The 72,089-nt window shown below is 32.3% G+C and overlaps 4 protein-coding genes and 1 non-coding gene across 7 annotated transcripts; 1 reads left to right on the top strand and 4 right to left on the bottom strand.

Annotated features, from left to right (window-relative positions):
• Positions 1-6,225: 6,225 nt before the first annotated feature.
• Positions 6,226-6,332, bottom strand: LOC128284466 (small nucleolar RNA R71). Its single transcript, XR_008274891.1, has one exon. It is a non-coding gene; the product is annotated as a small nucleolar RNA R71 (small nucleolar RNA).
• Positions 6,333-14,103: 7,771 nt separating this feature from the next.
• LOC108472920 (uncharacterized protein At3g28850-like) lies at positions 14,104-15,316 on the top strand. The gene has a single exon (XM_017774486.2). It carries the CDS (start codon positions 14,183-14,185, stop codon positions 15,125-15,127), a length of 945 nt encoding a protein of 314 aa, XP_017629975.1. The 5' UTR covers positions 14,104-14,182; the 3' UTR covers positions 15,128-15,316.
• A 26,813-nt stretch (positions 15,317-42,129) lies between these two features.
• LOC108474162 (uncharacterized) lies at positions 42,130-45,510 on the bottom strand. 2 transcript variants are annotated; one of them, XM_017776082.2, is made up of 4 exons: positions 44,776-45,510; positions 44,226-44,384; positions 43,466-44,134; positions 42,130-43,381 (listed from the first exon to the last, which is right to left on the bottom strand). In XM_017776082.2, exons 1-4 carry the CDS (start codon positions 45,109-45,111, stop codon positions 42,281-42,283), a joined length of 2,265 nt encoding a protein of 754 aa, XP_017631571.1. In that variant the 5' UTR covers positions 45,112-45,510; the 3' UTR covers positions 42,130-42,280. The 2 variants fall into 2 exon arrangements, with proteins under 2 accessions (XP_017631571.1, XP_052878108.1); XM_053022148.1 differs by lacking the exon at positions 44,776-45,510 and adding an exon at positions 44,671-44,760.
• An 8,536-nt stretch (positions 45,511-54,046) lies between these two features.
• On the bottom strand, positions 54,047-55,068 carry LOC128284004 (uncharacterized). The gene is made up of 4 exons (XM_053021465.1): positions 54,978-55,068; positions 54,541-54,779; positions 54,217-54,442; positions 54,047-54,126 (listed from the first exon to the last, which is right to left on the bottom strand). Exons 1-4 carry the CDS (start codon positions 55,066-55,068, stop codon positions 54,047-54,049), a joined length of 636 nt encoding a protein of 211 aa, XP_052877425.1.
• Positions 55,069-62,715: 7,647 nt separating this feature from the next.
• Positions 62,716-66,346, bottom strand: LOC108470760 (putative pentatricopeptide repeat-containing protein At5g06400, mitochondrial). 2 transcript variants are annotated; one of them, XM_053020898.1, is made up of 2 exons: positions 66,188-66,346; positions 62,716-66,095 (listed from the first exon to the last, which is right to left on the bottom strand). In XM_053020898.1, the coding sequence occupies exon 2, from the start codon at positions 65,677-65,679 to the stop codon at positions 62,893-62,895; it is 2,787 nt and encodes a 928-aa protein (XP_052876858.1). In that variant the 5' UTR covers positions 65,680-66,095; positions 66,188-66,346; the 3' UTR covers positions 62,716-62,892. The 2 variants fall into 2 exon arrangements, with proteins under 2 accessions (XP_052876858.1, XP_017627696.1); XM_017772207.2 differs by having other exon boundaries at positions 62,716-66,346.
• Positions 66,347-72,089: the final 5,743 nt, after the last annotated feature.

Raw genomic sequence — 72,089 nt, 5'->3', positions numbered from 1 at the left:
CATGCTTAGCATATTTTTGGATGAATTATCATCAGATTTCTGGAATTCAATGCTCCTAATCCTTTAATTTCATGTTTTATACTTAGGTGAGCATAGGAGAGTAAAAAGAGTGAGAAACGGGCCAAAAACGAAGAAAATGGGTCAACATGGGAAATCAACACAGCCTGGACTTCCTCACACGGGTAGTTCACACGCCCGTGTCTATTTAACAGATTGCAACACGGCCTAAGCCACCTCACACGGGCGTGTCACACGAGCGTGTCCCTGTCGAGCCCAAATCTAGTCCTATTCGGAAAAGGCCACTCTTGAGGGTTTGGAAGCATTCTAAAGCCTATATAAACACCCCAGGAGGTACCTAGAAAGGACACACGGTGTAGGAGGCAAGGAATTACTCAAAGAAAGTAGATTGATCCATCTCAGAAGCCGGATTCTCCTTCAAGACTGAAGATCTCCCTTCAATTTCCTTCAGGGGTTCTTGGAATTCTTTATGTTTTGTTATCATTATTCTTCTAAAATGTTTTCTTTTACACATATGAACTAAATCCCCTAAATACCTAAGGGGGATGAAACCTAAGACGGATCTTGTTATTATTTTCTCAATTATATGATAAATACTTGATTTGTTCTTAATTATGTGTTCTTAATTCTTACTTTAATATTCTAGGATATTGATTCAAGTATTATGTGCTTATTCAGAGGAGCAAAAGTCCCTGTCTAAGAGTAAATCTAGCATAATTAAGTGGAGTTGATTGCACCCCTAGACATAGGGTGACATAAATCTGCCGGATTAAGGTCAAACCTAATAAGGGAATCCATAGATCAAGTTAATGCAACACTAGGGGTTTTAATTAGAAAGAGATTTCAATTAATCAACCTAGGGTTAGACGTTGTTAGTCTCGAGAGAGGTAATAATATAAATTAGGGATTTCTACGGATCGAGTCAAGTGAATAAATCGTCTAATTCAGAGTCAAATAACAGGTGAAGTCTAAGTGGATTCTTCCTTGGGTATTGTCTAATCAGTTTTTCCAAAAGTATTTCCCCAATTTCTTTCTTGTGCATTCTTAGTTAGTTAATTAGTTTAGATAAAACAAATCCCCTTATTTTTAGGCTAGATAATAAAAAGAAAGTTAATACTAGTACTTTTAGTTCCTATGGGTTTGACATTTCGGTCTTGCTATAAACTATACTACTTGTGACAGCCCTAAAGTGACCCTAGTCGGAAAGCGGTTTCGGGACCGCTAAACCGAGTCACCAAATTATTTGAATATGATATTTATTATCTAAAATATGTGATTATGAATGTGTGAAAGTTTTAAGCTTCGATTTAGTAAATTGCATGTGAATTTAGTCAATAGGACTTATGTGTGACACTTTTGAAATGTGATAGGTTAATCTATAAGGATCTATTAGTGCATGTAATCAAAGGCGTGGACTTGCATGTCAATTTCCCCCATTTAATTACTAGTGGCCGGCCATGACAAAGGGTGATGGGCAAAACATGTCATAAAACATGTTGTGCTAATGGTTTACGTGAGAAAGGATAAAATAATAATGGGAAGGTAAATGATGAAAAAAAAAAAATGTGTGTGGTTGTCCCCCCTCCATTGCCGTGAATGGAAGAAAGATAACAAAAGAAAAAAATTACATGCTCATCTTTCTTCTTGGTTGCCGAATTTGGGAAAAGGAATATTGAAGAAGAAAACCAAGGTATTCGCCATGGCTATCCTAGTTTAAGGTATGCATTGTGATTTTCTTTTAATTGACTATGAGATTAGATTGATAAGTGCATAACTTATTTAACCCATGGTTTAATTTCATGCATCAATAGACAAAGGTCCATTCGGCAAGTGCTAAATTGGTGTCATTTTGATAAGTTTTTTGAAAGATGTTAATTATTTGTTAAGTAGCTTAAATGATGTTTTAATGAGTAGAATTCATGGTTGAAAAGTATAAATTGAAGGTGGCAGATGAGTGTATATACATTTTAGATAGAAAATGTTGTTGTTTAGTTGAATTTTCATTTGATAAATGTTCATTCGGTCAAAAGGAGAAGAATAAGATGAATTTGAATGTTGTGGTTTATTATTTTAGTTGTTAAATGATTGGGTATGAGGTATTTGATTACCTAATTGAAAGTAAGTTAAGTTGTTATTTGATATTAAATGCAAATTCTATATATGATAATAATGTAAATGTAGGTGGATTCATGAAGTATTTTCGGTTATATGCTATGTATAAGTATCAGTTTTTAAAGTTGGAGTTATGAGTATATGTATATTAGTCTAGGAACATTCGGTTATATGGTGTTAATATGCCTTTGAAATCGAATGATATTTTGAGTATGTATATATATGTACATTCGGTTAAGATAAGGTTTATTATAAAAGCTAAGTTGTGTGGTTAGGGCCGAATGGCATATATAAGATATTAAAACATGTTATAATTATATATTGGTGTACATGGTTGTAATTAATCCTCTACTTGAATTCGATTAGATATGGTCATGGTATGAGTTTAGTAGGGTTAATACCTTAAAATTGAATGGAGTTTTAGTTAATCTTTTGTGTCATGTTCGTTAAAATAGTTGATGATTTGGGTGTTATTATACGCATTTAGGCTAAAGATTTTTCAGCTATGTTTTATATCTATGAAATAATTATAATGGATAATATGTAGGAGTAATTTCGGCTTGTTAAAAATGTGGTACGTGTATGGCAAATGGTATATACATAATGCATTGAAGTTACCCCGTAAGGTTGAAATGAGTAATTAAATTATTGGTGTGTATGCATTTTTTTTATTTTAACTTGGCATGTGAAATGGGTGTAGAATAGTTAATATGTGTGCTTAAGGTGATGTGATAAAATAATTAGCTATATGGTTTGGTTCATTATTGAGTATAAGGGTTAAGTGCTTTAAAAGAGCTTTTAATGTTCGAAATGATTAAACAAATTCATTCGTTTATATTAAACCCAAGAGCAAAGAGGATCAAAGTCGAATAGGGGAAAAGAGAAAGTAAACGAATAGCCGTAGATATCTAGTCGTTGACCGCTTCCGAGGCAAGTTTCAAGTGATTAAACGTTGAGTAAGTTCAATCATAATAGGACATAATGAGTTGATTTAATAAGATATGATGTGGCCATGATATGTCTTAAACTCAAATGGTAAGTTCATAAGTGTTTGGACTTGGAAATTTAAGAGCAAATTGTAATAATTTGCTTTGGACAGCAGCAGTAATGTGAATTTAGAAAATCACTATAAATTGTTGGTGTGGAATTATAGGCTGAAAAAAATATGTAATCAAAGATTAGTTAGTCTAGTTTCTTATAAAAGAGACCGTGTAAGCAAAGAAATTTCCTATAAAGAGATATTTAAAGTTGTGTGGGACAGTGTCAGAATGACTCCGAAATCCCCTGTTCTGTTTTTAGAAAATCATTATAATTTGTACAAAAATGGTTATAAGATAAAATTTATATTCTTAGACTCCTTAATGAGTCTAGTTTCAAATGAAATCAAATAGAACACATTTTGAATTCTGTACAATGAAAAATCTGATTCGTGGTGAAGAGTGGTCAGATTAGTCAAACAGTAAAACAGGGGAAAATTTAAGAAAAATCTGGTATTGATTGGCCAAACCTAAAATTCTGGAAATTTTATGGATGGAAGATATATGAGTCTTTATTCAGGGAAAATTAACGGCAAGTGATTTGGAGTTTTATAGCTCCAGTTATAAATAATTTAGTGACTATTGCACAGGAAAACAGCTCGTAGTGAATATGTGATTTTGTTGTAAACATGGATAAAACTTGTTTTAGTTGCTCATAAGCTATCGATTAAACCCATACGTGAATTCTAAATCGTGATATTGTAAAACAATATATGAGTGTTAGATGGATCTTGGATATTAAAATTTGTGAAATTGTAAGTTCATGAGTATTCGAATATGAAATGATAGTATGGCGTGAAATTGAATTATTCATTGGAAATGATTGATGTAGATTCGGCCAAGACAAAAGTGTATACATGGTAGTATATGTGGTATGTAAAGTATATTTGGATAATTGTGATGTGAATACATGAAAATTTATATTTTGATTTAGGATTTTATGTGATGAATGTGAATGTGTATATATGAGATAAGGCCCAATGGCCAATGTGATGAATGTGAACATGCATATATGTGATAAGGCCGAATGGCCAATGCGATAAATGCGAGAATGCATATGTGTGATAAGGCCGAATGGCCAATGTGATGAATATGAACATGCATATATGTGGTAAAGCCGAATGGCTAATGTGAAATATGTATGAGATATGTATGTATATGTGGTAAAGCCGAATGGCTAGTGTGAAATATGTAGGCGATGTGCGTATATTGTGGCCGAACGACCAAATGTGAAAGGTGTGTATTATTAGATATTTGATGAGGCAAATGAATTACAAATATGACAATCGATGTGAATGTTGTAACATGTGATTAAATGTACATGAAACTTGAAATATATTCCGGTAAGACCCGATGACTACGTGTGGAGATTTTGTCCGGTAAGACCCGATAACTTTGTGTGGAGATTTAAATCGAGCTAAAGGTCTCACCGATAATCCGAGTAGAGGTTAAAGCTATAAGACTTCGTAATAAGAATTGCTTATAAATATATTCAATGCAAAAGGTTAAGCAGGTATGTACTCCAAGTTTATATGTGAGCTTGATTTGAACTAAATCATAAGGTAGTTATGTGATGCATATGAGAGCAATCTATGAGACTATTCCTATGATTATGTGACATCGGATCAGTGTGAGAGGTTATGTGAAATTATACAATATATCTATGTCACATGAGCTCACTTTTATGTGAAAGTTTATCTGCCTATTGTATATGATGAGATGTGCATATTCGGTAAAGGGATGGTATGCCCGAAGGAAGAGTGAAATAAAAATACGAACAACTATGTTATAATTTGATTGTTATCTGTTGACACTGCTTAAAACTTACTAAGCATTGTAATGCTTACTCCGTTTACTCTGTTTCCTCTGTTTTATAGATCTCATTGCAAAGCTACAGGCTCGGGGATCGTCAGCAACTAGTCACACTATCACTATCCACCGCTTGTTACTGTTATGTTTAGAATTATTTTATGGCATGTATAGAATAGACTAGTGGCGGAAGAATATTTTTGGTTAATGTATATAAGCCATGCGAAAATGGCATCTTTTGAATGTTTACTTAGTGAAGTTTAAATTTTACCTCTGGTTGTGCTTAGTACTTATTTAAATGAACGATCGTTATTTCAAGAAAAAGATCAAAATTTTACTCTTCTGACATGAGTTACAAGTCCGGTAATGCCCCTTACCTATTCTGGCGACGGTTACGGGATAGGGGTGTTACACTACTGTTCGATAGGTGCGCTTGCCTTTATCGTGATAATAGTTAGTTTTCAAGTACGATCAATCATAAATATAAAACTTATCATAAGACATCACGTCCAGTTTTTGGCGCCGTTGCCGGGAAACTAAGATATTAAAAACGCCTAATTTTTATTACTTTAGCCATTTATTTTATTACAATTTAATTTTTTATTTTAATTTTTGTTTATATCACTAAATTTTCTTTTATTTACTTCTGGCAGGTTTTTATAGTTTATGACTAGAAGAAACTCGTCAGGACCTCTACTTTTTGATAAAGAGATCGAAAGCACAGCTCACAGAAACCGAAGAGAGATAAGGCAAAGTCTACAATACATAGAGGAAGGGCAAGAGGAAGATATCCATACCACAACCAAGGAGATGGCTGAAAATCAGAATAATCAGCTTCCTCATGTGGTTGTTGCAGATCCAATAAATCAGAATCCTACTCCTCGTACTATGTATGATTATGCTAAACCTACTTTAACAGGAGCCGAATCGAGTATAGTTAGACCTGCTATTGCTGCAAATAATTTTGAACTGAAACCTAACACAATTCAAATGATACAACAGTTTGTTTAGTTTGATAGTTTGCAGGATAGGGATCCAAAGGCTCAATAGGCGAGTTTTCTGGAGTTTTGCAACACTTTTAAGATCAATGGCATTTCTGATGATGTCATTCGCCTTCAGTTGTTTCCCTTTTCGTTAAGGAACAAAGCTAAACAGTGGTTGAACTTATTACCACAAGGGTCAATCACTACTTGGGAACAAATGACCGAAAAATTTTTAACTTAAATATTTTTTGCCGGCTAAAACGGCTAAATTGAGGAATGATATCTCTTCTTTTATGCAGATGGATCTAGAAACTCTTTATGATGCATGGGAGAGATACAAGGACTTATTAAGAAGGTGCCCTCACCATGGGTTACCTTTATGGTTACAGGTTCAGACTTTTTATAACGGTGTGAACCCCTCAACAAGACAACTCATTGACGCAGCCACCAGTAGAACTTTAAACAACAAAACACCTGAAGGGGCTTATAAATTTATTGAAGAGATGTCACTGAATAACTATTAGTGGCAAGTCATGAGAACAAAGCCAACAAAAGCAGCCGATGTTTTCAACCTCAACCGGTTACTATGCTATCTAACCAGGTAGAAATGTTAAATAAAAAGATTGACGATTTAGATGGTTCTACACAGGTACATCCAGTGATGAGGTGCGATTCAAATGGAGGAAGAGTGCACACAGAATATCAATTCTTCAACCCTAGCACTGAGGAGGAACAAGTTCAATATGTGGGTAATAATAATTATAGATCTCAAAATAACCCATATAGTAACACTTATAATGCAGGTTGGAGGAACCATCCCAACTTCTCATGGGGTGGCCAGGGAAATCAAAGGCCACAACATCCCCTAGGTTTTCAGCAACCACCTTACCAGCAAGAAAAGAAGCCGAACCCTGAGGAGATGCTAACAAAATTCATCTCGGTGTCAGAAACTCATTTTCAAAATACTGAGACGGCACTTAAGAATCAACAAGCATCGATTCAAGGGCTCGAAACCCAAATAGGCCAACTCGCCAAACTGATTTCTGAACGACCACAAGGTAGCTTGCCGAGTAATACTGAATCGAACCCAAGGGAACAACTCATTGCGATTACCGTTTGAGATAAGGGAGGGTTAGTTGAACCTGAACCAGAACCGAGGCAAGGAATTGTGGTAAGCAAAGGTAAAGGTGAGCTGGACCACAATGAGCAAATACCGGTAAGTAGAGAGTACAAACCTCGTGTGTCATACCTCAGTGCGACAAGGAAAGACCATACGGACGAACAATTTGGTAAATTCCTTAAACTATTAAAGAAATTACACATTAACTTACCGTTTATTAAAGCTCTTTCGTAGATGCCAAACATAGTTAAATTTTTAAAGGAGCTTTTAGCAAATAAACGGAAGTTGGATGAGGCATCACATGTAGAATTAAACGCAGTTTGCTTAGCCGTTCTACAGAATAAGCTACCCAACAAGTTGAAATATCCAGGGAGTTTTACGATTCCTTGTTTAATTGGTAGTTTGAATGTAAATAATGCATTGGCTGATTTAGGGGCGATTATTAATGTTATTCCTTATAAAATGTTTAAACAGCTAGGTCTTGGGAAACCCAAACAAACTAGGATGAGCATTCAATTGGCTAATAAACCATTAGATTTCCTAGGGGTATCATTGAAGATGTTCTTGATAAAATCAATAAATTTATATACCTAGTAGACTTTGTTGTTCTAGATATAGAAGAGGATAGTAACATACCTTTGATTTTAGGACGACCCTTTTTAGAAACTGCTAGAACCATTATTGATGTTGGTACAAGTGAACTCACACTTCGTGTTGGTGATGAAACAATCACTCTGCAAGCTCGTAATTTGAATAACACATCGAATATTAAGGGTGGTTGTATAAATCATGCTACTAATACTAATCATGTGGTGCAACCTTCTTTGCAGGAAACACGTTCGAGGAGCATACATGAGCCATGTTCAAATAACAACAAAGGACCCATCTATGAAGAACGAAGACTTCAGGTAAATGAACTAGATGAATGGCGAACACCTGCCAAGGAGAAACCAAAACCACACGAAAAATCGAAGTGACACCACAATGAACATAGGGATGAAACAAAGCAAATTAAAGTTGGGGACAAAGTATTATTAGATGCAAATAACCCCTGAATTGCTACTTTAGAGCACAATACGGACAAAGTGACTCCTTTTATGATAATGAATATCTTTCCACATGGTACAGTCGAGGTAACACATACTGTATTCAAAACTTTTAAGGTAAATAATACTCGACTCAGACCTTATTTTGATAAAATTGATAGCAGAGGTGAGGAGTTTCAACTCCTCAATCCACCATAATCACGCGAAATTGAGGTAAGTCGAGCTTAGACTATAAATAAGCGCTTCTCGGAAAGTAACCCGAGCACTAACAGTGTTGATTCCTTTAAAATTTTAGTTTTTAATATCTAAATCATTAACTGAATCTTTGAACACAGATGGTCCAAATCCACCCGGCCAAGCACACGAGCGTGCTTTAAGCCGTGCTCATACCATGGACGGAGACCCGGCCGTGCGATACGGCTGTGTGAAAACAGAGTAAATTTTTCCTAAAACACGGGATTTAATACGTTGCCACGGCCATGCAACATGGCCGTGGGCAATTTTTCCAAATCAACATGGGCGTGCGACACGCCCGTGCCCACAAACCATGGTTGAAACTGTTAAAAGAACACAGGCGTGCACATATTTACACGAGCGTTGGAGAAGCGAACCACATCGCACACAGTCGTGTGATATGACCATGTGACCACATGGCTTAGACACACGGGCGTGTCCTCAGGCCCTGTGACGATTTCTCGTTTCATGATAAACACGGGCTGAACGCAAGCCACACGGGCATGTGACACGGCCATGCTTCTTTTTAAACTCATATTATTTTTATTTTTACTTTTATTTCTATTTATTTTTGAAAACTCATGTTTATATTTTTAAACTCTGCTTATGTTTATGATTATTATCGAATTATTCCCTTAATTCTCTTTCACAGTGGTGTCTTCTCATTTATCCCTTAGAATCATGGCTTTCCTTCAGCTTTATCTTCAATTCTCGCTCTCACTAATCCAGGGATTTCATCCGTAATTTCAAGGTAGTTTCATTTCTCTCCCTCTCTTTTGATATTATCTTTATATCACTATTATATATCTTTGTACATTGAGGACAATGTACATCTTAAATGTGGGAGGGTTATTTATACCATTACCAGAAAACCCCTGAATCTTTATCTTGTCTCAAATAATTTTCTCATTCATTATTAGAATAAATTTTGATTGACCCATGATTTTTATCGATATGTTTTGAATTAAATCATAAGTAAATGTGCATTGATTGTTTAAACTTTAAGGAAGTAAAGAATCAAGCATGATAAGTTGATTTTTGAGAATAAAAAAATTTTAGGTTGTTTCCCCAAAGTTTAGGTACTATTTTGAGTTGAAATTCATAGGTTTAACATAAAAAAGCCATAATTTTTGTGAGATCTTGAGCCTTTAGAGCATATATTATTTCTTTCATGCTCACTTTTATTGTTGCTATGAGTGCGTCAATATTGATTTGTTATTCTAGAACTTGCTTCGATTATGCATGTTAAGACCAAACCATTGATTTGATATGTCGAGATGATAAAGGCACTTAGGTTTAACCCACTCACTCCATAAAAGTCTACCCTCATAATTAACCCTCAGTGAACCCCCTTGAGCCTAACAAGCCATTCATTGATTCACCCTCAATATTAACTCATAACCCATTATTGTTGAAATCCCCTCATTTGATCCTTATTTTTGTTGAGATTTAATTCGAATAAATTGCTTAGCTTGTTTTATTTTTGATAGTTAGCAAGGTTCTATGTTATTTTGATTTGTTCTTAAAAAAAAATACATACATACATATTAGGAGTAATTCTTTGTTTTTGAGCTTAGGTATTTAATTTCATATTCCATGAAGAAAAGCTCAATTCTAGGATCTTCTAATTAGGAATGTAATTTGTTAGTTTTAGTATTTTTCTAGTTAGGTAATTTTTTGATTCAGTCTCGATTTTGACCTTTTCTTTCAGCTTGCGACCACACCCCCTAACCAAAGCCACGTTACAACCCTCTAAAGACCTTTTGATTGATGTATCATCTCAATATATAGTGGTGGAGATTTAACTTTCACGCAAGCCTATGGTAATAACTTTTCATATTGACTGTTGAGTGCTAAATTTCTTGTCCTTAAACACCTCAAGTCATTTGAGTGAATCTTTAGTGAGGATGTGAAACTCTATGATATTTTGAATCAAACGTGATTACTTAGATGAGAGGAGACACCTATGTTTTCGTGATAAAATACTCAACTTGGAATGTTTGAAACTTTGATGTTCTTCAAGTTAAATTTTCAATGTATGATTACTTATCGATTATTTTGAGATACTATTGATAAGAATTATAAGTTGATAAGAATTTATTTTGATTGTGAGTTGAGGATTTTACTTGAGGACAAGCAAACGCTTAAGTGTGGGGGTATTTGATAAGTCGTAATTTATACATATTTTTATCCCATGCTTAGCATATTTTTGGATGAATTATCATCATATTTCTGGAATTCGATGCTCCTAATCCTTTAATTTCATGTTTTATACTTAGGTGAGCATAGGAGAGTAAAAAGAGCGAGAAACGGGCCAAAAATGGAGAAAATAGGTCAACATGGGAAATCAACACGGCCTGGACTTCCTCACATGGGTAGTTCACACGCCCGTGTCTATTTAACAGATTGCAACACGGCCTAAGCCACCTCACACGGGCGTGTCACACGAACGTGTCCCTGTCGAGCCTAAATCTAGTCTTATTCGGAAAAGGCCACTCTTGAGGGTTTGGAAGCATTCTAAAGCCTATGTAAACACCCTAGGAGGTACCTAGAAAGGACACATGGAGTAGGAGGCAAGGAATTACTCAAAGAAAGCCGATTGATCCATCTCAGAAGCCGGATTCTCCTTCAAGACTGAAGATCTCCATTCAATTTCCTTCAGGTGTTCTTGGGATTCTTTATGTTTTGTTATCATTATTCTTCTGAGATGTTTTCTTTTACACATATGAACTAAATCCCCTAAATACCTAAGGGTGATGAAACCTAAGACGGATCTTGTTATTATTTTCTAAATTATATAATAAATACTTGATTTGTTCTTAATTAAGTGTTCTTAATTCTTACTTTAATATTCTAGGATATTGATTCAAGTATTATGTGCTTATTCAGAGGAGCAAAAGTCCCTGTCTAAGAGTAGATCTAGCATAATTAAGCAGAATTGATTTCACCCTTAGACATAGGGTTACATAAATCTGCCGGATTAGGGTCAAACCTAATAAGGGAATCCATAGATCGAGTTAATACAACACTAGGGGTTTTAGTTAGAAAGAGATTTCAATTAATCAACCTAAGGTTAGACGTTGTTAGTCTCGAGAGAGATAATAATATAAATTAGGGATTTCTACGGATCGAGTCAAGTGAATAAATCATCTAATTCAGAGTCAAATAACAAGCGAAGTCTAGGTGGATTCTTCCTTAGGTATTGTCTAAATCAATCAGTTTTTCCAAAAGTATTTCCCCAATTTCCTTCTTGTGCATTCTTAGTTAGTTAATAAGTTTAGATAAAAAGAAAGTTAATACTAGTACTTTTAGTTCCTGTGGGTTTGACATTCTGGTCTTGCTATAAACTATACTACTGTTCGATAGGTGCACTTGCCTTCATCGTGATAATAGTTAGTTTCAAGTACGATCAATCATAAATGTAAAACTTATCACGAGACATCACGTCGACAACTTTTAGAGTATTTTTAAGCTCTACGAGCGATTGAGAGTGACAAATGTCGCATTTATTTATAAATTTACTTTTTTTGTTATACTCTATAAGGGGCATTTACCCCCTAATCCTCTTATATAATCTAAAAAATCTCCCTAAACTAGGATAATTCTCCTACTTAATATACATATAATATTTTAAAAAGAGAATCGAAGTAGGAATAATTAATAATTGATGTGAAATTCATATGACGGATAGAATTTTGTCATCTTTAATATAAAATTAAATTAAATATGAATGGTGATAGAGGGTGACACCTATCCAATTAAATGGGGTTTCAAGTTGGTGGCTAGAAATAAAAGAGTAAAAGCATGCAACCATTGCACGCTTGCTACATATCATATGACCATTTACAACATAATCACCTCTTTTATTAGTTGGCCAAGTCTCAATTTTTCAAACCTATCATCTCCATTCATTGGCTCCCATACCACCATGTGATATGTCAATAAATATTGGACCATCAAGTTTCACTATCATGCAAAAAAGAGGAACAAAGTTCATTTCCTTTCTGGGACTTGATTTTATCTTTCATTTCCTTTCTAGGACTCGATTCTATCTTCAATCAGTGATTTATTGGCACTAATTCAATATTTTAGCATCTTGTTATCAATGAAGGAATTCAGTATTGGAGAATAAAAGTAAAATATTAAAAGTTTGGGGGTTGATGATAAAAAAATTGTTTAAAAGGGACTTAAATTAAATACTTTATAACTGAAAAGGACTAAGGTCGATATTTTATCACTTAGCTAAGGAGCCATTGCCAATGCAATGCCTGTCCCACTAGCTATGCCTTAGCTTGAGCAACATCTACCAATATTATTTTAAAAAAAATTTAATTATTCAACCGATTAAATTAAAAAATTTCGATTTAACCAATTAAACAATCGATTCAATAATAATTTGTAATACAGATATTAATTCCATCTAAACTTATCTGAGAGTTAAATTACTAATGATAATTATTTTTGTTATAATAGTCTTGGATTTATAAATCGGTTTTAATAGGATTTTAGGAAAAAATTGAAAAACTCTCGAAAAACATTCTTACTTAGATTTATGTATACCTCTAACTTTTCTTTTTAATAAAGCTTAATAGAATAGCATGCATCCCATATATCAAGGGGTACTGTAATTATATTAATAGAAGTAGGGACACTGTTGTCCTTAAGTTTGTCATTTTCGTACAGAAAATTATTAAAACATCAATTTTTATTTCTAAAGTTTAGATTTCGTTAGGTAAAATTACAATTTTGGTGTTTGGATTATGTTAAAATTTAGGATTTAATTCTTTACTTTTATAGTACCACTAATTAGTCCAAAACAATAAATATTATAAACTAGTCTCATTAAAATGTGAAATGGATTTTCTTAAGAACATCCTTTGGAATGAACATTTAAAAAAAAATTACACCAGCATTCAACACAAATAATCGATACTATTAAATATGAACTAAATTAATCAAACTAAAATATAAAAATTAAATCCTAATTTTGATTTTATTAGAGGGCTAAAATAATAATTTGATCATATAATTATCATTTGATTTATATTTATTATACTAACCGTGTATAAGTTTATATATTGTGAACTGTGAGATGCCACCTATTAAAAAATCTAATAAATATATTATTCATTAATTTATCGATAGTGTTTTTTAATAGGGATAAATGTAATTTTTAGGCTCTAAACTTAGTTTTTTTTTTAAAAATTTGGTCTCCAAATTTATCTACATTAATCCCCAATGTTTTTTAAATTGAATTGGCTAGGCCACCGATTCGTCAATTTGACCAATTCAACCAGTCTCATTAAAAAATATTAAGAATTTAAAAAATTAAAACAAATTGGTCAACCCTTTTTTTAACGGTTTCAACTAGTCCATACCAATTCTTGATCTAATCGATTCAAAGCCACCCTTCGGACTACACCTTGGTCGGTTCTTGGTCCAATCCGATTCAAACAACATTATTAATCCATGAACTTTAACTAGTTTTCTTAGTTTTAGTTCATGTGATGGCACGACACTCTAACTTGAAAAAGTAATTATTTTTATAAATAAAATTTATAAAATATTATAATTTTTGAAGTAATTGTGGTGCAATATTAGAGCTTCACGTCATTACATAAATTAAAATTAAGAAAAATTATCAAATTTTAAGATTAATATAAATGAAGAAAAAGTTCAACGACAAAGTTGAGAAATTGTCATTGAAAACTAAACGTTGCTTTATCTTTTCCTTTAAATAGTACTGACAATGTATAAACTTATACATTATCAATGGCTGAAATACAAAGTACAAAATATGCATATTGCCAGGTTAGGGACTGAATGATGCATGAATGCCATGATGAGGCACCAAAAATGTTGGTCATAGGTCAGTGGATTCCAATGGTGAAACCATACCCCACTGGTTTCAGTGATTCAATCAACACAACTTTTAAAAGCAATCCCAACACATTTCCCCTTCTTTCCCAGTTCCTACACCACTTTATCTCATCACACCCTAAAATTTTCCATCTCACTTTCCCTCACCTTCTCTCTTCCCAATCACCTCTCTTATCATTTCTCTCCTTCAAAGCAATGAAAGCCATGCAACAAGGAAGAAGGTTTCTAAAAAAACTCAAATTCAACCCTACAAATACAAAGATCAAAGGCTTAGTCTTTCACCTTAATGTCCCGGAATCACCGTACGTTAAAGATCGAAAACACAAAGAACCCGAAACCGACATCCTCGACCCGGAAGAACATCCATCTTTATCGGATTTCGAAGAGAAATGTCCACCAGGAGGTGAAAATTCAGTCATTTTCTACACAACAAGCTTAAGAGGTATACGTAAAACATTTGAAGATTGTAGCAACGTAAGGTTTCTTTTAAATAGTTTCAAAATAACAATCCAAGAACGAGATGTTTCAATGGATATGGGGTACAGGGAAGAGCTATGGGAAATCTTGGGTGGTCGAGTTATACCTCCGAAAGTGTTCGTTAAAGGCCGGTACATCGGTGGAGCCAACGAAATTATCGGACTACACGAACGAGGCGAGCTAAAGATGCTATTGGAAGAGGTACCATCGAACGGTGGCATCGTCAATAATGTGTGCAATTCTTGTGCCAATTTGAGGTTCTTGATTTGCACTAGTTGCAATGGCAGCCGCAAGGTTTATGAAGAAAAAGATGATGATCATCATCATCATAAGAAAGATAATGAGTTTTGCATTAAGAAATGCAATGATTGTAATGAAAATGGATTGGTCAAATGCCCATTTTGCTGCTGAAAGAAATCTAAGTCCCATTTAGAAGGGTCCTGATTTAGTGTTTTGTGGATGAACAAAGTGATGAACTCTGTTTTTTATTATCTAATTTCTTTTCTACTAATATTAACAATAGTCTAAATTATGCTTTTTCTTTGTTACTTGAAGAATTTCTTTTTCCAATTTATGTTATTCGAATTGTTACTTGAAGAATTTCTTTTCCAATTTATATTATTCGAAATTAGACATAAGTGTTAGATATATATTTAAATCTAAATTTGGGACTGTATTTCTTAAAATTTTTCATGTATTTAAATGATCCTTTAAAATTATATCCCAATATTTATACATCCATCATGAATATTTTCATATTTAAATTCATGTCCTATGACTTTGAAACTTGTATAATTGTGATTGGAAATACTTAAAACATAACTTTGTTGAACATTGTGTGTGTTTTTGGATTTTGGGTTTTTATTTCTCTTTTATTTTATGAAATTATTTTTTTGGGTGTTATGATATATTTATATAAATTAATCATTATAAATACTAAACTAAATTGTTTAATAAAATAATTAATTCAATTCAAAATTTTGGGGTTTTCAATAATTCTTTTTGATGGAAATCTCTTTTTTGTTTATGTGTTATAGTCAAGTTAATATGTTTGATTCTTATTCTCACTTTAAGTAGATTTTAAGTTTGTTTATGACTTTTTACTCTCTTTTTTTTACTTTTACCTTTTTTTGCATCTTTTAATTTCTGTTAATGCTTATCAACAACTAAAGCAAAAAATTAATTAAAGCTTCTCCTCAAATTTAGGATGTAAAGCTTTAAAAAAGTTGATATCAATCAACAGGGTTAACACCCAACTTTTTTTTCACTTTCTAGAAGAGTCAAACAATAAAAAAGAACACTACCAATCAATTCCATTCACTTTTTCACTCTCAAAAACAAAAACCAAAATAAAATAACATAAACCCAAAGTTTAATTTAATTAGTTTATTCAATTTATCTAATTTAAGATTTTAAGTTAAAGTCAATTGAATTCTAGTTCAATTAGCATAAATATTGTTGTTAACGTAGATTGAGGAGGGATTATATCTAATTTTAAGCATTGTGTCAAGGAATTTTTTAGATAAAAAAAATTATTTATCAAACGAAGCCTAATTAATTTAAGACCTAAATATAAGAAAAAACAAACATTTTATGAATGGTTGGTAATGTGAAATACACCAATTTGGAGAAGCATGGAAAAGATTATGTTAAAAGTTGGAGGTTGACAAATTGACTGTTATGTCATGGTCTAGAGATGAGATTGAAGTCATTATTTGTAGTGAAAAAGGAGGCAAGCACATGGGCTCTTTCCTTAAGATTTAGATAAAGTCATTGAGAGGAATTTAAAAAAAAATTAAAAAATCAAGGAAAATTGTGTCATCTTAAAAATAATTTTCTCCAACAATTTTATTTGAATTTCAGACTTATTGAATGGTATTTTAAGAGTAATTGCTTGAATGATTGATTGAATTTCAATTTATGAAATTGGGTATTTTATGACATAAGTTTGATGGACTTTTTTATGATTTCTGGTTTGGATTTGAATTAATCCGAATTTAAAATTAATAGTGCTTAAGTTGTTGAGATAACAACTATTTTTTTTTAAATATTTTTATTATAGGTTTTGATCATATTTAAGTGTTTTTTGACAGAATGCCTAGAACTATTCATAGTCCCTCTTCAACCCATAAACTCGAACCTACGTCCTTCTGCATTAACAACAATGCACATACCAATCAAGTTAAGACTCAATAAATAGATAGCAACTAGATTTAAAGTAGTTTCTCAATCTCTTAACACCAATGTTCATGAGAAAATGAACTTGAACTTTTAAAGTTTGTTTGTAAAAAAATTATATTCCAAATACAAAGTCTCAAGGCTATCAAGGCATGCAAATTTTACTCTGAAAACAATTTCATAACCTCTTACAAAATAAATGATCCTTATTAAAAATAGGAAAATAAACCCAAACCCAAAATGCTTATTCGAACAAAATTTGAAGTAAACCGGACCGAAGATTAAAAAAATCCAAACCGAAGAAAGGTTATCAATCTCTTAAAATTAAACTTATCAGTTTTGATGCAAACTCTAAATCTAATTTGATTATTTTGAACCAAATTTAATAAGATCCAATTTTATCATAAAAAAGTCAACAACTTAAAATCACAAATGACTCATAACATAAAATTATCGAAACTCAAATTTGGATTATGACCAAAACCTGACATGATTAACAATCTCTTAAAATTAGACCTATCAATTCTGATACAAATCGAAAATCCAATTCGATTAACTTAAATTTATACCTAACCCAATCTAATTTCATAAAAAAAAAAAGTCAACAACCTGAAATTACAAATAACTCAAACCCAAAATGATCAAAACATAAAATAATTCAAACTTGGAATTTGACCCAAACATGAAATAACTTGAACAAGTAATCCCAAATGACAAAACTCTAAATGACCCCAAACCCAAAACAATTCAAACTAGAAATAATTTGAACAAAAAATAATTCAAAATTTTTAAAACTCGAATTAATCCGATCAAAAACCAACACTACCAACTTAAAATTCAGGGTTATTGATAAAAACAAATTAATTTGGAATCTTTTGTAGAATTTTATGTCATCTAATTAAGGACGATAGTAGCATTTTTCAATTTTAGCTTGCTTTTGGCAAAGCATTGCAACCCCCACGTAGGGGCCATTGGCCAATGATTCTCACACATTTTGAGTAATTTAGCTTTGGCTTTTAGCATTTAAGGGCAACCACCTGTTTTAGCCTAAACTCAATCCATTTTTTGCTCAAATCCCAATTACTTCACTCCCTTCATCCACCTTTGGGTCGACAAGAAACTTAATTATCAACATTCTTAGAAATCAGATTTCGGTAATAATAAGAGTATGATATAATTTTCATTTATTCAATTCAATCTAATAGCATCGATTTTTATATAAATTGAAATGTCTAGACAAAATTTGTAACGTAAGGTTTTGATTTCCATCCTAAATACTTTTATCCTTTTCTTTAAAAAAATTCTTGCATAAACAAATATAATTCATACAAGAATTATTTCAAAAAAATATTATTTTATAGCACGCGTATGTGTCACAGGCTAAAGTGTAAAGCCTGTGACCATGGCACAGGATGCGCCTCATGGAGGTCTATCGATTAGATGGGAATCATTTAGCCCATGAGAACTGACCTGATTCCAAGAATTGTTGTAAAAGCCTGTCAGATTGAAACCCGGTTGACCCGATAATGAAAATATGGAAACATAGGCTATTTTTAATAAATATGAGAATCATATCTTGTATATTTGATTTGATATGATGTAATCTTGTAAATTCCTAAAATTAAGGGATAGGCTAATCTCGTCTGTCAATGTAATTTGATTTTAACCGTTGGTGTTGGGGGAGCTCAACTATAAATAGAAAGCCTCCCCTTCATTTGTATCTCATCCATCAAAAGTTGAATTCTTAAGAGTAATAGAATTCTTTGAGCATTTACTCAAACACTTTGTTTGCGTTCTTTCTGTGGCTTTCTGTTGTGCTTTTGTAGCTTCTTTTGGCACAATTGGTTCCGCTATACAAATTGGTGCCTTGGAGGAATTCTAAAGGAATCCTCACTTTTGGGAGTAAAGACTGACTTAAACAAGTTTGGAGCGAACGGATTGCCTAAGGCTGCACGGATCGCGAGACGAAAGATCTAGCCCCGTGAAATATGCATGTGAAAATCACATATTTAGAACATATGTCTTTTTAGAAATAATACATAATAAATAATTATGGAGGTAATAATTTGTGCATAATAAAATTAAAACATATAAAAATTAATATAAAATTTTGATTGAGAGGTGAACTTAAGGTTTTATAAGTGTAATTGATGTGGGTTTAAATCCCACATTACGCATATTTTATATTATTTTTTAAATAAAAAGACTAAAGTACTCCTAAATAATATAATTTATTTTAAATATGAAAGGATATTTTTGTAATTTCTCCGATCAAGCTGGGGTTCAGTTGACTCGTGACACAAACTCAGTCAGGGGCTTAAATAATAGTATATATTTTAAATACAAAACGGTATTTTTGTAATTTTCCTAACCGAGTTAGTACCCGTTTGACCGGTGACACAAACTTAATCAAGGGCTTAAATAATATATATATATACACAATTGATGGAGGTAATAAAATATGTAAAATAAAGATTTAGTAAAGTGGTAAATCTAAAATTTTATTAATGCAATTGCATGGGTTCAAATCCCACCATATGCATATTTTTACTAAAAATTAAAAAACTATGTTAAATTAAAAACTAAGATACCCTCAAAAAATATAAATTATGTTAATTACGGAGGATATTTTCATAAAATAAGAAGCTTGAATAATTTGTACAAGACTTATCTCAAATTCAACTTAAAATTGATGTTTAGATAACTGAAGTATTCCTAAAGTAGAGCTACCTAGTTCACTAAGTTAAAAAACTAACAAACCTAGAGCCAAGTTTTAAAAAAAAAACATGTAAAAGACACGTAAATTGCTTGAGAAATATTTAGCCACTAAATGTAACACCCCAAAACTTAGCCCAGAGGTTTTGACCAGATTTTGGAAGTTGCATTTTCTACCAGAATGGCCCAAAATAAAACACCGTTCAGATTTCTTAATTTCTTTTCAAAAACCACTTTTTCAAATGTTTAACAAAAATCTAGACATTTACATATACCATGTTTTTATACAAAGTCATATAAGCAACCAATGCGGACAACAAAGTCAACTCTTATGAATAACATTATAAAAAAAAATTTACCAACTGTAATAATGTCCCAATCACTCCTACAGAGGCTTAAACATGTAAGTGGTCACTCAAGGACTAAAATGAATCAATTTGAGAAAAAGGAGTAAAAACTGCAAAGACAGGACCACACGACCGTGTGGGAAGGTTCAGATCGTGTGACAAGGGTACACGGACGTGTGGCTGAGAGACACTGCCATGTGACTGTGGTACACTGCCATGTGACTGTGGTACACTGCCGTGTGGGCTGACCTTGTAACTCTCTGTGCCTATGTGTCAAAATTACACAATAAGAAGTAAGGGAGACACGGCCGTGTGAAACCTGAACCATAGGACAAGCTCACTCCTCACCGATGAATCAGGAGGCTCATTTTGTCTCTAGAACATAAAAACAAACTTAAAAGTCCAATCACACTCACAGATTCATCCTACAAACCTTGATCCTTCTAACCCCAATTTTGAAGTGCGACACTCTTGTTGAACATCCATATTCAACTCATCATTTTTAACAACGAAAAATGGACCTACTCCTCGGGTCCGGAAACATCATCCTCGACTAACTCATTAACTGGAGCTTTCATCTCGGCTTGATATCACACAACTTCCAATAATTTCTCCATCATATTGGACATTGAGGACTTTGTTCCACTAAAAGATTAATCACAATTTAAGTATCACAATGATTTTAAACATGTTTGATCATAATTCATAACAAAAACTACTTGATAATTTTTTTATAAAGAAAACAGTGAAATATAAGAAGATCATTAATATTTTTTAATTTGTTGTAGTTTATTTATTTCTTTGAATATTATATTCTCCTTAAAATAATTTACGTTTAAATCTTGATTTTTTTTAAAATAAGGTGAAATTTTCTAAAAGAATAAGAATAAATATAAAATAATTTGTACATTTTAAAATTTACATGTATCAAGCAATTTAATTTTATATTGTACATAATTTTAAGTAATATGCCAAACTTATTTTGTGACTTAATTTTTCAATCCATTAAACATGATTTACATGTTTATCTAAGCCTTTCAAGCATGGTAATTTTTTTTTTACCATTGTAGTGTCGAAACTTGGCATTAAGTTTTGAGGGGTCTAATTAAATATTTCAAAAATTTTGAACTTCTAATTAAAATTTTAAAAAAATTTATGGGTGTAATTTTAGAGGGTTTAATTAAAATTTTCAATTTTTTTAAACATTAATTAGAATTTTCAAAAGTTTTGGGAGGCCTAAATAAAATTTTGAAAGCCATGGATTTTCTTACGTGTCACCCATTGTAAAATCTTGCCAACCATAATCCCCTCATTTATTTCAAAAAAAATCTTGACAGGTCTGACTTTCTTAATATGTAAGATGTTTCTAAAAAATTAACCCAAAAAATTCCCTCCAAAACATTCATTTCCTTGGCTATTTAAACAACTCATCAGCCACTCTATTCAAAAGCAAACCCTAAAATTATCTTCTTCCATATATTTTTTATTGAAATTAGGGTTTTTCTCTAATCTTAAAACAAAGAGAAGAAAAAAAGTTCACACTTGCATGATATCAAATGATAGTGTGAGAAGAGGTAGTCTCAAGAAAAGAAGGTTCGGGCTAATGAAAAATATGATGACTTGACCATTCCTTGTGTTGATAGTACTTATCTTGTAATCTATAGCCCTGATAAAAGTGAGCTGATGGTGTGGCCGTCACACACTGAGGTGCAAGGACAACCCGACGAGTACTAGAAGACACTCGAGTTAGATCAGTTGAAGAAAATGGTAAATCGGGAAACCTACCTCAAAGAAAGGATCACCAAAGCCAAAGAGCAATGATCGTATGTGCACATGCGTAGAAAAACAAACAACTGAAAGGTGCAGTTTTAATTGCAAGTGGATGTGCCAATTGTAATATTTGTAGTGTCAGTGGAACATTAGAGCATTCCAAGGATCGAACCCAAAGGATTGCCGATAAATGTGTTTATCAAGTTAATTACAAATTAAGAAATTACTAATCTAATCAAATCGGAAAACCCAAAAGCTTGATCCATCTTTATTTACAAAGTCTTTAACAAGAAAGCAGAAAGGAAATAACAAAAATAAAATTTACTCTAAAAAGAAAAGGGAAAATCTAATCTAAAAATGAAAAAAAAAACTCAACCCTAAAACAATGGAAAACTAAAGGAAACTATCAGCCAAAAAAATCTAAAATGATAGGTTTATAAAGTTGTATTTATAGCCTACTAACATTTAACCTAACATTGATCATTTTGCCCTGAAGTGAAAAATAGACTTAAGCTTGTTGGATATAAAATTGCCCATACAGGTTTTTCACCTGTCAGGCAACGATATTGCTATACTCAGGCTTGGGTGTCACGGTACCCACAAAAGTCTTGAGATTGGGAATCTTGGGGTGTTGGTATCACGATAACCATTACTAGGTATCCCCATATCATTGTAGTTGGCTTGAATTCTCTTCTATAACCAATACCCAAGTTTGGGTTTCACAATACCCACCAAAGTCTTGAGATTGGGAATCTTGGGGTGTCGATATCATGATAACCATTAGTAGGTAACCTCATATCATTGTAGCTAGCCTAAATTCTCTTCATTTTCAACACTTTCAGGGGTATCACGACTTCTATGGCATCAGTGTCATGATACCCCTTTTCCTAGAGGTGATTTCTTCTATTTCAGGTCATCTTCAATTCCCTACACCACTCAATCACATTGTTAGGTTTCCCATGGTACGATTCGCCAATTTGGGTCTCAAAATGGTGTTAAAACTAAAAAAAAAATGTTTATTAATGCTTAGAACTAAAAATCATGAAAAACACGTAAATTGCTTGAGAAAAATATTTAGCCACTAAATATAACACCCCAAAACCCAACCCAGAAGTTTTGACCAAATTTAGAGGTCACGTTTGCCACCGGAATGGCCCAAAATAAAACACCGTTCAAATTTCTTAATTTCTTTTCAAAAACCACTTTTTCACATGTTTAACAAAAGTCCAAACATTTACATATACCATGTTTTTATACAAAGTCATATAAACAACCAATGCGAACAACAAAGTCAATTCTTATGAATACAATTATAAAAAATATTCTACCAACTGTAATAATGTCCCAATCACTCCTACAAAGGCTTAAACATGCAAGTGATCATTCATAGACTAAAATGAATCAATTTGAAAAAAAGGAGTAAAAACTGCAAAGACAAGACCACATGACCGTGTGGCCAGGCTGTGTGGGAAGGTTCAGACCGTGTAACTGGGGTACATGGCCGTGTGACTGAGACACTACCATATGAATGAGGTACATGGCCGTGTGGGCAGACCGTGTAACTCTCTGTGCTTGTGTGTCAAAATTACACAATAATAAGCAAGAAAGACACAGCCGTGTGAGACCTAAACCATAGGACAACCTCACTCCTCACCGATGAACCAAGGAGGCTCATTTTATCTCTAGAACATAAAAACAAACTTAAAAGTCCAATCGCACCCACAAATTCATTCTACAAACCTTGATCCTTCTAACATCAATTATGGGATTTGACACTCTTGTTGAACATCTATGTTCAACTCATCATTTTTAACAATGAAAATGGACCTACTCCTCGGGTTTGGGAACATCATCCTCGACTAACTCATTAACTGGAGCTTTCATCTCGGCTTGGTGTCATACAACTTCCAATAATTGCTCCATCGTATTGGACATTGAGGACTTTATTCCACAAAAAGATTAATCACAATTTAAGTATCACAATGATTTTAAACATGTTTGATCATAATTCATAACAAAAACTACTTGATTTTTTTTTATAAAGAAAATAGTGAAATATAAGAAGATCATTAATATTTTTAATTTATTATAGTTTATTTATTTCTTTGAATATTATATTGTCCTTAAAATAGTTTACGTTTAAATCTTGATTTTTTTAAAAATAAGGTGAAATTTTCTAAAAGAATAAGAATAAATATATAAAATAATTTGTATATTTTAAAATTTACATGTATCAAGCAATTTAATTTTATATTGTACTGAATTTTAAGTAATATGCCAAACATATTTTGCGACTTAATTTTTCAATCTATTAAACATGATTTACATGTTTATCTAAGCCTTTCAAGCATGGTACTTTTTTTACCATTGTAGTGGCAAAACTTGGCATTAAGTTTTAAAGGGTCTAATTAAATTTTTCAAAAATTTTGAACATCTAATTAAAATTTTAAGAAAATTTATGAGTGTAATTTTAGAGGGTTTAATAAAACTTTTCAATTTTTTTAAACATTAATTAGAATTTTCAAAATTTTTGAGATTCCTAGATAAAATTTTGAAAGGCATGGATTCTCTTACGTGTCGCCCTTTGTAAAATCTTGCCAACCATAATCCCCTCATTTATTTCAAAAAAATCTTGACAGGTAGACTTTCTTAATACGTAAGATGTTTATAAAAATTAACCCAAAAAATTCCCTCCAAAACATTCATTTCCTTGGCTATTTAAACAACTCATCAGCCACTCTATTCAAAAGCAAACCCTAAAACTATCTTCTTTCATATATTTTTTATTGAAATTAGGGTTTTTCTCTAATCTTAAAACAATGAGAAGAAAAAAAGATCACACTTGCATGATATCAAATGATAGTGTGAGAAGAGGTAGTCTCAAGAAAAAGAGGTTCGGGCTAATGAAAAATATGATGACTTGACCATTCCTTGTGTTGATAGTACTTATCTTGTAATCTATAGCCCTGATAAAAGTGAGCTGATGGTGTGGCCGTCACACACCGAGGTGCAAGGACAACCCGACGAGTACTAGAAGACACCCGAGTTAGATCAGTTGAAGAAAATGGTAAATCGGGAAACCTACCTCAAAGAAAGGATCACCAAAGCCAAAGAGCAGTGACTGCATGCTCACATGCATAGAAAAACAAACAATTTAAAGGTGTGGTTTTAACTGCAAGTGGATAGTGCCAATTGTAATATTTGTATTGTCAGTAGAACATTAGAGCATTCCAAGGATCGAACCCAAAGAATTATCGGTAGATGTGTTTATCAAGTTAATTACAAGTTAAAAAATTACTAATCTAATCAAATCGGAGAGCCCAAAAGCTTGATCCATCTTCATTTACAAAAGTCTATAACAAGAAAGGAGAAAGGAAATAACAAAAATAAAATTTATTCTAAAAAGAAAAGAGAAAATCTAATTTTCTAAAGGAAACTATCAGCCAAAAAATTCTAAAATGATAGGCTTATAAAGTTATATTTATAGCCTACTAACATTTAACCTAACATTAATCATTTTGCCCTGAAGTGAAAAATAGACTTAAGCTTGTTGGATATAAAATTGCCTATACAGGTTTTTCACCCATCAAGCAACGATATCGTGATACTCAGGCTTGAGTGTCACAGTACCCACAAAAGTCTTGAGATTAGGAATTTGGGGTGTCGGTATCACGATAACCATTACTAGGTATCCCTGTATCATTGTAGTTGGCTTGAATTCTCTTTTATAACCATTACCCAGGCTTGGGTTTCACAATACCCACAAAAGTCTTGAGATTGGGAATCTTAGGGTGTCAGTATCACAATAACCATTACTAGGCATCCCCATATCATTGTAGTTGGCCTGAATTCTCTTCATTTCAACATTTTCAGGGGTATCACGACTTCTATGGCCTAAGTGTCGTGATACCCCTTTTCCTAGAGGTGATTTCTTCAATTTCAGGTCATCCTCAACTCCTTACACCACTCAATCACATTGTTAGGTTTTCCATGGTACGATTGGCCAATTGGGTCTCAAAATGGTGTTAAAAGTAAACAAAAATTTTTATTAATGCTTAGAACTAAAAATCAAGAAAAACTTGTGAAAAGACATGTAAATTGCTTATGAATGAGCTCCTCAAGTGTACTAAAGATCCTAATTTGACATATCAAATTACGGTAGATCAAGCAGCTAAGGAAGTTACAAAAGTGGAACAAATAAGATGAAATGGGCCATTTGATGCATCAAATTAAACAAGGGAAAGGGATTGATGAGCTCGACAATGGTGAACTTCATGGGCTAATATGGTTGGTGGAAGAGAAGATGGAAGAGATGCGGAAACGTATTGAGTTCTTTCATTTACTCCCTCATGGAGACCTGACAGCACAAACAGTTGAGAGCAGACACAAGCCATTGATGTTGGTTCAATGGTTTACCAATATGATTAACAATAATGAACATACTTTTGGTGATATTGTGGCTTAAGACAACCTAAGGTTACTGTCAGGACATATAGTTGGTGGAAATTCGACACAAGGGTGCCATTATATAGAGATTTAAGAGGAACCACCACCAATATGGGGCAACAACTATGGGTACTAATCCTTTTGGTGGTGGTGCAATTAAAATTGGATTGCCTCATGTGAGTAGTATCAGAAACAGCAGTGTATTTGGTGCCTTTGGGAATGATATACGGATGGGAGGCAAGGGCGAACTCAGAGGGGTAGGAAAAGGCTTTGTCCCCCTCAAATGGAAAATTTGTTTTTTAGTTCCCTAATAAATGACAGAATTAAAAGTTATTGTGTGGTAAATTTGTACTTTGGCCCCTCAAAATAAAAAGATTTCTATATAGTCCTTTCAAAGTGATGAAATCATAAGTGAATACAAAATACAATTACACTTTAACATTAGAAAAAATTTATAATACAATTTCAACCCCCTTACAAAAATAAGAATTTTCCCCTGATGACAAGTTAGTATTTTTCAATGTTAATGGGTATCGTAGTTTATTAGTTTCAACTCTTTTCTTCAAAATTAAATTGTTCACTTATATAACAATGGGATTAATTGTTCAACAACTTATAATACAATGACCCACCAAGTTTGTATATGATGTATTGTCTATATAAATTAATACACGTTAATAAATTAAATCATGTATTATTATTGTTAACAAAAAAAATGAATGAGTAATCCAAAGAGAACCCACCACTTCAAGTGATATTGGAGACATATCTCACTCAATCTTAACTATGGTTAATTAATCAAGACTCTAGCTAGATCATTATGGATTGAGAAAGATTGTTTCTCTAAACCAAAAAGTTACCATGATATTAAGATCTAATATAGTTTGTCACATACAAGTAGGGGTGAGCAAAATTCTATTCGGCTCAAAAAAATTGAAAAAAAAAATCAAAATTTTGAATTATTCAAATCGAGTTTTGAATCAACTCGAATCTTTTTTTTTAATTTCGGGTTCTAATCGAGTTGTGTTTTTGAATTCAAATCATTTGAATAATTCGAATAAACTAAATATCAAACTATATTATTTTAAATTTTAAATTTATATTATTCCAAAGCCCAAACCTTTTTACGTTATCCCAGTTTCCCCCCAAAGCCTTTCTCCCCCTAGCCGGCCAACCCCACCATTTTCCCAATTTCCCCCAAATCAAACCCTCCATCCATTCAAACCCCCAAATCCATTCTTCTTCTTCAAAAATTCCTAAATTAAAGTCTCCATTCTTCTTCTTCCTCATCGGGTCATTCAACCCCTACCCCCAAATCAAAATCCCTACCTCCATTCTTCTTCTACATCATCAATTCATCGAGCTTTCTTAGGTTAGTCAAATCCCTCACCATCTGTAATATCTCGAATTAGGGCCTAATCGGAATAGTGGTTTCGTAACCATAAATTTGAGATAGAAATAATTATTTTATAATTATTTTGAGGTTTATGATATGATTGCATGATTGTGTGAAAATTTCGTGATGAAATTCTATGCCTAAAGTGCTTAAATTGAAAGTAGGGACTAAATCGAATAAGTTGCAAAACTTGCATTCTAGAAGTTTTTAGTATGAAATTGTTTTGGAATATTAATGAGGAGGTCTTAAATAGAAATTTGACCAATTTTAAGTTCATGGACAAAATTAGGACATGGAAGGAATTTTGGAAAGTTTAGTAGTAAGGGTATTTTGGTCATTTAGTTATTAAAATGAATTAAAACAAAATTAAAAGCCAATTTTGTCCATCTTATTCATTAGGCCGAAATTTCAAGGGTTCTCCATAGCTAGGGTTTGTTTCAAGCTTCCAAGCTCCATAGTAAGTGATTCCAAGCCCGCTTTTAATGATTTTTACGTTTTGAGATCCCTGACTCGATAAAGCTTATGTTAGCAATAATTTAACCTAGGGTTTATATTTGGAAAAATACCCATAGGTGAAATTTGTGTATTTTGATGTTCTATGATAGAATATGAAGTTTTAAATTATGTTAGACAACTTGTACTACTCGATTTTAAGCAAAAACGAGTAAAAGGGCTTAATCGGTAAAAATACCTAATAGTCACAAGTACATGTTAGAGTGAGAATTTGATGTTGCCATAGAAGAGAAAAGTGATCAGCATGTTGTAAAACATAAGAATAAGGAATAAAGTTTAATCCAGAGCCTAGGGGCAAAAATGTAAATATGCAAAAGTTTAGGGTAAAATTGTAATTTTGCCAAAATTTGAGTTAAGGATTAATTTGATAATGTGAGTATTAAATAAGCTAAATGTGTTATTTTAGATCAAGAAAGACGTGGAATCGACCTCAATCGAGGAAAAGAAAAGATTGTGGACTAAATTGCAAAATCTTTGTATTTTGGTACCAAGGTAAGTTCATGTGTAAATAATGTAGCATAATGGTTATTTTAAGTTATTGATGTTAATTATATGTTATGCTGAATTTTATTATGAAATGTATGCTTTGTGGTTAATTTCAAATAATATGTAAATTATGTGAACTACTTGTTAAATATAATTGTTACTGAGTATTGATTTCGCATTCTACGGAAGACGGCAAGGATAAGTGTTCGAGGAAAAGCCCGTTTGAACCTTAGGAATAGATTAGGATACAAGTGACATGTCACTAGGATGGTTGAGCATCCGAACTCGTTGAGTTGAGTCCGAGTTCACTTATGGATGCGAATGTCCGAACTCGTTGAGTTGAGTCCGAGTTCACTTATGGATGCGAACGTCCGAGCTCGTTGAGTTGAGTCTGAGTTCGCTTATGGGCGGGTTACATGATTGCTTGATTGCATATATGGCACTTATGTGCAAGTTATCCATGTATCCGAATTATATTCCGATGTGTTCAACGGGTAAAGTTCTACTCAAATGGAGGAATATTCGAGATGTAAAGAGACGTATTGGTAAGTGATGTGAAATGGATATTTTGGACAGGTATGTATTTAACCCTCGGGTTGAGTATTGATACAACTACGATAAGGTAATAAGATGATGAAAAATGATTAAAATGTGATATGTGTTTTAGTGATACATGCTAATGTTGATTGGTATGACTGTTTGTTATGTTACTTATTATTTGCATATGAACTTACTAAGCATTTATGCTTACTCCTCCTTCTTACTCATTGTAGTTTTGGACAAGCCAGCTCAAGAGTCGGGATAGGTCAAGGCTCACCACACTATCCTAAGACTTTTGGTAAATGGCTTGTAAATTTAAGTATGGCATGTATAGCAATATACCTATTTTGTGTAAATGATCTTATGGTATGGTTGTGGAATGGTTGAGGAAATGCTTGATCATGATAAATTATGAAAATGGTTAGTGTAGATTATGTTTGATGTTAAAGAAAACTATTAAGATACTTAGTGCATAAAAACTCATAAAAAGGATGAAATTTGCCATAAACAGAATACTGCAGCAACACTGATGCGAGTTTGAAAATTTACTAAAAATCATAGCAATTTAATTTGGTTATGGACTACATATCAAATTGAAGCTTATTATGTCTAGTTTCACATGAAACAAATGAAACAGGTAAAGGAATTATATATTAGAAGATATTTGAATTTTAGTGAAACAGGGTCATAGCAGTTTCTAAATCCCCTGTTCCAAATTTAGAAATTCACCATAAATTGTAAAGATATAATTAGGTAGTGTATTTTATACTCTCAGAATCCTTATTGAGTCTAGTTTCAGGATAAATAAACCTCATAGTCATATGGATTTTGTACAGAGAGAAATGTGGTTCGTAGTAAACATAGGTCAGACCAGTCAAGTCCTGAAACAGGGGTAACTTTAACTAATAAACTGTACTAATTGGCCCAACAAAAAATTCTAAAAAAAAATTAGTAGATAGGTATATGAGTCTAGATTTAGGGAAAATTTACGGATCTTGATTTCAAGTTTCGTAACTCGAGATATGATTTTTCTTGTGACTGTGATGCAAGTAGCTTAAAAGCTGTGAATGTAGAAATAAATAATCCAAAGTTCTAAATATGTTAAATTAAGCTTAGTAACACCTCATACTCGACTCCGGCGACGGTCTCAGGCGTGGGGGCGTTACATTTAGTGGTATCAGAGCAGGTTTAGTCGGTTCTCGGACTACGTGTTGTATGTACGGATTTTGCTATACATGCCATATGTATGAATTGTGATAGTGTGACGACTTCTGACCTTTTTAAATGAATTTTTTTTATATAGTAAATGGATCTCGATCCAGCTGTGGCAGATGAAGTAGAGAGTAATGCGCCAGCTCCGTGAAGGAGCAGCACCGATCGAAAACCCACCCCTCATGTTGGTCGGGGAGGAGGAGAAAGGGATCGAAAGCCTTTCTCCAAATGATGAGTGCATGGTACACCGAGTTCGTTCAGTATGAACCCAAATGTACGACCTCCCCACCTCCCCAATTCCTCAACCTGCACCCCGATGCCTCAAGGTATGGATATGATAAAATTTCACAGAACCCCGTTGATGAATTCGTAAACAAGGGCTGAAGAATTTAGAGCAAATATTGATGATGATGCAGAGAAAGCAAAGTTCTGGCTTGAAAATTCTATCCGGGTATTTGATGAATTATCTTGTACACCTGAAGAATGTTTGAAATGTGCTACATCTTTGTTGAGAGATTCAGCCTATAATTGGTGGAAGACTTTGATTTCAGTGGTACCAAAAGAGAGGGTAACCTGGGAATTCTTTCAAGAAGAGTTTCGAAAGAAATATATTAGTGAAAGGTTTATTGATCAGAAATGTAAAGAGTTTCTTGAGTGAAGCAAGGTAATATGACAGATCTCGAATATGAAAGAGAGTTTGTTCGATTGAGTAAGTATGCGTGGAATATGTTCCTCTGAAGCCAAGATGTGCCGATGATTTGAAGACGGGCTCAACGAAGACATTAAAGTATTTGTCGGGATCCTTGAACTAAAAGAAATGGTAGTCTTGGTTGATCGAGTTTGCAAGGTGAAGAACTACTTAAAGAAAAGAAAAGGTAGAGGTGAGACTAGAAATTGGAAGAAAAGACCGATAAGTAGTTCATTTTCACAGCAACCTAGAAAGTCAAGGAATATGAATCCTCGTTCCCAAGCTTCAGCTGGACAATCATATGGGAATTATAAGAAGCAAAATGTGGGTCCTAAATCTCAGAATACTTCTGCAGCCAGTGTAGGGAACTCGAGATTTGTTAAACCCGAGTGCCAGCGATGTGGTAGAAATCATTTTGGTCCGTGCAGAGCAAATGAATGTTTTCGATGTGGTTCTCCGGATCATTTTATTAGAGACGCCCTTGAGCCGAGAAAGAAAATTTTCATAATGTAAAAGCTAGTGGTGCGACTCGAGGGAAGGTATCCGAGAAAAGTGGAAGTGAAACAAGCGAGAAGAATGTAGCCGAGGATGCACCTGTTAGACTGAAGGAAGGGCTCCGGCTAGAACTTATGCTATTAAAGCGCGAAGATGCTTCCTCACCGATGTGATTACTGGTACATTTTCCTCTATAATGTTAATGTTATTGCTTTGATTGATCTCGGTTCTACTCATTCATATGTGTGCATGAAATTGGTGTCTAGTATGAATATACCGTTGAGAACACGAATTTATGATTAGAGTGTCGAATCTGTTAGGTAAATGTGTGACTGTCGATAAAGTATGTAAGAAATGTCCTTTAATGATTCGGGATCATTACTTTCCGGCCGACTTGATGTTGTTGCCGTTTGATGAGTTTGATGTTATTTTGGGTATGGATTGGTTGACATTGCATGATGCTAAAATAAATTGCAAAGAAAAGGTTATAGAATTAAAGTGTGAAAATGGTGAAACTCTGCGGGTTGAATCAGATAAATCAAAGGCATTGCCTAGTGTGATTTCTTCAATGTCGGCTCAAAGATATCTGAGAAAGGGTTATGAAGCTTATTTGGCGTATGTAATTAATACAAAAGAAGTTAAAAAGAAAGTTGAATCAGTACTGGTTGTGTGTGAATTTGCGGACGTATTTCCAGAAGAATTGCCGGGTTTGCCTCCAGTCAGGGAAGTAGAATTTGGTATTGATTTGATACCGGGAACAACTCCGATTTCGATTGCTCCGTATAGAATGGCACCTTATGAAGCATTATATGGTCGTAAGTGTCGAACGCCTTTGTATTGGACTGAACTCAAGGAAAATCAGATTTATGGAGTTGATCTAATAAAAGAAATCAAGAAAAGTAAAGGTAATTCGAGATTGTTTGAAAGTCGCTTGAGATAGATGTAAATCTTATGCAGACCTAAAGCGAAAGGACATTGAATTTCAAGTTGGTGATAAAGTATTTTTAAAGGTGACTCCGTGGAAGAAAGTCCTTAGATTTGGACGGAAGGGCAAATTAAGTCCGCGTTTTGTTGGGCCGTATAAAGTAATTGAAAAAGTTGGACCCAGAGCATATCGGCTAGCATTACCACCTGAATTAGAGAAGATTCATGATGTGTTCCACGTATCTATGTTACGTCGGTATCGTTCGGATCCTTCACATGTAGTTTCACCGACAGAAATTGAACTACAACCAGATATGACCTACGAAGAAGAACCGATTAAGATTTTAGCTCTAGAGGTCAAACAACTAAGGAATAAAAATGTTGCACTTGTGAAGGTGTTGTGGCAAAGGCATGGAGTAGAAGAAGCTACATGGGAATCCGAAGAAACTATGAGAAATCAATACCCACATCTGTTTACCGGTAAGATTTTCGAGGACGAAAATCCTTAAAGGGGGGAGAGTTGTAATATCCCGAATTAGGGCCTAATCAGAATAGTGGTTTTGTGACCATAAATTCGAGATAGAAATAATTATTTTATAATTATTTTTAGGTTTATGATATGATTGCATGATTGTGTGAAAATTTCGTGATGAAATTCTATGCCTAAAGTGCTTAAATTGAAAGTAGGGACTAAATCGAATAAGTTGCAAAACTTACATTCTAGAAGTTTTTAGTATGAAATTGTTTTGGAATATTAATGAGGAGGTCTTAAATAGAAATTTGACCAATTTTAAGTTCATGGACAAAATTAGGACATGGAAGGAATTTTGGAAAGTTTAGTAGTAAGGGTATTTTGGTCATTTAGTTATTAAAATGAATTAAAAACAAAATTAAAAGCCAATTTTTGTCCATCTTCTTCATTAGGCCAAAATTTCAAGGGTTTCGCCATAGCTAGGGTTTGTTTCAAGCTTCCAAGCTCCATAGTAAGTGATTCCAAGCCCGCTTTTAATGATTTTTACGTTTTGAGATCCCTAACTCGATAAAGCTTATGTTAGCAATAATTTAACCTAGGGTTTATATTTGGAAAAATACCCATAGGTGAAATTTGTGTATTTTGATGTTTTATGATAGAATATGAAGTTTTAAATTATGTTAGACAACTTGTACTACTCGATTTTAAGCAAAAAGCGAGTAAAAGGGCTTAATCGGTAAAAATACCTAATAGTCACAAGTACATGTTAGAGTGAGAATTTGATGTTGCCATAGAAGAGAAAAGTGATCAGCATGTTGTAAAACATAAGAATAAGGAATAAAGTTTAATCCCGAGCCTAGGGGCAAAAATGTAAATATGCAAAAGTTTAGGGTAAAATTGTAATTTTGCCAAAATTTGAGTTAAGGATTAACTTGATAATGTGAGTATTAAATAAGCTAAATGTGTTATTTTAGATCAAGAAAGACGTGGAATCGACCTCAATCGAGGAAAAGAAAAGATTGTGGACTAAATTGCAAAATCTTTGTATTTTGGTACCAAGGTAAGTTCATGTGTAAATAATGTAGCATAATGGTTATTTTAAGTTATTGATGTTAATTATATGTTATGCTGAATTTTATTATGAAATGTATGCTTTGTGGTTAATTTCAAATAATATGTAAATTATGTGAACTACTTGTTAAATATAATTGTTACTGAGTATTGATTTGGCATTCTACGGAGACGGCAAGGATAAGTGTTCGAGGAAAAGCCCGTTTGAACCTTAGGAATAGATTAGGATACAAGTGACATGTCACTAGGATGGTTGAGCATCCGAACTCGTTGAGTTGAGTCCGAGTTCACTTATGGATGCGAATGTCCAAACTCGTTGAGTTGAGTCTGAGTTCACTTATGGATGCGAACGTCTGAGCTCGTTGAGTTGAGTCTGAGTTCGCTTATGGGCGGGTTACATGATTGCTTGATTGCATATATGGCACTTATGTGCAAGTTATCCATGTATCCGAATTATATTCGATGTGTTCAACGGGTAAAGTTCTACTCAAATGGAGGAATATTCGAGATGTAAAGAGACGTATTGGTAAGTGATGTGAAATGGATATTTTGGACAGGTATGTATTTAACCCTCGGGTTGAGTATTGATACAACTACGATAAGGTAATAAGATGATGAAAATGATTAAAAATGTGATATGTGTTTTAGTGATACATGCTAATGTTGATTGGTATGACTGTTTGTTATGTTACTTATTATTTGCATATGAACTTACTAAGCATTTATGCTTACTCCTCCTTCTTACTCATTGTAGTTTTGGACAAGCCAGCTCAAGAGTCGGGATAGGTCAAGGCTCACCACACTATCCTAAGACTTTTGGTAAATGGCTTGTAAATTTAAGTATGGCATGTATAGCAATATACCTATTTTGTGTAAATGATCTTATGGTATGGTTGTGGAATGGTTGAGGAAATGCTTGATCATGATAAATTATGAAAATGGTTAGTGTAGATTATGTTTGATGTTAAGGAAAACTATTAAGATACTTAGTGCATAAAACTCATAAAAGGATGAAATTTGCCATAAATGAATACTGCAGCAACACTGATACGAGTTTGAAAATTTACTAAATATCATAGCAATTGAATTTGGTGATGGACTACATATCAAATTGAAGCTTATTATGTCTAGTTTCACATGAAACAAATGAAACAGGTAAAGGAATTATATGTTAGAAGATATTTGAATTTTAGTGAAACAGGGTCATAGCAGTTTCTGAATCCCCTGTTCCAACTTTAGAAATTCACCATAAATTGTAAAGATATAATTAGGTAGTGTATTTTATATTATCAGAATCCTTATTTAGTCTAGTTTCAGGAGAAATAAACCTCATAGTCATATGGATTTTTTACAGAGATAAATGTGGTTCGTAGTAAACAGAGGTCAGACCAGTCAAGTCCTGAAACAGGGGTAACTTTAACTAATAAACTGTACTAATTGGCCCAACCAAAAATTCTATAAAAAAATTATTAGATAGGTATATGAGTCTAGATTTAGGAAAAATTTACGGATCTTGATTTCGAGTTTCGTAACTCGAGATATGATTTTTCTTGTGACTGTGATGCAAGTAGCTTAAAAGCTATGAATGTAGAAATAAATAATCCAAAGTTCTAAATATGTTAAATTAAGCTTAGTAGCACCTCATACTCGACTCCGGCGACGGTCTCGGGCGTGGGGGCGTTACACCATCTCCGTAAAAAAAATATTTTTAAAAAATTTTATGTAAAAATAAACAACTCCAAAGTAATTTTTTAAAATTTAACTCAAACAAATATATTTGATTCGATTCAATTCGAATTTCATCTCACTCAACTCAATTCGAGAAAATTTTAAATCGAGTTAGGATGATAAAATAGGATTCATCAACTCGATGAACTCAAAATTTTAATATATGCATCTCATTCACATATCCATACAAATCATACGCATAGGCATCCTAATACCGTTAGCCTCTACAATTGCCATCATAGCTCCAATTGGCCATCGAATCTCAATTCGTTGAACTTGACCAATCGTCATATCCAAATTGGTCACTCGTCCACCTATAACAATTGTTAGACATGATTAAACATAGTTTACAACAAGCAAAAAAAAAGGAAATTAATAAAAAGAAAATAAGAATCTATACAATTCTCTCATCTTTCGATTAATATTGTCTCACAAACAACTAACTTAACTAACACATTTACACTATTACAATACCTGTAATGACACCAACAACTTGACTGCACACCAGTGTACGAACATTGAGTAGAGAATTAGCACAAAATATAAAGAATTAGAAGCGGCTTTTACTGCAAGTGTGACAGGTCAGTTGTAATATTTATATGTGTTACAATAGAACACGAAGTATTCCAAGGATCGAACCTAAGGGATTGTCAATTGATAAATAAGATCTTCAAGTTAATTACAAGTTAAGGAATTACTAGCCTAATCGAATTAGAAATTATTAGTGCAAACCAAATGGAAAATTGTATTAAAACTGATTCTAAATCAACAAATAAGAACACTAACTAATTATCATCCTTTTTACTAAAAATGATCAAAATGGATTTAACCGATGGTCAAATGATTTGTTAATCACTAACTAAACTAATAAATCTATGTTGATTATATTGTTTGCCACTCTTAACTAGGAATCTCCTATCGGTCTCATACTAAACTAAAATATACCACCTAGGCTCTCCTCTCAGTCTCACTTAGGCATATAAGCCTCCTCTTGGTCTCACAATTCAGCATAAAAGTATCAAAATCTTACACGATAGAGTCTCCTCTCGGTCTCAGCTATCTAAATCTTCCACTAAAGGCCTCAATTCTAGTGTAATATGCAATTCAATATAATTGAATAAACAAATAATCAAAACATAGATAATAACTTAGTTAAGTAACCAACTCATCAATCAACCAACAAAACAATTTAGCACATGATAAAGCTCAACAACCAAATAAATATTTCATCGAACAATTGGTATGCAAAATATAAAAGTAAAGGTAAGAAATGCTTATTTAGATGTGGAACCCATGGAGCCCAAAAGATTGATCCATCTCCATTTACAAAATTTTTAATAAAAAATAAGAAATAAAACAAAAAAATAAAATATATTCTAAAAAGAAAAGAGAAGAGAAAAGTCACTCTAAAAATGAGAAGAAAAGAAAAGAATAAAAACTTGTCTAATGTCTAACCTAATTCTACACTACCCTACTCATCTAGCCATCTACTAAAATGAGAATAAATTTTGGTTTATTAGGACACAATTAAAAGACTAAAATGCCCTTAATGTTTTTACAATATTTAGGGATTTTAATTAAATAATGATTGTAAAATGCCACTAAAAATGCAAGTCAGCATCCTTTGTAAACACTGTGACATCGACTACTCGTCACGACATTAGGTTGCAACGTCACAATGTCAAGTGTTTCCACATCCCGACGAGGTATCTATTTTAGTCCCAATGTGTTTGTCCTCAATGTCATGACTTCCTTGACTTGTAGCCGCAACCTAGGCTACAGTTCCTTCCTCAAAGTGCTTCTTTAGTTCCCAATTGGTCCTATATAACCATATAACCTTATTTAGATATCAAAAGCATAAAATAACATAGAAATTGCTTAAAATCACACTTTTACTACTTAAACACATAAAAACATAAATTGACCCTAAAATGACTTGATTCTACTTAAAACATGCTAAAATGTGTGCAAAGGAACAACAAATAAACAAGTCAAATTATGGTAGATCAGTGGCTAACATGCACTGTAACGGCCCAAATTTCAGTAGTGTCGAAATAGTGATTCAAAATCACTAAATCCGAAATGTGAGTTTAGTAATTAATAAATTAATAAGTGAAAGTTAGGTGTGATTTTAGGAATATTTTTGAATTAGTGAATTTTGTGAATTAAAGGAAATTATTAGGTAAATTAAGATAAAATAGAGGTATCGAGACCTCAGAATTATAAATCGAACCATAAATATTTTTATAAATATTTATGGAGTGTTAATAAGATAGTATTAAAATTTCGTTAGGAAATTTTAACATTTCGGTAGTTAATTGAAGAAAAAAACTAAATTGAATAAAGTGCAAAACTATAAAATATGATTAAATAGCTTAAGAGATTATTAAGGAATGAGTTAAAAGGTAAATAGACCCAAATTAGGTGGGTTGGACGGCATGAGTATGCAGGAAATATAAAAAATAAAGTGTGAACAAAGGGAAAAATTGGAAATAGGGTAAATTTTAATTGTAAAATATGATGTAATTGGTAATTCTAGAGCATCCATCATTTTTCTTCATCTTCATCAGCTAAAAACACAATTAGAGAGCTTTTAAGAAGCTGGTTTTATATTCTACATCATGTAAGTTCAACTCTTGATTATTTCTTGTAATTTTTGTGTTTTTGAGACTTTTACAACTAGGTCCACTTGTTTAATTCATTAATTTTTTATTTCATGGGTAATTTTGAAAGTTGTCATGATTAAGAGCTGAAATTTTATGATGATTTAGCATGGAATTGAAGTTTTAATTTTATTATATGATGATTTTATGAAGAGATTTTAGTAGGAATTGATTTATAGGATCTAATTGTGAAAGTTGTTGTAATTAGGGTTTTGTGTTGAAATTTTGATTGTCAAAGGTGTGAAGTAGTTTATAATGTTTAGGTAAAGTTTTATTTGAGTGGAATTAGTTCAATTAATAAATAAATTGAACAAGGACTAAATTGTAAAAGCTAAAAACCTTAAGGTAAAAGTGTAATTTTGAAAATTAAAGGGGCATAAATTGTGAAGTAGAATAAAATTGAAATAAATGCTAATGAGGGAATGATTTTATAATTATAGATCAAGAAGTAGAGGTGATTCATGGAAAGGAGAAATTGTAAGAATAGACCCTAAAATTTTTATAACTTTTGCAAATCAGCCCAGATAAGTTCATATGGCAAAATTCAAGGTTTTGTTATGAAAATTTCATGAATACTATGGTATATTATTGTAAATGAATATTATCAAATTGTAATAATTATGAAATAATATATAAGTAAAAGTATAAATTAGTCGGAACAATAGATTTGAGTGCTTTTATTCTGTGACCAAGACGAATTGACAGAAAAGACCATGGTTAGACCATGGCAACATGTGATATGTGCTTCCGTATAAGACCATAGTAGGGCTATGGCATCGGTGTGATGTGATAAGTGCTCCCATATAAGACCATAACAGGGCTATGGCATCGGTGAGATGTGATTATGTACTTCTGTGTAAGACCATATTAGGGATATGGCATCAGTGTGATATGTGATCCGTGTAAGACCATGGTTGGGCTATAGCTTCGGTGTGTGATATGTGACTATGTGCAAGTCCATAGTATTACTATGGCAATGTGTAAATGAAGCACTCAATCCATAATTGTTCCCTAATTTGACTATGAAAGTAAAGGAGAAATGGGCCCAAGAGATCTAAAAATTGTTATTAAGTGACATTGAATTCAATCAAGTGAACTTATCACTGATTTTGTGATTGACAGGAGGAATTAGTGAAATTGTATCTTATATGATTGTTGTAAAATGTTCGGTAAGAATTATTTTCTATGCCTATGAGATTACTAAGCTTCTATAAGCTTACTTGTATACGTTTATTTGTTCTTGTAGTTTGACATATATACATTCGGAGGATCGGATCTACATCGAGGAACACACTATCCAGATTTACTCCTGTAGATTTTGTTAAGTAACTTTTTTATTTATATGGCATGTATAGGGGGTTGAAATGTTAATGTAGTAGTATAAATGATTAAGTATGTTAAGTAATTTGGATGTAAAGGTTGTGTTAGATAATGAAATATACATGTTTAAATTTGAAATGGTTGATTGGCTGGGCATCATGACTGTATAAATGTATTTTGTGCAGGAAAATGGTAAGAATGTGAGAAAAGTGGTCTTAAATGGCCTATTTTCGTCCACACGGGCAGACACACGGGCATGTGTCTAGGCCGTGTGTCCTGCATCTTTAAAATGAGAGACAGAATGTCCAGGATTCAACACACGGCCTAGCACATGGGAATATAGCTTGGCCGTGTGACATACATGAACTCCAACATGGCCGTGTGATACGGCCGTGTGAAGTCTGCACCTAGAATGTGAAATTTTAATTACCACATGGCCTAGCAACACGGATGTGTGCTCAGGCCGTGTGACTTAAGTTTCTTCATGGATGCAAGTCAGAGAGTTACACGCCCGAGAAACATAGCCATGTGGGCTACACGGCCACACCACATGGGCGTGTCTCATGTCACACGGGCGTGTGACCCCTTTTATATGAAAATTTTTCTAAGTTTGGTAAAAAAGTTTTCGAAATTCTCGATTTAGTCCTAGATCATTTTCAATGTATGTTTTGATCCTTGAAAGCTCGTAATAGTGATCATATGTATGTTTTTGGCAAGTTTTAAATTTGAATGGAAATTATTATTTCGGTTTTGAATGTTTGCTTGTGAACAAGTCTGACAGTGCCTTATGCCTTATTCTAGCGTTGAATACGGGTAAGGGCTGTTTACATGCACCAAACTACAAATGATTTAAACACAACAATTATGTACAAAAAAACAAATTGATTTGAAAACAATTTAAAGGTAAAAGCAACACTAGTTTCTTACCTCTAATCATTCTTCAAAAATATTTTTTTCTATTTTAATTTTATTTAATATTTGATTTAATGTTTTGTCAGCAACTATAAAGCCATGTCATTTTATTAACAGCAAAGCTAATGTGTGGGGACTAAAATGAACTTTACGATGTGGCACAAGGAAACCAACTTAAAATTTGAAACCTAAATGAGAATGTCTAGGGAAATTAATCTATTCTTTTTTATTCTTTTGTAACAAGCCCAAGAATAAGGTAACCTAGTGTTCAATTTGGTTGCTAAATGGGTAATTCAAATTGGGGGTGTAATCTAATTGAGTCGAACTTGAGTAATAGCATGCTTGAGCTAGAGTTAACTCAATCCAATATGAATTTCTAAGCTCAAGCTTGATTAAGCTAGCTTGTATTCAAGCTCACATCTTGTATTCAAGCTTGGATCTAGCATGTTAAAAAGTTTGACATTTAACACTCAAACCAACAACAAAGTTGACAAAAAGACCTAATTGATACAATATCAATACTTAAATACTCAATTAAAACATTTTGAAACTTGAAAATCAACTAACAATTTTAAAACCTAATTTAAGGATGTCTAGTGAAATTAATCCAATTCTTTTATATTCTTTCGTGAACAGTGTCCCAACGGCAGGGTAACCAGAAAATGAATGTTTGAATAACAGTAAAGGAATAATTCAGAAGCTATAGCCACAACGTGTTTGGTATAATAATTCAACTTGTTCACGAGGTTTTGGCAGATAAGAAAGTGATTGAAAGAATAAAAAATAAGCAACTTTACAAGAAAGTTTCCTTTTTTTTCCCTTGAAAAATAAAATGGACCATGTGTTCCAAAGAATCTTCTTTTTTCTCGCCATCCAAACACCAACCATGGAAAAGTTCAGCTTTACCTTCTGCAGGATACAGAGAAAAAGAAAAGAAAATCTGGGTTTTTAGTCAGAAAATCATAATAGTCATCAGCAAATCATATGGGAAATTGGAATCCATTATATCATAGTAACTGTTTCTAGATTTTATTTATGGGTAAACTATACTTTGTGGTTGTAACCCAATTATTGGTATTTTTTTATCATTTAATTATTCAATTTTATAGTAGCTTTTAAAATAGTAATTTAACTCTCAACGTTTATAAATTATGTCAATTTAATCTACTTTTAAAAAATTTAACTCTCAAATATTAACACATTGTAATTTTTTTTAATTTTACCTTTTAAAAGAATATTAAGCGTTTCCATATTTTTGCATATTTTCAATTAAATTTATGAGATTTTTTTGGGGTTTAAGTAAAAGATCACAAATAAAAACAAAATTACACAAAAATTAAATTACACAATATGTAAATGTTAAAAGTTAAATTTCTAGAATTAAGACTAAATTGACATAATATCTAAATGTTAAAGGTTAAAGTTACTATTATATCAATTTTAAAAGATTGAATAATCATGTAATACTTTTGTAACTTTTCATAATTAAGTGACAAAAAAACTACTAATAGTTGGATAACTACTAGTGTAGTTTACCTTTTTACTACACAAGAATATTTTGACAAAGATTAAAACATAATCCCTGTTTAAACATACACCCGAGTTCAAATAACATAACAACGAGCTCCTCTTTTGTTAAAAGAAGTTAGGGTAAATAACACTCTCCTAGAATTTACAGTAAGTTTTCTCTATGCAGCAACTTCGGTTAACGGAACTTCAACCAACAGCGGTTTTGTTGTTGTCATCGGAGTTGCAGAAGTCTCGGGTTTTGGTTGCCAGAACTCGGTATAGTGGAATTCGATTTGTAATCGGTGATGTAACGGTGTCGATGCCATTAAACCCTTCTTAATATCAGCTTGCATTTCCCTAATAGGTATAGCAGCTAAGAAGCTCTTTATGTATTCCTTGCAAGACTCTTTTCCTTGACAAACAACCTCCTCAGGTTCCGCGGGCTTGGTTACTACGGATCCTGAAACAGAACCCTCTTCCTTACCGTTGACTTGTTCAGCCTGTGAAATTTTCGGTTCGGTCGTAGCTGGTGCTACCTGCTGATCACCGGTTGGTTTCTCGTCTGATGATTGAGTTGCATTTGGTAGCTTGTGAATTACGGTATTGTTGTCGAATTTCAAAATGTAAGCTTGATTGCATCCTTCGTAAAGCCGCTCTCCCAATGTGTCGATGATGTAGTAAGCTTCCGGTTCGACCTTAAGGATAAAAAAATGGTCGTTCCAACTAACGATGTAAACATGCGATTCACCACTTTTTAGACATTCTTCACCGGCACGATTGATCTCGTCCCAAATGTTATCAAAAGACATTGCACCATGCAAAAAATCAAACTTTTCCTCATCCATTCCCTCCGGATGGAAAAACCCAATAAAGGACTTTCTTGGAACTACAGTAAGGGGACGTATTTTTGCTTGGAGAACAGTTTCGAGATCAAAGTGCTTGTCGGGGAACCGCTCCCGATAGGTCTCATTTTCACAGAGATTCCTCCATTCCAGCGAGCCGTCTCTGATCAAACTATCAAGTTGAGACTTAATTGGCATCAGATCACGATTGTTCTGAAACCAATCGGCAATAACAGCAACAAGGGCCGTACATGCACTTTCACCGGCCGCTCGCTCGTTTCGTTGATCAATAGAAGCAAAGAAGACTTGCACTTGAAGCTTCATGTGTCCATCACGGCTTACCACTTCTTTTTGTTCCCAAGTCCCGACAGCAAAATTATCATCCCCGAATTCAGAAACCGAAGAACGATTAGCAGATGAATCTTCATCTTTGTGCCACTGCCAATATCAAAATCCCAAATCAGATACATAAACACATGCAATTTAAACTTTACGAGAAAAACATCGAAAAATGATTCTTACCCCGAGTGCAAGAGATTCATCCGAGCTAAGTTGACGGCGGTCAAAATCAATGTCATCTCCACCTTCTTCTCCATAGGATTTCTTCAACAATGGTTCCCCTTTGGCTTTCGGGGATCTGAAACTCAGTTTCCTTTTTCTCCAAGGCAAAATGCTGCGTTTCGAACTCTGCAGGAATGAAGGCTCCGACACTGATGTAGCAGAATCCTCGACATTTGAGCAGCCAACATCAGATTTACAATTGCTGTAGTAAACCCAATCCTCACCTTCCTCGATCTTCAAACTGGAGTAAAACGATCCTCCAGCAAAATTTGCATACGCCAAAGTACCGTAACTAAATGACTTTCGAACAACCGAATCATCCTTTCCCTCATCTGATTCTCCTTCGTCAAATTCATCAAGTGAATCTGTGTCCAACGGATACTCACCATCATCACTCCTAGCAGAACACCTTCCTTCACTTCCCTCATCTTCACGACAAGCCTTTTTTGCTGTCCTTGTAGAAACATACTCCGTAAAAATTTTCACTTTCCTAAGACCAGCTTTAATCGCCGAAACCTCATCCTTTTCCATTGAGACCGGAAGAGGCGATGCAACAATGGGTACTAATGCTCTTTGTACCGGCTCAACAGTTTCTTGAGCAGCTCGTAATTCCAACAAACTAAGCGATATCTAAACAATCAACAAGACCCTAAAATTAGAACAAAACATAAAAAACAAAAGAACGATGAATCAATCATAGTTCTGCACAAAAGACACATACACAAAGTTGCAGACCAGGCTTGGTAGCACCAGCGGAGACTGTGAGTGGGACATTTAACTCGAACTCTTTCTGTTCTGAAGAAGAAGCATATTCACCGAGATTCATCGATGCTGTCCCAATGATCAAAGGAAACTTGTTCTTAGCTCCCTGATTCAAGCCCTGCACCATGAAAACCAGTTCCTATTAGCTCGAAAAAGCTTCATCCATGTCCAAATCCCTAATCCCTCAAATGATCAGTTAATGAACCCCAGTTTCTACACATAATCATGTTTATGTAAAGCTAAGACTTAACACAATTAGTCCAACAAACATGTAATAAAATTAGCAATAATTCCAACAAACCAATCTAATTAGCTTGAAAAAAGATTCATTCAATTCAACCAGTTTTAACAGTACAAAATGATTCTAAAATCTAAAAGTAAACCCAATCTGATGAAATTCTTACAGAACAAAAAGAATCTTCATCCCAAATTTTCAGACCAATCAAAGAAACATAAGAAAATGCCAAAATATAGCCAAGAATTCTTAAAGATTAAATTTTGGGACTTACATTCAAGACAGAGAAAGTGATCTCCCATGGATGAAAAACGTTTTCTTTATAAGCCGATAAGCTACAAAGAGTTTGGAACTCTTCATCCCATAGAACGACGCCGTTTTGGTCCCCGGAGTCGGCTTCTTTCGTGAAATTCCTCTTGACCGTTCGTCTTAAAGAACTAAGGGAAGCCTTTGGACCTTTCCATCGAATCTCCACCGTTAATTTCTCCGGCTTATCTGTACTTTCCCTCACCGGATCCCACCCTTCTAGCCTCCTTACAATTAACTTCACCTCGTATTTTTTTGATAATAGAGGCGGCCATGGTCGCCACCTCATCATCTTCACCACCATTTAAAAAAAAAAACTTAAAATTTTCGAATTGATTACAAAAAAACAAACCAACCCAGAAAATGAATTTGTGTTCTCTCCGGGTTTTCTTTAATATAAACAAAAAAACAATCTTGGGAATATTGAATCAAAGAGGGTAGTTTAAAAAAGGATCAAAATTGGAGATTTCTTTTAACAGTTAGGAAGGGAATTGATTTGATTTTTGAAGAGCTAAAGAAAAACCAGTTGGTGAAAGAGAAAAGAACGGATGTTTATATATAATAAAGGGAGAGAGAAAGAAGAAAACAGAGTGAACGTTGGAAAGATGAACAAAAATGGAAGAATAAAAAGAGAGAAGGGACCATGGGGTTAAATGGTTAACAACTACTACAAGGGCGGTGTTAAACAAAAGGGGAAGGGAAAATAATCCAAAGAAAGAGTTTCACTAGATTTTATATAAATTTTAATATTTTTATTATGGGTTAAAATTTGTTCTAAGTCCATGTATATTTCATAATTTTGAAATTTAGTTCTATATTTTTATTTTTAGGAATTAACTCCTCTTACTTTTCGATCAAATTTCAAATTTTAAATTGAATTGTAATCACTGTTAAAATTAATTTGTTAAAAAATTCCTTAAAAATGCAAAAAAAAATCAATTAAGCCTCCATATTAAATTCGCACATAAGCCCTTGTTGTTAACTAAAATAATCAATTAAGCCTTTCGTTAATATTTTCCATCATTGATCACGTTAATTGATACAAACCAATCAACCGATAGAACGTGACAGTTTCTAGTTAATCTAATTTTTCTATAAAAATTATTAAAATATATATAATATATCGTACTTATGATTTGATTATTAGAAGTAGTCATAAATCGAGTCATTGGATAATATTTTTTTATCCAAAATTTCAATTAAACTTATTTGACCAAGCAAGTAAATTCACTTTATTTTTGTTTAGTCCTAATCTTTTTTTCCTCGTTTGCTTCTGGGTTAAGTTAATTGCTTATTTAGTGTTTATAAGCATTTATTAATTATCATTTAATTATATATTTTAAATATTTTGCATTTAAAATAATATTTTTAAGTTAATATATTAAAAAGTCCTTAAACTATTATACTTTATTTAAATAAGTACTTACAATTTTTTTAGTTAAAGCCCTAACCTATGATTTTGACTCACAAAAGCTCTTAATTTTAATATTAAAGTATAAAATATTTTAAAATTTTAAACTAATTTACACTTTATGTTGATGTAAATTGCATGAAAATAATTTATTAAATAAAAACAAATTATTATTTTAAATTTTCTTGAAAGAGATTGAAATACAAAATACATTTACCTTAATTCTAGAATCAATGGTTTTAACGAGTAAAAATCATAGATTACGATAATTTCTCTCAACCCTTAAATAAGAGAATAAATACGTTTTAACATGCTCAAATTCACGCCCTCTTACACCGACAACAATGTCAATACTAAACGAGTTAATACTCAATCAAGATATATATATATATATATATATTTTTGAATTATACATATATTTTTTATAAAAAAAAAGGCAAGATATACCTAATATTGTTTGTTACATATATATACCTAATATTATAAAATTAAATGCATATAGTATAATATAAATCTATTGAAGAGGACATTTTGATCCTAAATGTGAACATGGATGGTATTGCATCATTGTCTAATCAATTAATTTATGGATAAATTATATTTATATATTATTTATACCATTTTTTATATTTTCTTAATGTAATGTTCATGCACTTTACATAATATTTTCATCATATTATCATATTCTAATCACTAAAGGAATTTCTTGATTTAAAAATAAATTAGAATCTCATTATAGATTCTGATCAATTACCCATAGTCTCACCCCAACTCATAAATAAAAGGATAATGCGCTTCAATACACTCAAACCCATGTCCTCTTATATTAACAACGATACTTATGCCAATCGAACTAATACTCAATTGTAGATGAAATAATTTTTAATTAATATTTTAATTGAATTTAAATATTTCTAACTTTGAAAATATATCACATTGCATAAACAATAAGTATTTAAATTTGTGAGGGTGGTTAGCTATTGGCTAAATATCTCTATTATTCAAAAAGATCATATAGTATTTAGTAAATGGATATTTGTATTATTTAATTATAAGTCAACGTTTGAAGTTGATGCACCCAATTTTGCCTCTTTCACACCACAAAATACTAATTAAATTAATATTTTTTAATTTCATCCTTTGACTTTCATTGGCACTATGAGGTTTATTTATTTATTTATTTATTTATTTATTTATTCTGCTTCATAGGGTGGGTTGGCATAATTTCATCCTTCTCCATTTTCTCAAAGAAAAAAATGTTATTTTGTTGAATTAAAGTGGCATTTTATGGTATGGGTAAACTTTTAGATTATTTATGATTTCATATTTAAGTTGAATTCTCTATATTTATTATTATTTGATTTAAGGTTTGATATTTTAAAAATAAAAAATAATTAAGATATATAATGATTTTTAATCTCACTTGTAATTTTTAAAATACCAAATAATATTTTTAAATATAAAATATTTTTAGAATGATGTTAATTACTCTCTATATTTTTTAATCAATAGTTACGTTAGAAAACAATAAAATAATAGTAAATAAGTTATTTAAAGTATGCTTAATTTTTCGGATTTTGATCCCTCAAGTTCGAGTGCTATTATCAGAGCAGAGTCCGGGATTAGCAGGACTCGACTCCTTTTAAAATAATTTTTTATTTAAATCCTTTTAAATTTTATAAAATTTTAAATTAGTAAATATAAAATTATACTTTGATCCTCTAAAATAATAAAAATTAATTTAATCATTTAAAATTATAAATATATAAGATATTGAAATGGTGAAATCACATTTTTACTATCATAAAAATATACAAATTAAATCTGGCTCTCCTAAAAAAATTATTGGCTTTGCCCTTGATTATTATGTATATTTACATATATGTGATTGTTGTTTCAAATTTTATTTTGATTTAAATTTCACCACATGTGAACTCATTTAAGATATATTTTGATTATTAGTCTAGATTTTATTTATTAATCAAATTACTACAAAATAGCATAATAATATTAAATTTAAAAACTTAATTTTATGAATAATAATTGTAATACCAACAAGTGGTTGAGTGTAATAGTAAGACTTATAATTAAGAAGGATAACCATAAATAGTGACAATACCAAAGGGTGCAGGCAAGAGCCTTGGTGCCCCTTAAAATAAGAAAATTATAATTTTTACTCTTTAAAATGTATAAAATTATAGGTTAGTATATGGCAAATTGCACTTTGCCCTCTCAAAAATGATAAAATTTTAATTTAATCTTTTAAAAATTATAAATATATTAATTAATACAATGGTGAAATTATATTTTAACTCTTATAAAAATACATAATTTAATTTCACCCTCAAAAATTTTTTTTTTAACTTTGCCCTAACCAGCAATCCTGAACATAAAAAAAAAATATAAAAAAAAAGACATTAAAATTCATCACTTTCAAAAGTCCATTATGAAAGAAAGGAATTGAGAGGTTCTCAATTCCATAAAATTAAAGAAGAGACTCTCTCTCACACTAATAAGTTTTAGAAGTATATTTTCCTTTCACCCATCAATCATGGTGTGTGGGACAATTCCCCATTGGCTTTACAGCTTGGCCTTTTGGAAAATTGCTTGGAGTTCTCAGAGCCTTAGAAGTTGGGGCAACTCATCAACTTGCATTGCTTTCAAACATTTCTTAACCTCAAAATTGTCTTCAAATGATTGTTTTGTTGGCCAATTTTGATGATAAAAGATTAGGGTCATGCTTAGTACATGTGGGGTTTCTATATCTTTATACTTTTTGAAAAACGAGTTTAATAGTAAATTGATATATAATCATAAAAACGACATTAATGTAATAGATAGTTTTGATTGAGATCCAAATATAACACTGATCATTTCTGAATGAAAAAGATTATTTCTTTTAGAAAATTGGTGGTGAGAAATTTTGATAATTGCTTATTTCATTCTATGTCATCTTACCTTTTAAAATTACCAATTTATCCCTTAAAATATTATATATTTATTTTATTTATATTCTTAATGTATGTATTAAAATCTATTATTTGAATATATCATTAAGTTAAAAAAAAGTAAGCTACACTTAATGCTATTAAATTATTGGTAAGTTTACGTTTTGTCACTCAATTTTAAAAAGTTACAAAATAGTCATTGAACTATTCTCTTCTCTTCTTCAATTTAGTTTTTTTTTTTTTGTGAAACAGTTTTAAACATCACAAATCTGTGAACCAAAATCCAAACAATTTTCATCTTTGATTTCCGACATTGGCCGTTACATTGACTTGGATCTAAGATATATTTTTCTACTTATTGAGGATTCTTATCCACCATTCCGATCGTCGAATCGTCACTTAGAGCTTTGTAGTTGAACTTTAAAAAAAATACTTAACAGACCTATAACTTAAATAAAAACTTTCAAATAATTCAGTAACTAAAATGAAAACTTTTAAATAATTTAATGAACTTAGATGGAATTTACCCATAAATAACATACCATTAAAAAATGTCACTTGGTCCTTTTATTATGGTCCAGATGCTCTACAATGACTCTAGCAATAGGCTTTTGCAAGCTTGAAATTAAATTAATGTCCTTCCATCTATATTAACCCCAACTATCCCTTAAAATATTGTTTATAAGAAAATAAAATCAATGATTTTTTCCTTAATTTTTAAATATATTTTATTAATTTAATTATCGATTTTCAATTCAATCAATTATATAAATTACGCAACTTACTTTTCTTAATCTACATTAAGAAATATTCTTTAATTGTCAGTTTATGATACCAAAAGGATGAAAGTAATATTGTTTATTATGATGAAAACTAAGGCCAATATATATATATAATACACCAAGTAACTATCATGGAAAATGACTCTAATAGATAAATCTTTTTCCAAAAAAATACATACAGATAGGGAGAACATTAAATTAAAATAAAATAATATGGTTACTTAATTTTCAAGGGTCGAGGTTGTCATGTTACATTGTTTGAAACGATCCTCATCCAATTTTTATTGGGAGCTAACTCATCATTTATTATTTTATTACCAAAAGCATCAATTCTTTTGCTTGTTTATCTCTTTGGGTATTAAATAATTATTATATTGACCCGATTAACTTTTATTTCGATTATCAATGCAGGAAGATATGGATTCAAGTGTACTGAAATACATTATCCTCCTATTTATGAGTTGGGAATAAATTATAGGTATGTAAAAAAACATATATAATTATAACTTATAATAAAATTGTTAAAAAAATCAACTTTTTATATTAAATTAATTCTATTATTTTGTAATAACTGTAATGATGTATGCTCATTTATTAAGCTAGAGATTTGGTGTTAAACACCAATTATAGATCTAACTCATAATCATATTAGTATGTACGTTTCATTTTTATATAACTATAAATCATTTTCTATCAAGAAACTCTAACTAATGGTTGTAATTATCAAAAGCAAAATAATAGTAATATAACTAACATATTTATACTTCACAAATCATTCTAGTATTAAAAATATTTTTATATTGATATTTTAATCAAATTTTTAGATAGTACTAGATCGGTAAAAAGATCTCTCCAATTGGATTATTTCAAAAAAGTCTCGAACAATTTAATCTCTATCAATTTTAAAATGAGCAATTAATACTAAGGATAATTAATCATATTATTAATGTTTTACGTTAATCATACATAATTTTGATTAGTGTAACTACAAATTAGCCCTCGATGTTTATATGTTTTTTCAATTTGGTCTTGATTCTTAAAAAATATTCAACAAATTTAGCGTACAAATGTTGCAGGCTAAATTTGTAAAATAATGATAGAATGTGTAAAGTTTGAAGGCTAAATTTATTATTATATATTAATTAAAATTACGTACAATTGATGAAAAGTATTAATTCGTGATTAATTTCTCGCTTTCAAATTGATAAAAATTAAATTATTACGATCTTTTTTAAGAAAACCAATTTACTTAATATCGAATTGGGAGATAGATAAAATTTCTTCTTACCGATTAAATCAATCAAAATTTTAAGAAAAGAAAGTATGAATAAAGTAGAATCTAAATGAATAAACCAAATCAATTGCCCAATATTTATTAAAGATTATAATGATTTTTCTTGTTTACAGAATAAAGACTTTCACAAAATTAAACAAATAATAGAGGACAAAATAACATTGAGAGTAAAACAAAACTATGAAGCATGCATACATACATACATACATACATACGACATTTGCTACATCCAAAATGATAGGAAACGTTTTTATTAAAAAATAAAATAAAAATGATCGTTGAAAGACAAATGTAGAAAAAGTAGCAAAGTGGGCCTACATGACAGATAACACCCAACTTTTTAAAGTAAACAAATAGGAAAACGCCACGTGTTTGGTAACAATATTTCATTGGATGGGTGGTAATTGCTTGCCTATGACCGCAAGGGCATGAAAACTTAACATTACGTTTGGTTGGCTGTAATGGAATAAGACTGTAATTGAATAAAGTTGTAATAGAATAGAGCTGTAATGGAATAGAGCTGTAATAAGTAATTCAACTGTTTGGTTGAATGGAATGGAATAGAACTGTAATAGTATTCTTGTGTTTGGTTAAATGGAATGATGTTGTAATAGCATAAGGAAAAAAATTAAAATGACCGAATACCCTTAACATAATTTTTTTAAAATAGATGATTATTGTTATTGTTATTAAATTTTAATAAGATTATTATTGAAAATAATTTAATAAAAATATAATTTAATAACATTCTTAATATAATTATTATTATATGAATTAAAAATCAAAATATATAATACTATAAAAATATATATAATCTATTTTATTATTTTTAAACTGCAATACATATTTAATGTGGTAAAATATCATTATCGAAACAAATAATTTAATTATTCTATAATAAAAATAATTAAATATTAGAAGCAATAAATAACTCATTGCTAAAAAGTAATAAATAACTTGAAAATTATATTTCACATTCAAGTATAATATTCATATATTAACAAAAGTTACATGATTTCAATAGTATATATGTCATAATCCATATGTTTTATATTTTACAACATCCAAAAGTTACATCATTGTAATGACATTCTATCATGTCATTATACCATCCAAATATTACAAACACAAAAGTTACCAAAATATCAACACAACCATGATTTTTAATGGTCAAGAAGAAATCTTCCGACCCATTCCAATCGCATGATGAGAAGGTAAACTAAAAAATGAGCATTTGCGTTGGATGATCCGGAATTTTGCTCAATGCTTGATAGCGTTCATCCTCGCTAAACCTTCCACTTCACATAATGTTGGATATAATTTGAGCACTTTCTTGAATGGTCATTTCGACTTTTGTTGAATTACCACTTGGATGCAATACTCTTATCGATTTCAAGGCCAACGGCAGATATTTTCCGCCAATAAAGCGGCAGATCATTAAATGAAGTAGAAAAATCACTTGCATCGAAATCTTTTTTCTTCTTTGAAAATGCGTAATCACCTTGGTTTCTAGCTAGTTGCGGTTCGGTTGAGGTTGTGTAGTGAAAGATCCATGTCATCTAAAGAAACATCAGCTTCGGATCCATGGAAATCGTTTCTTTCTTCATGAGAATTTGTAGCAACTACATCTTCAACATTTATTTCTTCAATAATATCAGCAGCTGTTTGAGCATCTTTTCCAGTGGCTCGATCTTTTGTGTAGATGGCAGTAAGTTGGTCATAATAAGGAAACTCCGATGTCCGAATTGAGTCGCTTCTTTATGACTCTATAAAATTAGAAATTCATATTAGATATAAGTTTTGTTAAAATAAGATAAAAAGACTTGAAATAATTCTTACACTTATATATGAGTTCCACACCGCATCTTCAGCAACAACAAGCTGCCTATGCTCATCCCAACCAAAGCCGCTATTGTTTTTTCCACTAAGCATGTCATAAACGATTGACCAATCCCTTTTCAATGTCCTAATCCTCGATTCAAGATTAGGTTTAGCCTTCAACATGGCATTGGGTAAAACTTTTTCTATCATCTTTTCTAACTCATTTAAATAGCCGGCTTTGAATCCCGTATCCGCATTAAAGGTTCCAGCATTGTGCAAGTCGACCATACAAGCAACCAACGCAGCATCTTCTTTTGGAACCCATTTTCTTTTGGTTCCTCGAGAACTCTGGGAAGAAACACTTGATTGGGAAAAACCTGACATAACTATCTTAAGAAAAAACGCAAATGAAAATTAAGTTCAATATTATGCATCAAAAGGTCAACACTTTATTAAATTATAACACATGATGAATCAAAAGAAAATAAATTATCATTCAACAAGTCTAGTACAATACAAAAAAAAATTCAAACATCATCAAAGTTTCATAAACTAGATATATGAAATAACATAAACAACTTAAACGTTTACTATTTTTACCCTAAACCTAACTAATTTCTAGATGCTTGCCATTCATCGAACATTTGGTTGGCTAGTTCCATCCTCCAAGTAGCCCATGCATCCGACGGATGAATATTTATGATATTCGGTTCATTGTCATCTATCACATTACTAGGCAATCCTTCTCCCAACTCCTCTTCAATAGGATCAAGACTCATATAGGTTCGAATAAAATTATGGAGCAAACAACATGCAATAATAATTCTATTGTGCACCTTTACAAGATAAAATGATGGACTCCTAAGTATTCCCCATCTAAGTTTTAATAACCCAAAACATCTTTCAATAACATTACGCATCAAGCATGTTTCATATTGAAAAATTCTTCCGAGTACTTGGTTGGTAACCCCGACGCCACTCATTCAAATGATATCTTTGTCCTCTAAAAGGAGCAAGAAATCCTCACAATTTGTGTATCCAAGATCAACAAGATAATAACAACCTATAAAAAGAAACTATTTGTCATGGTTAATTTCCCAAAAAAGTATGATCTTAAAAATTAATTCAAATTCCTCTAATTTTTGCAATTTACCATGAGGAACTTTTAGTCCATGTCTCCTACTAATGGCATCTCGAAGAACTCGTCCATCAGCAACAGAACCTTCCCAACCAGGAAGAACATAAACAAATTGCATATCAGGTGTACAAACACCTAACATATTTGTTGCTATGTCACCCTTTCGCGTTTGATATCTAAGTTTATCAACTGTTGGAACCCTAATCTTGATGTGGGTTCCATCTAAAGCACCTAAGTAATTCTACATCACATGTATAAAAAATCTCAAGTTAGAATACTATATTTAAACCCAAATGTACTAAATTATATACGAGCTATATATAGAACTCACTCTGATACCTTAAACCATTTCCACCTTGGATCTGTAGAATTAGCTGTAATTGGCTCTGCCTTTTTAAATAACACATCTTGTAAGCGTATGGCAGCATTTAAAACATTGTGAAATGATCTGCTAACAATTTCCCTGGACCTATTAAAGTGATGCTTGATAACTCGATTTTTAAGGTGATGAGAAATGATATGTAAAAACATTGCCACTTGCTCATCAACAAGCATGTTCCTTGACGACTTCAATTCCCCTAAAGTTTGTAACATCTCACATAGTTTAAAAAAGGTAGTTCTATTCATCCTAACTTGTTCGATACACGTCTCATCACTAGCATAAACAAGTCTTTTTATATAATCTCGTTTTGCATAAAAATCTAAAATATAGGATCTAACTCTTGGCCTATAAGTATGTAGGCTATGAATGGCACCCAATGCAACTAAGAACCAACTCGCAACTGTACACATTTGCAACCACATTGTAATAGCAAGACCAATTCTTTTACGCCTCTCACTTTGTACTATTAAAGGCAGACGAGCCATTACTGCAAAATATTAAAGTATTACATATCTTCAAATCGTAGTAAAAGGGTCACATTTCTCCATTACTAATTTCAATAACAGTAAAACAAAATCAAAAAAATTAATTGCCAAAGAACTTATAGTGATTTAGTGACTATAAGATGCTCAACTTTGGGTGGAGAAAGCAATCAAACAAGCCAAATAAGAAGAGGAAGCAATAACAAACTATCAAAAGAAAATGAACAATACATATATTTACAAAGCACAAAATAGAAATTACAACTAAATATAAGGATCTATTTAGATTCTTTAAAAAAATACATATTAAGAAAAATGAACAATACATATTAAGAATCTTTAAAAAAAACAAAATAAATTCACTACTTTATCCTAGAATGCGCTTGTTTTATGTTTTTATCCTACAAAAAAATCCCTTTTTAAAACATCCTCTTTATGACTCATTTGAATGGTTGATAAGGTAAGTTGAAGTAAATTTATAGATAAAATTAATAAATAGGATAAGTCTATTTAAAATTATATTTGCTTATGTAAAAGTAAATAATTTATCAAGAATTTAGATTGATTTGTTCAATCTTTTATTTTATTTTTTGCAAAACAAAGAACTTAGATTGGGTGTTAACATTTACCTCCTTATATATATTATATTATATTATATATTTTTAATTTAATCTCTAAATTTATTTATTTTTTCACATTAGTACTGAAATTTGACAATTTTTCTTAAATTTAAACCTAACGTGGTATTATGATATTGCATAATGTGATTATATAAAACATTATAGTTTTTTTTATAAAAATAGGTGATAATATGCATTATTAAAAAGTAAATATTGTTTATTTGTTGGTAAGGGCGTGGATTTAGAGGCAATTAACATTTTGTATTGTATTAAATTAATTAAAAAGGAAATAATAAACCAGTGTTGAAAATAATATACCACTACACATTTAACGCATAATGGTTCCAACTAAAAAATTCAAATAAAAATAAACTTGGTAAAAAACCAAAGGCAAAATGAACACTATAACAGGGCCAAACAAACACTTTTACTTTGTATTGGGGATTAATATTCAATCGCACTTTAGAAAAACTATTCCAACAAAAACTGCAATACCATAAGTCATATCTGATGTTCAAGCTCAATGCAATACCATAACCATAGATCACATCCAAGTTTTAATGGCATAGCAATATCTTAATGATGATGAAGATGAGTGCAAGGATAATTAATGGCTGTAGTAATGGAAGTGTCAACTCCATAACAGAAAACAGAGGTAAAAGTTATAAAAGGAGAATTAAAATTACTTCTAGCAAACCAAGTACACAACAAGTCCAGTCTTAATTTTTTCAACCTTTTAGGTAAGCAGCAGACTTGCCGATAAGTCCAATAGTACTTGCAGTTGGTCAAATGTCTTAGGCCTGCAAAACAATGTAAAAGGAATATAACTCATTGATCTCGTAGCAGAATCTTAAGCCATATCTAATGTTCAAGCTCAATGCAATACCATAACCATAGCCCACAATTACTTTAACTTAAGCAAACTGGGTAAAGAATTCAACAAGTTAAGATGCATACTTTCAACAAGCTCCTCAGGGCCAAAGCGTAAACTTACTTTGTTTCCATTGCCAACATCACGAAACTCTACTTGTAGTTTTAGAGGGGAACAATTATTTTAGTTAATTTTCTTTTATTGTAGGTCACTAAAGCATATAAGCAGTTAATAAGATTGTGAAAAGTGAACAATACATATTTATCAAATTTCTATTATAGACTTTTGCACTTATTTACAGTGAGTGCAACTCCAAAATAATTAAACAATACATAAAAAAGCAAAAAAATCAGAAAATGAACAAAGTTAACATTTCTTACTTCAAACGTAACAAAATGAAATCGAATTCCATTTTGCTTTTGCATTCAAACAGACGCAAGTAGTATCCATAGATACTGTGATAGATTGAGCAAATGTAATACTTAACCCTTCTATGAGAGATTAGAAAAAAAAGCTTAGTAGGAAGCACAAATTTAAAGGAAAAGCCGGAGGTAGGAAAAATAAGAGGAAAATGAGAAAAGAAGTAAACATGGCAAGCGAAGCAGTAAAGGTCAGAGCTTTCAGCTGCAAGGGAGTTTAGGTGGAATTGGCAATGGTGTAGCCATGCGATCTTGATTGGTTAGGGTAATCGATGGAATATGACCTCAATAAGAAGCTAACGGTGGTGGGAGAGTGGCGTGAAGGAAGAAAAACAAGAAGAATGAAAGAAAGAGCAGAACAAACAGCTTAACTTTGTTAACATTTTACAACCCAAGCTACGCAAACAAACAAACAAAAAGTTTGTAAAAAAATGGTAGTATAGCCTCACCTGAACTCGACGCTGACAGCGACAGTTGGAGATGACGGTGGCGACTAGCAAGCTTCAAAGTAGTAGATACAACAGCAGCTGGAAAGGGGTAACACCATAGCACAGCCACTTAAATCATGAAATAAAAATTAAGAAACAAAAATTAAGCATGAAACATGTACAAAATTCACACAAACAAACTAATAACACTTTAAAATAATTTGTTGAAGCTTTTGATTCATTAAAACCCAAAACAATTCAGCTACCAAATCAAACTCTAGAAACCCAGAAAAAAGAACACAAAAATTATGAGGATCTAATGAAGAAACTGAGAAGGATCAAAGTGAGACCGAAAAAGAACTTTAACTAACAAAATCAGAGGAAAAAAATAGGAATCAAAGGCCATCACTTACCGTAAATAAGGAGGTTCAACGGAAGGAAGATCAAGATGGTGAATGAAGCTTGATTTGTCGTCGATAAGGATCCAATTTCTATAACTTTGGGAAAAATGTTTATGAAGAAATTGTCTAAAGTGTGAAAGTGAAAACGATGAAGATGAAGATGGCAGACAGGATATTTTGGTCCAAAATAGGGAAAAATGTTATTACCCGTGCCTTTGAATATCTAATCAGACCCCAAGACCCTGAATTGCTATTACGGGTCGTACTATAATAGAAGATGATTCCATTCAGCGTGTAATAGCCATTACAGGCAACCAAACGTTGGTTTGGTGGTGGGCCCATTGCATTGGGTTGTAATGTATTCCTATTACACCCAACCAAACATTACCTTATTTTGATACATAAAAGATATTTCGACATTTTAAATAATTTTATCCTTTCATAAAAAAAATTAATACTATATTTATTAAAATTATCTAAATAAATATATTATTAGTTGAGATGGTCTAATAGTACAGAAATTAAGTCGATTGAATCTTAACTCAATTGATATAGATATTGTTGTTAATGTAGGATGACGTGAGTACGAATGCGCTAAAGCATATTATCCTTCTATTTTATGGGATGGGGAAAGATTATGAGTAATTCTAAATATTCTATAAAAAACAAATATAATCGAATGAGATTGTTAAAAAATACATAAATTAATTTATCTATTTTTAAGTAAAGAGAATAAACAAGTTCCTTCCTATCCCAAATAGACCTATTAAAATGGGTTATTTATCTATTTTATCCTTTCATAAAAAGATATTTCGACATTTTAAATAATTTTATCCTTTCTTCTTCTTCTTCTTTTTCTTTTTTTAATTAGTCTTACTTAGCTCAATTTATTATTTAACAATTAAAACATATTTATTTAAATTTAATTATAAAATATATATTAAAATAAATAATTATTCAAATATTGAGATAGATTAAATCAAACCAAAAGAAATTTGAATAAAAAAATTAAACCATAATATTTTAACCCATAAATAAATTCAAATTAATCATTTAATTAAAAACTAAATGAAGGTTGTTAGTTCAAATTTCATTAACATAATAATAAATTTAACTTTTATAATTTACATTTTATCAATTTGACTATTTTTCAATTAAATTTGGCATTCAACTTCTTAAAAGAATTAAATTCGACCATCAACTTTTGAAAAATAGTCAAATTGTTGTTTTTTAACTAAAATACTAACTAAAACTTTAATTTTTAAACATGACAATATCGTGTACTTTAAAAAAAGAGATTTAACTCTTTTAAAATATTAATAATTAAATTTAACTAAAAAAGAATAATAATTAAATTTAAAAATATGTAAACATTAAGAGTTAAATTTATCATTATATTAATTTTATTTTTATTTAAGTTTTACCATGTATAATAATAATTATGCAAATATATATTATTATGATTATAGATATAACTAAAATGAGATAAACATGCAAAAACATATCCACATACATGTACAATGATTTTTATTTTAATATACTTGTTTATATTGTCATGCCATTTGTCCTTATGCTTAGCTTTACATAAAAATAAAATAAATAATAAATAATAATAAAAATAGAAAAGAAAAGAAAGTGCCTATCATCCAAGAATATTTTGTATCTTTTGTCAAAAAGTGTGATTAAGACTTTGAATAAACATTTTAATTAATAATAATAATAATAATATTTACAAAGTAAAAGCCAAAAGACTATTATTTCATTAAAAAAGTTGAATTTATTTTATTTTATTTTATAAAAATAATAACAAGAATCCATTTGCTCCAATTCTTCACTAGGAGTATATGCTTTTTGTCCATTTGTGGCGTGGGTTTTGCCACGTGGGTTGATTAGCTAATCATCATCAACTTTGACTAATCAAATGTGATTAAATTAAGCCGTAGATTATCGCCGCCCTTTTACGAAAAGCCACATATTCACTCACAGTATAAAGTTCATCTCATCATTAAAACAAAAGTTTTTAAAATATGTCATAAGTCTTTATATTTTTCAAAATTTATAATTTAATCCTTATACTTTCAAGTTTCAAAATTTAGGTCTAACTATTGATATTATTAATGTTTTTGTTAAAGTCAAGTTCATTACAAAGCTATTTTTTCTCAAAATGTCACACCAATAAATTTAACCAAAAAAATAACAGTATTAATAATTAAAGTTGAATTTTGAAATCTAAAAAGTAAAAAATTAAATTTTAATTTTTTTATAAGTATAAGGACTTATGACAAATTTTAACTTTTTAATACATTGATAGTATGCTTTTCATTTTCATTTTAATTTTATGAATAAATTTAAAAATTATTAAATATCTTATTATTTTATTTTTAATATCTTAAAAGAATATTTATATACCATCTTTCTAGAATGTCGTAAGAATTGGACTTATTAGACCACCTATTGAATCATCTGTTCAATTATTATAAAATAAAAATTCAAAAATTAACAAAAATCTAAACATTCAATTTTATAAATTATAACAACAAAATTAAATTTTAACTTAAATCTAGTTAAAACAATTTTTAAATAAATTATTAATCTCGATTCAACTAATTTGACCGATGAATCCGATAATCAAACCTTTCTAATGTCACTTACAAAATATTAAACTTTTCATCAACCATGAATCAATTAATATCTCTTGTAATTTAATTGACATATTAATCTAATAAAAATATTATGTTTGTATTATTATTATTATTATCTATTTTGAATTAATGAAATTTTAATTGAGGTGTAAATTTCAAATTACCTAACCTAAAAGATAAGATGAAGCATGCTGTTGTTGCATTTGCTGCAAAATTGCATCATCAAATCAGTTGAAAAATGGAAAGTTGATGCACAATGCTGTATCATGCCACTTAAATTTATCGCTCTTAAGTTTTTTTTTTTTAAAACATTTTAATTTAATTTTTAAATTATTAGTGTCATTTCAATCAAATATTTTCATTAAATTTTCCATTATATGTTAATACTAACATGTATTATCGTTTTGTTACAACACTTGTTTGTTTGCAATGCATGCCGTAATTAGTCGGTGGCACGTCTCACTATAGGGTGATATTAATTCGATTTAGTTAGGCATTTTAGAATCATAATTCAGTTTAGTTTAATTTATCCCATGATTTTTTTTTGATAAAAATTAGATTTGTTTTTGGTTTTTAATATTATTTAACAAAATTTCAAGATCTTTTTTATAAATATTTCTAAAAATAAAATATCAAGAACTTTTTAGATTATTTTCAGTATTTTAAATATAAAATATTTATTTTTAATCATAAAAATCAGATTTAATTTCAAGTAAAATATTCTATAAACAGCACACTTTGATTTTGATTGATTTTCGATTTTTCAATTTTTATTACTTAGCCTTACTAATCAACATCTAAAGGAAACCTGAACAGAATATTTAATGGAAATATACAGGATTGTAAGTATACTTAAGAGATGTTTGGTGTATAAATCATTAGAACGTAAGATTATTTAACATATTATCATATATATATATATATATATTATATTATTTTATTTGATTCATTTGACTGAAAATTTATTATCAAAGTTAACTCCACAACATTCTCAACATGGAGAATCGTTTCGCAGGCTAGCTCCACCACTTTCTTCAACAGCTTTTCTAACATAGAAGATGTTTCAAAAGTTGCCTCCATGGCTTCCCCAATATGGAAGCTATTCCTAAGATCACCTCCACAACTTCCTCAATGTGACCTCCACAACTTCCTCAATGTGGAAGTTGTTCCCAACATTGCATCTATAACTTTCCCAATAGAAGTTATTCTCAAAACTATCTCTGCAGCTTTACCAATTTTGAAGTCATGCCTAAGATTAGTATCACCATAGCTTTTCAAAAATAAAAAAGTAAATTAGTCATTCTATTAAAAATTCTCTCTATTTTTATTATTAAAAGTTGATATTTGTATATCAGTATAATACACTATGACACAACGTCAATTTTAACTGTATAAATAGATAAAAAAATTTATAAAAATTAATTTACCCATTTTAAAGTTAAATAAACAAAAATACAATATAATTCTTAATATAAAAGTTTTTATCTTAATTTTTACTCTTTTCCAACATAAAAACAATACAAGATCAAGTACTCCTAATAAAGATGATACTTTCTACCACGAACGTTGACAAAAAGGTTAACGCCGAAAAATGAGAATCTACAAAAATTTATTGATCCATCATTACACTAAACATGTTTTCAAGTGGCCCCATATGATCAAACATTATATATACATATACATACAGAAACCATATTTTAAAGGTGTTTTAATTGTAGAAGGAATAATGGGTTTTGTGTTCTTTCTTTTTTCCAATGGCAGGCCATTATGATGAATAGGCAGCCATTAAGGGCGACAGTGGGAAAGACTTATGAGGGCCACTGGCCACATATCAAGAGGCAGCCATTAGTGAGGTTAAGATTATGCAGGGAAATCCCAGAAAAAATGGTGTCCCTCCCAAAGACCTTGAAGTTAACCTTCACCTTTGCCTTGTCAAATTTCCACCATTTACCATCTTAAAAGCAAAGCAAAGATTATCTTGACTTTGGTTGGTTTGGATTTTTCGAATTCGAGTCAGTTGAATAGTTTTCAGCAAAATATGAATCGGTAAAAGTATCATGAAAGCTCTTGTATTAGGATTCGTATTGCACTTTGCTTCTTTAACTAAAATAGACAAAATAATCCATATACATTAGATCAAAGAGCAAATTAATCATTCTCTAAAAAATTCATCCTTTTCTACTATTAAAAACTAGTCCCTTATACATTAGCATGATATACACGTAGCACGACACATGTCACTATTTGCTTATTCGATTAGCCACGCCAATTTTTAATAATACAAATGGATGAAATTTTTAATAGAAAACGCCAATTTACATTTTGGTCTAACACACAATGATTAATTTACATATTTTTTAATAAAGGGAGCAAAATGCAATTTCACTCTAAATACTTTTTTTTCATATGAATTTGAAACAATGAAATGGAAGATAAATGAAAATTTTTAAATCAAGGTGGAACACTTGCGTTCACTTTTTAGAGCAGATTTTTGTGTCAATACAGTTTGAGCTAAACATTGCTTACCTTCTCTATTCAGACCATGAAAAACTGTTCGGAAATTGACGGTACTAGGAACAATCCCTGAGTTTCGCATTTCGGATAAAAGCTGCATTGCTTCCTCGGACTTACTTGCTTTACAAAGACAGTTAATGAACATCGAGTAAGTCTTAAAATCGGGCTCCGGTCCATTAATCTTCATATGATGAAAGAAGTTCCAAGCATCAGCAACCTTTCCCATGTTCATGTATCCATGGATCATTGCGGAATAAGTAATGGTAGTTGGCTGACAACCTTCCTTCTCCATTTTTGCAAAAATCCCTAAAGCGCTCCTGATTTGCCTCTCCTTGAGGAAATGAACTATTAAGGATGTATAAACATGGACAGTCGGATGAATGCTGGCTTGCTTCATGGAATCCACCTTAGCCAATGCTTGTTCAAATAGTCCCTTTCGTAGTAGTGCATGGACAAGGCTTCCATAAACATGCTGATCCAATGAGGATTGTTCTGTCCTGACATCATCTAATACTTCCAATGCTTCTTTGAGTCTCTCAGCTCGACAAAGTGCCCTAATATACAGCGAATAACTTAGTGGAGCTGAGAATCCAATCTTGCTGAGAGATTCTGTGCAGTTTCTAGCTTCCAATAGCTTGCCAACTTCACATAAACAACCAAGATACGTTTCAAGTAACTCTTTGTCGGGGGTGTATCCAGAACGGATCATTTCTTGGAAGATTTTAACGGCTTCATCTACCTTCCTACCTTTTCTCCCGCAGAGCGATATGATCAAATACTTGTAGGTACTTGCAGTCGGATTAAAACCGTTGGTTTTCATCTCAGTAAAAGTCCTCAATGCAATTTCGGTTAGACCTGTTCGACCATATTGCATTATCATGATCGTCCATGCATCCGATACTAAACAACCCCTCCTTTTCATTTCATAGAAGAGCCTTCTCATGTTCATGAAATCTTTCCCACATCCGGAGATTTTGATAGCCATGTTGTATGTTTCTGAAGTGTGCTGATAGCCGGCTTGCTTTCCTACCCATGAAAAGAAATTCAGAGCATTTTTACCATGCAAACTGCTCTTTCGCAGTATTTCCAAAACAAGCTCCGGTGTAAACTTAATGTTGCATCTCTTCAAACCTTCTTCAATGATCGTCCAATCCTTCGAGGATGATAATATTCTATGCACTTCTTCCATGTCCTGCTTGTTGAATGCATTTGAAAGAGAGTGCACTTGCTGACAATCTGTCCTCTCATACTCTAAATGTTTATCGCCCAAATCCAGGAGGAGCTCCTGTCCTTTGAATCCGCTATCGCTTACCTCTTCAGTTAGTGAACAAAGTTCACTAATTCTCCGCATTTGCTTTACTTTTTCAACATTATCCGTCTCTCTGCTCCTCTCCATGCAAGATACAACCAAACGAAATATCTCATCTCGAATACCTATCTTTGCCTCCTTCATTTCGCATAAAACCCGAAAAATTTCATCTGTCCTTCCAACTTTTCCAAGCTCCTTAATGAATATTAAATATGCTTTCCAAGTAGGTCGGATGCCCCTCTCCTCCATCGAATTGAATACTTTCCATGCTTCGGATATATGGTTTTGGCCAACATGACCTGCAACCATGGCCATAATAGCAACAGTATCAAGCTCAACACCTTTCTCCATCATCTCATTGTATAAATCACAGCCTTTTTTATACTCTTTCAATCTAAAGAGGCGTTGCATTAGATCAGTGTAAGAAGAAGCCGTTGGTAAGTACCCGGATTCCTTCATGCTTTGGAAAAGATCAAGTGCCTTGGAAAGGTCATTTCTTCTTAAGTGCCCATTGATGATAATCTCATAAACCTTCTCACTAACCAGTCGTCTTCTCTTCATAATATCGAGGATTTCCAAGGCATCAGCAATCCTATTGGCCCTGCACAGTCCTTTGATCAGAATCTCAAAATAACGGGGGTCCAAAGACAACTCTTTCTTCTTAAGGTCCCGAATCAATTCTAAAGCTTCCTTAATTCTTCCAGAAATACATAAACTCTTCAATACATAACCATAAACTTCTTGTTCTGGAATCTCAGACACCCTCGTCATGTTATCAGCAACCAAGTGAACTGCATTGTTGTCTCCCGATTTAGCTACACAATTCAGTAGCATCTTGTACAAATTCAAATCAAGGCTCATTTCCTTCTCAACCATCTCCTTGTAAAATTCCATAGCTAAGTCGCCTTTATCAGCATTACAAAGAACACGGATCACCATCGAATAAGCCGTCGTGTCAGTTTCAAAACCACATTTCTTCATGTTTTCAAAAACTTCCAGCGCTTTGCCTATCAATTTTGACTTCCCATATTGCGAGATAAGGATTGTCCAAGTCTTGATATCTTTCTTACAAGATTTCTCCTCCATTTCCTCCAATAGCTTCTCAACCCACCCATGTTCATTAGCCTCACCACCTATATACAGCATGGTATTAAAAATCTCAGTTGTATAACAAAACCCTTCTCTAAGCTTCACCCAGTTGAAGAATCTAAAAGCTAAATGAGGCACTTTAAAGCACCTTTTCAACACTTTCTCAACAATCTCTGGTTCAAACGAAAGCCCTGATTTTTCCAACTGCTCCTCCATGGAAATCAATGCATTTTCAGCTCTAACTATCTTAGTTATCTCATGAACCACTGGACTAACATCAAATTCAACTGAATTCCCCATCTGGGTATCATCCAAAACCATTACATTCTCCTCCTGGGCATTTTGACAAACAGCTAGCCTTCTATACAACGATTTTTCTTTAAACTCAGCCTCCCCGTCATTGACCCATGGTGTTGTCGGGGTTTCATCTGAGGTTATATTAACAGCTCTCGAAATGTCAGTTATTTCATTCCCCTCCTTTTCCACCAACTCACTCTTCTCCTCGGCATTTTGACAAACACCTGGCCTTCTAGCCAAAGATTGTTCTATAAGCTCAAGCTCCTTGGCATTGGTTCGAGGGGTTATCGAAAACCCAGATTCGGTTTCATCTGCGGTTACATTAACAGCACCTAAAATGTCCGTTATTTCTTGGAAGAGTGATGGGATGCTACAAGTTTCAGCTTGGTTCTTCAAGTTAGCTTGTGGGGCTTTCTTCGTTGGTTTGGATGATTTGGAGACTGTTGAAAATCGAAGAGGACGAAGCTTAAGTCTCGAGAAATGGAGGCGAATCACTAATTGTGAATGAAAGTGCTGGAATTTGACTAAGTACCTCATATTTCAAGCAATTTTTTTGATCATCTCCGCTTTTTGTTGCGCATAAATCACAGCTTCTTATTAATGGAAGTTTGTTGAGTGAAGTTATAGTCCTACTGAGCTTCAAATACTTGTTTTTTTTTTTTTTTTGGGTAAACAAGTTTGATAATCACTCCAGTACGAAAAGTTTAAAAAATAATCACTTAACTATAAAAAGATGAGTGATTATTTTGTAATTTTTAATAATTAGATGATTAAAAAAGAAAAATAAAACATAATTGAGTGACCAAAAAGAAAAAATCATAGTTGAGTGACTGTTAATGTAGTTATTGGAACCCACCCATTTGTTTGAAAAGTCAAAAAGGGTGGGCCGAAAGTAGAAGTAATATTGGTTGGCAAGTTGGGTTAAAAGTTGGCATGAGATAATTACAATTTTGGTCCCCAATTGTATAGGGACATTGCAAGTTGATCCTTGAACCTCAACTATAAATAGGCCTAACCATTTCTTACTTTTATCATCCCATAATTGCCATTCTCTACTTAAGGCATTATTCTCTCTCTCTATTTGTAAATTTCACTTATAATTTTTGGAGTGAAATATATTTGGTAGTGCCCGAGGACGTAGGCAAAATTTGCTGAACCTCGTTAAAATTTTGGTGTTCTTTATTATTTATTTTGCATATTTTGTGAATGTGATTGTAGTGATTTATTGTGCTATTAAATTATAATAGAGGGATATTCTGGCTAGGAAAGACTTGGTATTTAAGTGATCTTCGTGATCTACCTCTCTTTCCTGGGAATTGAACTTAGTGTGATTTTTCAGTACAATAATTTTACTCTTTCACACGCTTCCGCACAATAATTGGTACCAGAGCCAGATTCGTACTTGGGGAATACGACCGTTTACGGTACTATTCACATATACGGTACTATTCACGTATACGGTACTATTTACGTATACGGTACTATTTACATATACGGTACTATTCACGTATACGGTACTATTCACGATATCAAGACTATTCACGATATCACGATCTTCGCTCACGATACGATGAGTTGGGATTGAGGAGAAAATGGCAAGAAAGATCGCCATCGCAAGGACTCACGTGACCAATGCAAAATTTGAAGTAGAGAAATTTAACTGGTACCAATAATTTTGGTATGTGGCAATGTGAGATCCTGGATGTCTTATGTCGCAAGAGCTAGATATAGCCCTTGAAGAAAAACCCGACAAGATGGATGACAAGGAGGGCCAAGATCAATAGACAGTATGGGTACAATCCGCCTATGTTTGGCCAAAGAGCGAAGTACTCTGTCATGAGGGAGACATCAAGAAGAAGTTATGGGATACACTGGAAGAAAAGTTTCTAACGAAAAGTCTTGAAAATAGGCTTTATATGAAAAAGAAACTTTATCGATTTACGTATGCACCCTAGATGTCGATGAATGACCATGTGAACTCATTCAATAAAATTTTAGCAGACTTGCTAAATTTGGATGAGAAATTTGAAGATGAAGACAAGGCATTATTGTTGTTGAATTCCTTCCGATGAATATGATCATCTTACCACCACATTGCTTCATGGGAAGGACACGATCACATTTGATGCGATCAGTAGTCGTTGTATAGATCTCGAGACTCGAAAGAAAGATAAAAGAGATCACGAGATACAACTGCGAAGTCTTAACAAGAAGAGGTCGTTCACACAAAGAAAGAACTGGTAGAAGGGAAAGTCCAAAGGAGACCCGCTAAAGATGAATGTGCCTTTTGCCGTGAAAAAGGGCATTGGAAAAAGAATTGTCCTAAGCTACAAAAGGGCAAGGTTATTTCTAATGCATGTGTAGCGGAGCATGATGAGGAGTCAGACTTTAGCTTGGTTGGCATAGCAATGGCGTGTCAAACGGATGAGTGGATTTTGGATTTAGGATGTACTTACCATATGTGTCCTAATAAGGACTGGTTTTCTAGTCTTAAAGAGCTAGAAGGTGGAATTGTTCTTATGGGCAATGATAGTGCTTGTAAGACAATGGGAGTAGGTACAGTCCAATTGAAGAATCACGACGGCTCAATCCAAGTCTTGACAGATGTTCGCTACGTACCTAGCCTGAAGAAAAATCTCATCTCATTAGGGGCCCTAGAATCTAAAGGGCTCACAATCACTTTGAGAGATGGATTACTAAAAGTAGTAGCTGGGCAATTGACGGTGATGAAAGGCACAAGAAAAATAACTTGTACTTTTTAAATGGAAGTACAGTTATTGGATCAACATCAACAGTTTCTACAAAAGATGTAGATTCAGAGGCTACCAGATTATGGCATATGCGATTGGGACATGCTGGTGAAAAAGCTTTGCAGACATTGGCGAAGCAAGGCTTGTTGAAAGGTGCAAATTCTTGCAAAATGGAATTCTGTGAACATTGTGTTCTGGGCAAGCAGAAGAGGGTAAAATTTGGTCTAGCAATTCACAATACGAAAGGAATTCGGACTACGTTCACGATGATGTGTGGGACCTACCAAAGTAGCTTCTTTGGGAGGTATGCACTATTTTGTTACTTTTGTTGATGATTATTCAAGAAAAGTATGGGTGTATCTAATGAAAAGAAAAGTGAAGTTTTGGATGCATTTCTAAAATGGAAGAAGATGGTGGAGACTCGATCGGTCGAAAGGTCAAACGACTTCGATCAGATAATGGTACTGAGTACAAAAACGATCTATTTCTACAAGTATGCCAAGATGAGGGCATTGTGCGACACTTCACTGTTCGGGATACACCACAGCAGAATGGGGTGGCAGAACGCATGAATCGAACTATACCGAGAAAGTTCGATGTATGTTGTCCAATACTGGATTGGGCAAAGAATTTTGGGCTGAGGCAGTTACATATGCGTGCCATCTAATTAACCGTTTGCCATCAGCTGCAATAAATGGAAAAACTCCTATGGAGATGTGGATTGGTAAATCTGCTACTGATTATGATTCTTTACATGTATTTGGTCCCACTGCATATTATCATGTAAAAGAATCTAAGTTAGACCCAAGAGCAAAGAAAGCATTATTCTTGGGTATAATCGATGGAGTAAAAGGATACCGTCTCGGTGTCCTAATACAAGGAAAATTGTTTTCAGAGAGATGTGACTTTTGATGAATCAACCATGTTGAAGTACAAGGATTCACAAAAGGATGACAAAACCAGAGTACTTTGCGCGGTGGAGCTTGAAAAGGTTAACGATGATCCAGCTAATATTGAAGGGACAAATGATGAAGAGGTTCCTACCTAAGAACCTCTACAAAGAACAAGATTCAATTGCATATAGAAGGCCAAGAAGAGAGATTCGTAAGCCTGCTCGCTTTGATGATATAGTGGCCTATGCACTTCCAATTGCAGATGATGATGTTCCTTCTACTTACACAGAAGCAATAAGTAACCCTGATGGTGTAAAGTGGAAGCAAGCAATGAATGAAGAAATGCAGTCTCTTCATAAAAATAAGACCTGGAAGTTGGTGACACTACCCAAGGGAAAGAAGGTAATTGGATGCAAATGGGTATATGCAAAGAAGGAAGGATTTCCTGATAAAAATGAAATTCGATACAAGGCTAGATTGGTAACAAAGGGTTACGCTCAGAAAGAAGGAATAGACTACAATGAAGTGTTTTCTCCAGTTGTAAAGCATTCGTCTATTCGGATTTTGCTAGCCTTAGTTGCGCAATATGATCTTGAACTAGTTCAGCTTGATGTGAAGACCGCGTTTTTACACGGTGATTTGGAAAAGGAAATTTATATGACTCAGCCAGATGGATTCAAGGTTGCTAGAAAAGAAAATTGGGTTTGCAAACTGACAAAGTCGCTTTATGGATTGAAGCAATCTCCGAGGCAGTGGTACAAGCGATTTGATCAGTTCATGAAAGGGCAGAGGTACACAAGAAGCAAATTTGATCATTGTGTGTATTTTCAGAAGCTACAAGAAGGAACTTTCATATACTTGCTCTTATATGTTGATGATATGCTAATAGCATCTAAGAGCAAAATTGAGATTGAAAGGTTGAAGACTCAACTCAATCTCGAGTTTGAGATGAAAGATCTAGGAGAAGCTAAAGAGATTCTCGGCATAGAAATATGGAGAGATAGAGCTCATGATAGAGTTAGCTTGTCTCGAAGCGATTTGAAGAAGGTACTACAGTTAGCTTTGGCATGAACGAAGCGACAAAACCCGTAAGTACCTGTTGGCTTCTCATTTCAAGCTTTCTGCACAACTATCTCCTTCGACGAATACGGAACGAGAATACATGTTGCAAGTTCCGTATTCTAATGCAGTGGGTAGCTTGGTGTATGCAATGGTGTGTACAAGACCCGACATTTCACAGGCAGTTAGTATAGTGAGCAGGTATATGCATAATCCTGGAAAAGGACATTGGCAAGCTGTGAAATGGATTCTACGGTATATTCAGAAGACCGTAGATGTTGGATTACTGTTCATGTAACGCCCCCTTTACCCGAGACCGTCGCCGGAGTCGAGCACGAGGCATTACTAAACTTATTTGAGCACTTAAACAAATTCAAACAATTTATATCACACTTTCCAGACAAGCTGTCCAACTGTGTCATAGTTGCTAAATAATTCATATCTCGAGTTATAAAACTCGAAATCCAAATCCGTAAATTTTATCTGAATTTATACTCATATATCTACTTACCAATTTTTTTCTAGAATTTTTGGTCAAGCCAATTAGTACAGTTTATTATTTAAAATCTCCCCTGTTTCAGGGTTTGACTACTCTGACCTTTGTGTATTACGAATCAGATATCTCTCTGTACAGAGCTTCAATGACTATGCCGTTTGTCTCTAATAAAACTAGACTCAATAAAGAATCTGTACATATAAAGTATGACTTCTAATTATCTTTGTAAAATTTATGGTGAATTTCCAAAGTCAGAACAGGGATCCAGAAATTGCTCTGGCCCTGTTTCACAAAAATTTAAACATCTCATAAAATATAGCTCATATACCTGTTTTGCTTCTTCCATATGAAAATAGACTCATCGAGATTCGATTCCATAATTTATTCATTATTTAATTCCATTTCTACTATTTTTAGTGATTTTTCAAAGTCAAACTACTGCTACTTACCGAAAACTATTTTAGTACAAATATTGTTAACTAGTTTATAACATCTTTACTTCAATTCATTCAAACTCTATACATGCCATATAAATCTTCAAACATAAAACAAAAGCTACCGAATTGATCTGGATAGTGTGCTTTATTGTGTTGATCCGATCTACCCACTTCACTTCAAGTCAATCTACATAAAAATATTAAACACACACAAGTAAGCTTATTGAAGCTTAGTAAGTTCATAGGTTAAAAGTAATGCTTACCAAACATAATATTTCCAAACAATACCAAAACATTTACTAAAGTTTCCTGCGATTCACAACCATTGTTATAATAATTCACATAGTTGAGCTCAACAAGAATAACTACTCAATCTCTTTCATTTGGATCACTTCTCTTTATTTCTTATAATCAAATTAGGAAACGGCTTACGAAATTGAGTACGTCGTTGCTCAATGCTACGATTCACAACTCAGTATGGTTTTCCTCATTGAAATACCATACCTATATTTTTTAACTCGGTATGGGAAATGCCATACCTACATTTCTTAACTCAAGATGGATTTGATAATACCATACCTACATTTCACATTTCAAGATGGATAATACCATACCTACATTTCACAACTCAGTATGGATGATACCATACCTACATTTCACACTTTGCCATGGAACAACCATGGTCTTATCCGTCAATTCATCACACGTCCACGATACTGAACGTACTCAATCCTGCGTTTTCCTAATTTGCATTTCCACATTTATTCTTTCATTAACAAAATCTACACAATCCCACAAC

Source organism: Gossypium arboreum, chromosome 11, assembly GCF_025698485.1.
Source record: "Gossypium arboreum isolate Shixiya-1 chromosome 11, ASM2569848v2, whole genome shotgun sequence".
Taxonomy (NCBI): Eukaryota; Viridiplantae; Streptophyta; class Magnoliopsida; order Malvales; family Malvaceae; genus Gossypium; species Gossypium arboreum.
The sequence above is the reverse complement of the archived record's forward strand: the minus strand, read 5'-3'. Positions and strand labels throughout refer to the sequence as shown.

Coding starts and splice junctions, on each gene's coding strand:
- LOC108472920 (XM_017774486.2), top strand. CDS start 14,183: ATGATGCATGAATGCCATGATGAGGCACCAAAAATGTTGGTCATAGGT.
- LOC128284004 (XM_053021465.1), bottom strand. CDS start 55,068: ATGGCTCGTCTGCCTTTAATAGTACAAAGTGAGAGGCGTAAAAGAATT. Junction 54,780..54,977: donor GCAAATGTGTACAGTTGCGA/GTTGGTTCTTAG, acceptor TACAAACTTTAG/GGGAATTGAAGTCGTCAAGG. Junction 54,443..54,540: donor CAAGGTGGAAATGGTTTAAG/GTATCAGAGTGA, acceptor CATGTGATGTAG/AATTACTTAGGTGCTTTAGA.
- LOC108470760 (XM_017772207.2), bottom strand. CDS start 66,192: ATGAGGTACTTAGTCAAATTCCAGCACTTTCATTCACAATTAGTGATT.
- LOC108474162 (XM_017776082.2), bottom strand. CDS start 45,111: ATGGTGGTGAAGATGATGAGGTGGCGACCATGGCCGCCTCTATTATCA. Junction 44,385..44,775: donor TCACTTTCTCTGTCTTGAAT/GTAAGTCCCAAA, acceptor TTCATGGTGCAG/GGCTTGAATCAGGGAGCTAA. Junction 43,382..43,465: donor ATGAATCTCTTGCACTCGGG/GTAAGAATCATT, acceptor TGATATTGGCAG/TGGCACAAAGATGAAGATTC.